Here is a 72,089-nt window from a genome sequence, read left to right as displayed (position 1 = left end):
CTTTTACTAGAAGGTCTACAATATTTGTTGCCACCATTAACAAATCCAGAGAAGTAATTCATAAAGTTGAAATTAGCACACCTGCATATTTAAAAGTACAAGGAACTTATTCCTATTTATTAAAAAAATTTGAAGTCTCTTATAAATAGCTTGCTTTTAATATTATATTTCATACTGTACTTGCTTATAGAACGATTTTGGTCTTAATTGTTTTTCAAGTAAAAACAAAACTGAATGGGTAAAATAAATCCAGATAGTAACCTAGAGGGTTTCAGAAATATTTGTCTAAGACTCTCTAAAAGGTGAAATAAATTTTATAGTGTCAAGATCAAATTGTTGATTTAATGGTAAGTTCTAGGGTATTTAATTCCTCATTAAATTTGGATTTACATTTTTATGATCTTGAAGGTCATAATTTATTTATGCTGTAGCGTTCGTTTTCCTGAATTGCATGTTCTGTTCTTTCAAGCATAACAATTTGAAAATGTGTTTTTTAGCCCTACACTAAATGATGCCAACTGTATTATCAGTGCTCAGATTTATTTTTATTATTGCTATAGTTAGTTATCCCATCAAGTCTAGAAAGACTCTTTAAACCATATATGTCTGATTCTTATGCAGTGCATGCACATTAGGTATATTTGTACATGCATGGCTCATTTCAGGAGTATTAAACTGAAGAACTTGGAGCACAGAGGGCTCATCCAACGCAATGTCATCATTTCACAAATGCTGAATTAAAGAACCAGAAACTGAAGATCCTTTCTGAGGGGCATGTGGCTAACAAGAACTAGGGTATAACCTAAGTCTCAAACTCTGAGGCCAGTTAGAGTCTCTCTAACTACACAAGTTTGTATTTCCAGTGACTGTATCTATACTTTTGATATAAATAAGATTTCACTGGCCTACAGCAGGGATTGCAAGCTTTTTCTTTTAAATGCCAGATAGTAAATATTTTAAGCTTTGTGAACCATACAATCTTTGTCACAAGCATTCATCTCTGTAGTTGTAGCATGAAAGTAACCATAGACAAAGCACAAAGAAAAAAGATGAGTGGGACTGTGTTCCAATAGAACTTTAGAAACAATGAAATTTGAACTTCATGTCGTTTTTATACCCTAATATTCTTTTATGCCATAGTATTCTTCATTTGATTTCTTTCAATCATGTGACAATATAAAAGCCATTATGAGTTCATGGCTGTACAGAAATAAGCTAAAAAAAAAAAAACTAAAAAACTAGTTTGCCAACCCAATATAGAGGAATAGTAGGGATGTTTTAAAGCATGTTGCCCATAATCCACAGACACACAGGATATTCCACTGAAAAAATTTTAGAATTTTCATTTATATTTAGATCATCCTTTTAGATTTCTACTTTTACTAGTGTATAATATATACTAATACATCAGTACGTACAAATATAATCTATAAACAGAAATATATAGATTTATTGAAATTTTGCTCAATTTTTAACAAACAGTGAGTTGCAAAGATGTTTGAAGTCCGTTGGTCCAAGTTAACAGTGATCGAAAAAAAAAGAGGGAAATTTAATAAGAATATAAATATAATCTTGCATAAGCACATGTTGGGAATTCCCTAATATAGAAAATGGAGGTAATTGTACTTTCTCCACAAGGTCATGTCAGTTAAATAATACATTACAGGTCAAGCGCCATATGGTGCTTGGGACTTAGTATATGGTAAATCATAACTAGTATTATTATATCACATGTTATAACAGTTTATGAGTAAAAAGTAGATATTCAGCCACTTATGATAAGAAGACTGAATTAATCTTTAAGAGAATGCTAAAAAATAATAACAATATATTTACTCAACACTTTTTAGTTCTTTACAATTTTCAAAGCACTATCAATTGTATTTATTTTAAATTTGATACAGAACACAATTCTGTGTACTAGGCAGGGCTGACATATTTTGAAGAGTAAGAGACAATTATTTCTATTTTACAAAAAGAAACTAATTCCCAACTGCAAATGATGGTGTTATTCCAGAACCCAGGTCTTCTAACTTCCACTTGTTAAGGGAAATGATAAACCACAATTAAACATTCATATTGTTCTGATCCCACATATTTAGACGACTATTGACAACCTTGATGAGTACAAACAGGAAAGTTTTCTGTTACCTGGTAACTTGAGAAATGATTAAGGGAACTGGGAAAGTTTGACCTAGATAAAAACTTCACTGTAGAGAAGATAACACTCTAAAAATTTTTTCAAGACTTCTCATGTGGAAGAGAGCATAGACATTATCTTATTGCCCAGAAGAGAGAACTAGAACAAATAAGCAAACAGCCCTTGACAAAATGCAAGGAAGGATTTGTAATAATGGAATAGTATTACAGCTCATGGTCTATCCTTGAGAGAGTGAATTCTTCTAGAACCTGTAAACCACCTGTTAAAGAGAAGATTCTCATAAAAGAAGTAAAGTTGTATTGGATTTCTTTTATGGCACCTTCTATCCCCCAAAATCCATAATCCTGAATATTTTTAAGATTACAGACTATAAATTTTATTATTTATAGATTGATTTTACATGTATAATTTTATTAGGATTTTCAAATGTTTTATTTTAAAATTTTGTCTCAATTCAACTCCTCGCTATTACTTTGACTCAAATACCCTGCCAGTAGTTTTGAAAAATCACTGTAAACAGATTTAAAATGTCTTTCATTTTAAAGGTTTAAATTGTTCCTGTTTGTAAGATTGACAAGTAGGAAAATTAAGGTTGATTTCTTATGAATTTCTTACTAGAGCTGCCAACTGTCCTTTCCAAATATCATTTTCAAAAGATGATGATATAAATTAGAGCATACCACAGAAGGGGCCTATGTGTATTAATACAGGTGGTGCTACTTTTATGAGACATTGCCACTTAAAGTAAAACTATGCTATGTCTAACTCCTTTGATCTAAAAGAATTTATAATGTACCTTTCACTTTACAAAAGAGATATTGTGATAATTAATCCACCAGTTTTTGCTGCCAAATAAGGTAACCCATTTTAACTAACTCATTTTTTATCTGTGTTATGAAATTTTGATTAAGTCTGTTTGATTAAAGCCCCTGAATTGTGCAAATGAGCTAACAGAACAACAGAGCTTGATTTTTCTCATTATGTCTACATTTATTATATAGAAAATTTAAATTGTTCTAGCCCACCAAAGCAAACAAAAATGTGGTCAGATCCATGATACTCTGTTTCACCCAGAGTTGTGTTGTTTCCATTGCTGCATTGTCAGGAGGAATTGAAAAGAAACAGATTTTGTCTGTTGTTTTGGGGTTGTCATATGAATCATTCCCAAGGAATGAGCCCTTAGCGCAGGATCGGTGGGGACTAGAGAATGGTCTCTACTTTCTTCTGTACCTTTTGACTATGAAATTTACTGCTGGACACACGAAAAGAGCAGCAAATGGTGATTTATTTCCACAGGATAGAGGACATTACATATTTTCCTGTTCTCTAGACATATTTTTAAAATTTATTTTGAGAAATCCATCTTCATTTATAGAGTGCTGATTAATGGCAGTGGTGCATGTTTGTATGATCTGAGTATGATGACAAACCTGAGGAACTCGGGGGCTCTATTTCAGTTTAAAATAAAATCAAACAATCCAAATACATTAGCCACTTTGTAACAAATGCTTGATATGTTTTCTCCAATATGTATGCCATACTTAAAGCTTTTTCTTAACAGTAAGAAACATATTCAACTGTGTATTTTACTGGGTATTCAATTGCCAAAATACATTTTCATATTCAGTTAATACATTTTATATGTAATAATTGTCGGACACGTTAGTCTTATTTGAGCTTATTTGTAGTATTTCTCATAGACTGAAATACGTGATAATTTTTCAGGAAAGTCCTGAAATATAAGTATTTCTAAAGGAAGGACTGCAAAGTGGCCCTCAAATACTTCTCATGGTGACTAAATTATCTTTCTTAAAAATTCCAATTTGCTTCATTTTTCTTTGTCTCTCAATTAGGTATAATGTAACTGATAACAGTTTCTAGATTCTTAATGCTAATCAAGTATTACACATAAATGAACTCATCTGAGCATCACAGTGCCCTCCTTTACTGAGGAAGAAAGGGAGGCTCAGAGAGGTTGAGTGGCTTGCTGGTAATCACACAAGTGATAAGGGGCAGAGCTGGAATTTGATCCCAAGGTCTTTGGCCCCAGAGACAACACCCTTCACCCCTAAATCATATTACCTGCATATCGGAATCATTATGTTGTATTTGTTCTTGAGAGGTATGTTCATATATAGCTTCCTAGCATCACAAAATCATATAATAATCCAAAAAAGTACAAATAAATTTACTTTGTTTAAAAAAAAAAACTTCAAACACTCTTTGTTCTCCATGAAGAAGAAAAATTGCCCACTGTCCTATCAAGAGGACCCTGGATGTATCTGACAATTCAGATTGATTTTCCTCCTTAGGTTATCTCACACAGTTATTCCTTAATTTTCCATTGTGTTTAAATTTTCAAACATTAGAAGCTCCTTCAAATTCCCTTCCATTATGTCAATATTTATGTAATTTTAAGCCAGAAGATACTCTTTGACAGTGAGAGGATATTGTTTTACCTTTTGAGAAAAGATTTTATGTACTGCCATGATTCATCTTATCTTCTCCAAAGTGTATGGACACTTGGTTTTTTTTTTGTGTTTTTTTTTTTTTTGAGGGTTGAAAGATGAAATAAAATGAATTTTTTAAAATGAGATCATTTGGGTCATTCTATTGGATTTACCAAACCTGGATATTCAAGCATCATTTTAAAAATTTAAATGTAGGGACCTTTGGGTCTAGAGAAAGTTTAAAATATTGTGATGCCCAACTTTGTACATTCAAGTACAAACTACTTTTGTACAAATCAGGGTGTGTCTAGTTCTTTCTGTCTTCACTGCTGCCATGCAAAGCCACCATCAACTCTCACCCTGAAGATTGGTCTTTTCCTCTCTGATCTCCCTATTTCTACTCTTGTCTCCCTGAGCATCATTTTCTGCATGGAAGCCAAGTATAATCTTTTCAAAAGCATAAATGAAAATATCTAACTCTTTGCTTCCAACCCTCTGCAATTTCCCATTGAACAAGTGTTGAAATTCCAAAATTTTGCAAAATTTTTATTGGAGTATAGTTGATTTACAATGTTGTGTCAGTCTCAGGTATACAGCAATGCGAATCAGTTATACATATACATATATTCACTCTTTTTAAGCTTCTTTTCCCATATAGGCCATTACAGAGTATTGAGTGGAGTTCCCTGTGCTCTACAGTAGGTCCTTATTAGTTATCTATTTTGTATATAGTAGTGTGTATATGTTAATCCCAATCTTCCAATTTATCCCTCCCCCAGCCAAAATTCACACATTTTAACTTGGGTTGCACGTACATGATCCTACTTCCATTCCAGCCTTACCTGATACTCTTCTCTCATTGTTTACTGTACTCTGACCATATGGCAATCTCTCTGTGTTTCCAATACTCAGAACTACCTGAAGGCTTATGGATTTATGCCCCTGATGGGAAATTTTTCCCCAGAAATCTCATCATTCAGGTTAAAAATTTAGTGTAACTCTCAAAGAGGTTCTTTGCCCTCCCAACATTTTCAGGAGCTGCTTCTCGTGGCCCCCATTGCCTGCTCACATGTTCTGTGATTTTTAGATTTTACAGTGTTAAGCTTTTTCTGCAGTCATTTTCTTTATATACTGAGGATTTTGTTGTTGTTAATCCATTCTGTAAGAGTTGTCTCTTCATCTCCATGAGACCAAGGGCCATCTCTTTGATTTGATGCGGACTTTTCAGTGCCCAGTAAATAGTAGGTGCTGAGTAAATATTCATTGAACTGAACTATCGAATCATTTCCATTGCACAAGTCACCACAGTAATCTGTGTGAGGTTGTAGGATGGGCATTATCAGAGATGGGAAATGTCAGAATTGTTCTTCACCAAAATCTTGATGGCCAGTGTGAGACCAGGCTGAGAGAAGGGCATAGGTGTCCTGGTTTTAAGTCAAGTTTTCTCACTCAAATACCCTTTGTGTTCTTTTTTTTTTTTTTTTTTTTTTTTTTGCAGTACATGGGCCTCTTACTGTTGTGGCCTCTCCCGTTGCAGGAGCACAGCCTCCGGACGCGCAGGCTCAGCGGCCATGGCTCACGGGCCCAGCCGCTCCGCAGCATGTGGGATCCTCCCAAACGGGGAAGCCCCCCTTTGTGTTCTTTATTGGTTCAATTATTTGGGCAGCATCTGTTAGAATTTCACAGTTAAAAAAAATAATTTCTTTTAGAGCACTGCACTTGTTACACTTGTGCAGTTTTTGTAGGAACTTGTCTTCCCAGAAGAATTATGGTAGTTGGACAAATGCTTGAGGATTTACTAAAGCAATAAACAGATTAACACTGCTGTGGGGTACACATCTGTATTACTCAGTTAAGAAAAATGCATAATTTGGAAACTGAACTATTTCTACCATGCAATACTGGCTGGCTGATGCAGTTTCACCTGGGCTTTCTTAATAGATGAAAGCTTGAATTTTCTACAAGTTGATTCTAAACGCAGTTATAAAGAAGGGATTTCGATTTCTTATCATATCAAAAGATATAGCAGTGTATATAACCCCCAAAACATAGATCGGTGCTATACCGATTGCCATTAGCATAATCTACTGTTCAGATGATATGATACTGTGCCACTCTTTGCAAATGGTATTTAACAGTCTCATTTGTGCTTTGACTTTAGAATTGATGATACAATTAGTAAATGTACTCATGAACAGATGCATGCATAGGTAGTTTTCTATGGAAATGAATGCTTAATAAGCTAATGGTATGTTTAATTTATCATTTTAATTGGAAATTAGAACAGATATACCACCTCAAAAAAATGACAAGCTATACTACCTTAAAATCACTAAAATTTAAAGCATTCTGGTGCTTTAGATATTCCAGATAGTCTTTTAATAATAGGACTTGAAATCTACACCTTAGACTTCTGTAATTATAACTGAAGAATATCCTAAAGCAGAGTCACCAAAATTTTTCCTACATATCTCATTTACCACAATTTTAATTTATTTAAAAGAAAAAGAAATTAATGCAAATTTGAAATACATGCATAATTATTTTTGCTTGTTTTGTTTTTGCTTTAGAAATTGTTTTAAATCAATAATTATCTTAAATGGTATAATTCTTCCTATCCTTTCTTCCATTTCTTCTTTCATGAAAGATTTCTTGAATATCTATACGTCACCCCTCATCTGAAATGATGTGAATAAAAAAGATACACAGTGCTCAGAGAGATCTGACAGCAAATGGACCAGTATAAGACTAAATAGTCATTATTAACAGCCCACTGTCAATAAATAAGGAATATGCTTTGAGCTGTATTTTCTAGTGATGGGAATGGCTTTTATAATGATCCCATTTACACTTTGTGACCTAGTTTTCTTTGCTAGCAAGTGCAGACATTTGTCAGGAATAGTATTAAGGTATATGGCCTTTTTCTCTAGTCTACCTAATGCCTACTTATCCTCCAATCTCCCAGACTCATTTCAAGCACCCTGTCATTCTTGACGCCTTCCTCGACCTCCCAGAATGGACTGGTTGTCTCTCATTTATGCTTCCGTAGTCCTCAGTATATTCATTGAATTTAACACAACAATTAATAGTTTTTGGTTTTCATTTTTGGTTTATGTATGTTCCCCATTTAATTCTTCAGAAAGGGATTTGTGGCCTCCTTAAATCTGAGGGCTTTTTCGGGAAGAAGACTGTCATATCATTTGCTTTACCACAGTTTCTGATGCAATACTTTGTATTCATGTGGCCTACACAGAGACTGCCTGAGTACCTGGGTTAAATCAGATTGATAACATATTTTGTTCAAGTAAGCCCCAGCCCCAGCAGCTATTAATCCAAATATTATGCACATTATCTAAATCAGTTGTTCTCAGTCTGCGGTCCCTGAACCAGCAGCACTAGTAGCATCTTGAACTTTTAAAAAATGCAGATACTTGGATCCCAAATCCATCATACTGAATCAGAAATTGGAGGTTGGATGCAAATGTCAACTGATTCTGATGACTACTAAAGTTTGAAACCACTGATGTAAGCTGATACGAATGAGTAATAACGTATATAGTCAATATACTATATTATACCCAAACTATGGATTTGGTTTGTATTTATTTATTTATGAATATGGACTCATGCCTATTAAGAAGAACATTACAAATATCCAGCCCCTCTCCTTTCTCTGCTTTGATCCATGTATAAAACAGGAAGCAGTACTGAGGAAACAAAAGTGCAGTTTAAGCTGAAATGGAACTTTCTTTGTCTCCAAACTTGCTTACAATGGGGTCCATATCATTCTAGGCTGAAATAATGATGTTTTGCTTTCAAAGGAGGAAACCTCAGACCTCATCCTCTTGCAGTCCTTGCTGAATTGCAGTCTGCAACTTTGAATAAATGAGTGAGGAGAAAAGACACCAATGTATGTTGGCTGCCCTCTGAATGAGAGAAGTATATACATTTTATGATACCATATTGCACATAAGCAAAATAATTCTCTAAATTAAAGATTGATACCATCACAAATAAAAGAAAGCCAATGTGAGCACAAAGGATAGTATGTATAAAGTACTTGGAACAGTGCCTGGTACAGAATAAGTGTTCAATATTTATTAGCTACTATTATTACAGATCATCTAGATATTTAAAAGATAATCTAAACTCATGAGAAAGGGCAAAATATATCAGCCATACTTTACAATTTTAGTCAATTTTGAATGCAAAAAGGGACGGGGTGGGGAGGGCTGCATTTATTCAGTACGCATTTCAATTAACCTTACAAGTTGACCTTGAACAGAAGGATAGAAATGAGTAGTATTTATTACATATCTGCAATTGGCAGAGGGAAAGATTCTAAACGTTCTTGCTTCAGAGGCTAGAATTTAGCAAGTAGTCACGTATTTTATTGAAGAATACTTTAGCTTAATTAACACCTTTATCTACCCTTATACTTAGCAATAGTTTTTACATAGAGAATTTCAGTTTTCAACTTCAAAGTTCCAAATATCTATGAAATAACAAATTTAAGCAATGTCAGCAATGTTGCTTACATTTTATAAGAATAATCATATGACCAATTTTGCATAAAGTTGACCGTCATCAAAATCTTTCTACATATTGTTTATCTATAGAATGCAAGTTTTCTCAAGGGCAATAATTTATTGTGTGATAAGTATCATATTTCCAGTACCTAGAAAAGTGTCTGACACATAAGAGACATTGAAAATATTTAATCATGATAATTAATTGAATACAAGAAAGAATTTGTGTGAATCCCCATTATGACAGAAAGCAAATATTTAAATTTCTTTTTAATTTTGGAGGATGATGAATATTTATACTTTGTATTTTCAGCTATTATAGTATTTTAAAAAACAAAATAAAAATTGGTACCACGTATCTAAATTTATATTCTTTATTTAGAAGCATGCTATTATGATCTTGAACAAGATTAAAAATAACTCTTCTTTTAGAAAACAACAAAAACAAAAAACAGTACATTGTCTTTCCTTGCACCCTATTACACACATTTCCATAAACCTCTTACATTTAAAACTTTCCTCAACTTAGGGTGATGGTGTCATGAAAAAACATAGAAATGTAGCCAGGCAGACATGGTAAAATCTCAATTTGCCACTATGAGCAGGAACTCTTCTAAGCCTCAGTTTCCGCATCTATAAAACAATGTTAAAATCAATCTTGCTCTGTTATTTTAAAGATTAAATAGAAACAAGTGTGAAAGCATCTAACATTAAATGTAATTTTCTTATCTCAAATTCATTTGAAATTTCTTTACAGCCACCCTGAAGTAACAAACAAACAATGGCTTAATCTTCTAAGATTAAGTAGCCCAAAGTAGAACCTTCCATTTAATATATTAATGTATTAGATATATATTATTCTAAATTATATGAAAGGTATATTAACATAATAATACATTACTTAAAGCATTACATATGTCTCTCCATGAAATTGATTAACTATTCTAAAGTTAGAAAACATATGAAGGGTTTACCCTGGTTATATATCTTACCAGCTCTTGACCTTGAACAAGTTACTTAATGTCTTTAAGACTCAGTTTGTCATAGATAAATAGTAGAATAACAGTAGCTACTTAATAGAGTTGTTGGGAGGATTAAAAATACTGTAAGGAAAACTTTAATAAACTTCAGTAAGTGACAACTCTTCTCAACTCTTTATTCAAGTACTTACAGAACAAATTTTATGGTAGGCATTTGTTTTTCTTTTCACTGTACTCCAAGTTCCATGTCGGTCATAATTGCAATAACAGAAACAGGAAATCTCAGAGTTTAATATTAGAATGTTAACATTTAATGCACATAAGTTGTTTTTCATATTTTCACATGAAGAAGCAGCTCCATTTCTACAACTATTTTCATACCCACTCTTAGGCACAGTTTTCACTTTGTTTTTAAATAAAAATAAACATTAGGGAAATATTTATTTTGCCCTTAAGCCATTTAATTATTAATTATGTCCAGTTATTTCTCAGCAGTACCCAAGAAGCTTATTAGCAGACTGACTTAATAAATGTGGAACCTACTGTTAAGCCCAGATATTCTGCTAAGCCTGTATTTCTAATTGCACATATAAGATTTTCAAATGTATTACAAAGCTATTTTTATATAACTTTTCCTTTATTTCTATTAAGAAAATATATCAATCAATATTAATAGGCAGAGCAGAATTGAGCCACAAATTAGTTCAGACTTGTTCTGTCCAATGTGATAGCCACCAGCTAATGAGTCTATTGAGCCCATTCAGAAGCACACACTGGTTTTCAAAGACATAAAATTATATTAATAATTTTATATTGATTTTATGTTGAAATTATATTTTGTACATTTGTGTATTATGAAAATTAATTTTGCCTGTTTATTACTCTCTTAAATGTGGCTGCTAGAAAATTTTAAAAGATGATGTAATTCATGTTTGTGGCTCCCTGGTTTAGAATTTTACAAAAGAAGTCGGTCAAAAAGATTCCCTTAAACTAGGAAGAGACTTTATAACTACATACATTTGTGTATGTTTATGTGTCTGTATACATGTATAATGACTATAGGTAAAACAATGAAATACATTACTAGCACAGTAGAAATATATATATGAATATACATATTTATGAATGAGAGTTCTATTTCAAAACTCATTGTTTTGTCACAAGTTGACTACTTATTTTGGGATTCGTAACTTGATTAGGTGTGTCACCTCCTCAAACAATTGACTGAATAAGATATTAGATTTAGTTGGAAATGGTAGAGACCCCACTCTACCATTCTTCATTAATCGAGGACAGGAAATGCATATCTGGTCCTCACTTAACTAAGATGCAGGTAACTGAAAAGATTAAAGGCAGATTTTATTTTATTTTATTTATTTTATTTAATTTTACTTTATTATTTTATTTTTATTTTATTATTATTTTTTTAACGTCTTTATTGGAGTTTAACTGCTTTACAATAGTGTGTTAGTTTCTGCTGTATAACAAAGTGAATCAGCTATACATATACATATATCACCATATCTCCTCCCTCTTGCGTCTCCCTCCTACCCTCCCTATCCCACCCCTCTAACTGGACACAAAGCACAGAGCTGATCTCCCTGTGCTGTGCAGCTGCTTCCCACTAGCTATCTATTTTACATTTGGTAGTGTATACATGAACATGTTACTCTCTCACTTCATCCCAGCTTTCCCTTCCCCCTCCCCGTGTCCTCAAGTCCATTCTCTGCGCCTGTTTCTTTATTCTCCTGTCCTGCCCCTAGGTTCTTTAGAACACATATATATTTTTTAGATTCCATATATATATGTTAGCATATGGCATTTCTTTTTCTCTTTCTTACATATTTCACTCTGTATGACAGACTCTAGGTCTAGGCACCTCACTACAAATAACTCAATTTTGTTTCTTTTTATGGCTGAGTAATATTACATTGTATATATATGTGCCACACCTTCTTTATCCATTCATCTGTTGATTGACACTTAGGTTGCATCCATAACTTCACTATTGTAATTACAGCTGCAATGAACATTGTGGTACATGACTCTTTCTGAATTATGATTTCTCAGGGTATATGCCCAGTAGTGGGATTGCTGGATTGGTACTTCTATTTTTGTTTTTTTAAGGAACACCCATGCTGTTCTCCATAGTGGCTGTATCAATTTACATTCCCACCAACAGTGCAAGAGGGTTCCCTTTTTTCCACACCTTCTCCAGCATTTATTATTTATAGACTTTTTGATGAGGGCCATTCTGACGGGTATGAGATGATACCTCACTGTAGTTTTGATTTGCATTTCTCTAATGATTAGTGATGTTGAGCATCCTTTCATATGTTTCTTGGCAATCTGTATATCTTCTTTGGAGAAATGACTATTTAGGTCTTCTGCCCAATTTTGGATTGGGTTGTTTGTTTTTTGATATTGAACTGCCTGAGGTGCTTGTAAATTTTGGAGATTAATCTTTTGTCAGCTGCTTTGTTTACAAATAGTTTCTACCATTCTGAGAGTTCTCTTTTTGTTTTGTTTATGGCATCCTTTGCTATGCAAAAGCTTTTAGGTTTCATTAGGTCCCATTTGTTTATTTTTGTTTTTATTTCCATTTCTCCAGGAAGTGGGTCAAATAGGATCTTACTGTGATTTATGTCATAGAGTGTTCTATGTTTTCCTCTAAGAGTTTTATAGTGTCTGGCCTTATATTTAGGTCTTTAATCCATTTTGAGTTTATTTTTGTGTATGGTGTTAGGGAGTGTTCTAATTTCATTCTTTTAAATGCAGCTGTCCAGTTTTCCCAGCACCACTTATTGACGAGGCTATCATTTCTCCATGCATAAATTATTGCCTCCTTTATCAAAGATAAAGTGACCATATGTGTGTGGGTTTATCTCTGGGCTTTCTATCCTGTTCCATTGATCTATATTTCTATTTCTGTGCCAATACCATACTGTCTTAATGACTATAGCTTTGTAGTATGGTCTGAATTCAGGGAGCCTGATTCCTCCAGCTCCATTTTTCTTTCTCAAGATTGCTTTGGCTATTCAGGATCTTTTGCGTTCCCATACAAAGTGTGAAATTTTTTGTTCTAGTTCTGTGAAAAATGTCTTTGGCAGTTAGATAGGGATTGCATTGAATCAGTAGATTGCTTTGGGTAATATAGTCATTTTCACAATGTTGCTTTTTCCAGTCCAAGGACAAGGTATATCTCTCCATCTGTTTGTATCGTCTTTAATTCCTTTCATCAGTGTCTTACAGTTTTCTGCATACAGGTCTTTTGTCTCTTTAGGTAGTTTTCTTCCTAGGTACTTTATTCTTTTTGTTGCAATGGTAAATGGGAGTGTTTCCTTAATTTCTCTTTCAGATTTTTCATCATTCATGTATAGGAATGCAAGAGATTTCTGTGCATTAATTTTGTATCCTGCTACTCTACCACATTCATTGATTAGCTCTAGTAGTTTTCTGATAGCCTCTTTAGGATTCTCTATGTATAGTATCATGTCTGCAAACAGTCACAGTTTTACTTCTTCTTTTCTGATTTAGATTACTTTTATTTCTTTTTCTTCTCTGATTGCTGTGGCTAAGACTTCCAAAACTATGTTGAATAATAGTGGTGAGAGTGGGCAACCTTGTCTTGTTCCTGATCTTAGTGAAAATCGTTTCAGTTTTACAGCATTGAGAACAATGTTAGCTGTGAGTTTGTCATATATGGCCTTTATTATGTTGAGATAAGTTCCCTTTATGCCTACTTTCTGGAGAGTTTTTATTATAAACAGATGTTGAATTTTATTGAAAGCTTTTTCTGCATCTACTGAGATGATCATATGGTTTTTCTCCTTCAATTTGTTAATATGGTGTATCACATTGATTGATTTGTGTGTTTTGAAGAATCCTTGCATTCCTGGGATAAATCCCACTTGATCATGGTGTATGATCCTTTTAATGTGCTGTTGGATTCTGTTTGCTAGTATTTTATTGAGGATTTTTGCATTTGTGTTCATCAGTGATATTGTCCTCTAGTTTTCTTGTTTAGTGACATCTTTGTCTGGTTTTGGTATCAGGGTGATGGTGGCCTCATAGAATGAGTTTTGGAGTTATCCTCCCTCTACTATATTTTGCAAGAGTTTGAGAAGGATAGGTGTTAGCTCTTCTCTAAATGTTTGATAGAGTTCACCTGTGAATCCATCTGGTCCTGAGCTTTTGTTTATTGGAAGATTTTTAATCACAGTTTCAATTTCAGTGCTTGTGATTGGTCTGGTTATGTTTCCTAATTCATCCAGATTCAGTCTCAGAAGTTTGTGCTTTTCTAGGAATTTGTCCTGTTCTTCCAGGTTGTCCATTTTATTGGCATGTAGTTCTTTGTACTAATCTCTCATGTTTCTTTGTATTTCTGCAGTGTCAGTTGTTACTTCTCCTTTTTCATTTCTAATTCTCTTGATTTGAGTCTTCTCCCTTTTTTTTTTCTGATGAGTCTGGCTAATGGTTAATTGATTTTATTTATCTTCTCAAAGACCCATCTTTTAGTTTTATTGATCTTTGCTCTCATTTCCTTCATTTCTTTTTCATTTATTTTTGATCTGATTGTTACGATTTCTTTCCTTCTGCTAACTTTGGGGTTTTTTTTTTCTTTCTCTTATTGCTTTAGGTGAAAGGTTAGGTTGTTTATTTGAGATGTTTCTTGAGGTAAGATTGTATTGTTATTTAGCAGTGTATTGTTTAGCCTCCATGTGTTTGTATTTTCTACAGATTTTTTTCCTGTAATTGATATCAGTTTCCTACCATTGTGGTTGGAAAAGATACCTGATACAACTTCAATTTTCTTAAATTTTTGAAGGCTTGATTTGTGAGCCAAGATACGATCTATCCTGGAGAATGTTCCATGAGCACTTGAGAAGGAAGTGTATTCTGTTGTTTTTGGATGGAATGTCCTATAAATATCAGTTAAGTCCATCTTGTTTAATGTGTTATTTAAAGCTTGTGTTTCCTTATTTATTTTCATTTTGGATGATCTGCCCATTTTTGAAAGTGGAGTGTTAAAGTCCCCTAATATGATTGTGTTACTGTCAATTTCCCCTTTTATGGCTGTTAGCATTTACCTTATGTATTGAGGTGCTCCTATGTTGGGTGCATAAATATTTACAGTTGTTATATCTTCTTCTTGGTTTGATCCCTTGATTATTATGTAGTGTCATTTGTTGTCCCTTGTAATAGTCTTTATTTTAAAGTCTATTTTTTCTGATGTGAGAATTGCTACTCCAGCTTTCTTTTGATTTCCATTTGCATGGAATATCTCTTTCCATCCCCTTACTTTCAGTCTCTATGTGTCCCTAGGTCTCAAGTGGGTCTCTTGTAGACAGCATATATACACGTCTTGTTTTTGTATCCATTCAGCCAATCTATGTCTTTTGGTCGGAGAATTTAATCAATTTATATTTAACTAATTATCAATATGTATGTTCCTATTACCATTTTCTTAACTGCCTTCGGTTTGTTATTGTAGGTCTTTTCCTTCTCTTGTATTTCCTGCCTAGAGAAGTTCGTTTAGCATTTGTTGTAAAGCTGGATGGTGGTGCTGAATTCTCTTAGTTTTTGCTTGTCTATAAGGTTTTAACTTCTCTGTCAAATCTGAATGAGATCCTTGCTTGGTAGAGTAATCTTGCTTGTATGTTTTTCCCTTTCATCACTTTAAATATGTCCTGCCACTCCCTTCTGGCTTGCAGAGTTTCTGCTGAAAGATCAGCTGTTAACCTTATCGAGATTCCCTCTTACGTTATTTGTGGCTTTTCCCTTGCTGCTTTTAATATTTTTTTCTTTGTATTTAATTTTTGATAGTTTGATTAATATGTGTCTTGGCATGTTTCTCCTTGGATTTATCCTGTATGGGACTCTGTGATTCCTGGACTTGGTTGACTTTTTCTTTTTCCATATTAGGGAAGTTTACAACTATAATCTCTTTAACTATTTTCTCAGTCCCTTTCTTTTTCTCTTCTTCTTCTGGGACCCCTATAATTTGAATGTTGGTGCATTTAATGTTGTCCCAGAGGTCTCTGAGACTGTCCTTAATTCTTTTCATTCTTTTTTCTTTCTTCTGCTCTGAGGTAGTTATTTCCAGTATTTTACCTTCCAGGTCACTTAACCGTTCTTCTGCCTCATTTATTATGCTATGGATTCCTTCTAGAGAATTTTTAATTTCATTTATTGTGTTGTTCATCATTGTTTGTTTGCTCTTTAATTCTTCTAGGCCCTTGTTAAACATTTCTTGTATTTTCTCCATGCTATTTCCAAGATTTTGGATCATCTTTACTCTCATTACCCTGAATTCTTTTTTAGGACACTGCCTATTTCCTCTTCATTTGTTTGGTCTGGAGGGTTTTTACCTTGCTCCTTCATCTGCTGTGTATTTCTCTGTCTTCTCATTTTGCTTAACTTACTGTGTTTGGGGTTTCCTTTTCACAGGCTGCAGGTTCATAGTTCCCGTTGTTTTTTGTGTCTGCCCCCAGTGAGTAAGGTTGGTTCAGTGCATTGTGTAGGCTTCCTGGTTTAGGGGAATGTTGTTTATGTTCTGACAGTGAGGCTTGATCCTGTCTTTCTGGTGGGCAGGACTGTGTCTGGTGGTATGTTTTGGGGTTCTGAGAATTTATTATGACTTCAAGCAGCCTCTCTGCTAATGGGTGGGCTTGTGTTCCTGTCTTGCTAGTTGTTTGGCATAGGGTGTCCAGCACTGTAGCTTGCTGATCATTGAGTGGAGCTGGGTCTTAGTGTTGAGATGGAGATCTCTGGGAGAGCTTTCACTGTTTCATATTACGTGGAGCCAGGAGGTCTCTGGTCGACCAATGTCCTGAACTTGGCTCTCCCGCCTCAGAGGCTCAGGCCTGACACCTGGCCAGATAAGAAGAGACTGTCAGCCACATGGTTCAGAAGAAAAGGGAGAAAAAAAAAAAAGAAAGGAAAGAAGGAAGGAAGGCAGAAAGAAAAGAAAATAGTAGAAAGTTATTGAAATTAAAATAAAATAAATATATTTTAAAAAAAGAAAGAAGGGAGCAACCAAACCAAAAAACACATCCACCAATGACAGTATGCACTGAAAACTATACTAAAAACAAAAACAAAAAAAATGGACAGACAGAACCGTAGGACAACTGGTAAAAGCAATGCTATACAGAGAAAATCACACAAAGAAGCATACACATACACACTCACAAAAAAGAGAAGATAGAAAAAATAAATATATAAATATATATATATATATATATATATATATATATATATATATATATATATATATATATATATATAAAGGAAGAGAGCAACCAAATCAATAAACAAATCTACCTATGAGAATAAGCTCTAAATGCTAAAGTAAGATAAACATAAAACCATAAACAAATTAGATGCAAAAAGCCAACCCCAAGTCTACAGTTGATCCCAAAGTCCACCACCTCAGTTTTGGGATGATTCGTTGCCTGTTCAGGTATTCCATAGATGCAGGGTACATCAAGTTGATTGTGAAGATTTAATCTGCTGCTCCTGAGGCTGCTGGGAGAAATTTCCCTTTCTCTTCTTTGTTCACACAGCTCCTTGGGTTCAGCTTTGGATTTGGCTCCCATCTGTGTGTAGGTCACCTGAGGGCGTCTGTTCCCTCCCCAGACTGGACGGGGTTAAAGTAGCAGCTGATTAAGGGGCTCTGGCTCACTCAGGCACAGGGGAGGGAGGGGTATGGAATGTGGGGTGAGCTTACGGCAACAGAGGCCAACGTGACATTGCAACAGACTGAGGCACGCCATGTGTTTCCCAGAGAATTTGTCCCTGGATGATGGGACACTGGCAGTGGCGGGCTGCACAGTCTCCTGGGAGGGGAGTTTTGGAGAGTGACCTGTGCTTGCACACAGACTTCTTGGTGGCTGCAGCAGCAGCCTTAACATCTCATGCCCATCTCTTGTATCCACGCTGATAGCCGCAGCTCACGTCTGTCTCTGGAGGTTGTTTAGGTGGTGCTCTGAATCCTCTCTCCTTGTGCACCCTGAAACAATGGTCTCTTGCCTCTTAGGCAGCTTCAGACTTTTTCCCAGACTCCCTCCCTGCTAGCTGTGGCGCACTAGTCCCCTTCAGGCTGTGTTCACGCAGCCAACCCCAGTCCTCTCCCTGAGATCTGACCTCTGAAGCCTGAGTCTCAGCTCCCAGCCCCTGCCCACCCCAGCGGGTGAGCAGACAAGCCTCTCGAGCTGGTTAGTGCTGGTCAGCACCAATCCTCAGTGCGGGATTCTCTCCGCTTTGTCCTCTGTACTTCTATTGCTGTGCTCTCCTCCGTGGCTCCGAAGCTTCCCCCCCCCACCACCAATCCCTGTCTCTGCCAGTGAAGGGACTTCCTAGTGTGTGGAAACTTTTCCTCCTTCACAGCTCCCTCCCAGAGGTTCAGGTCCTGTCCCTATTCTTTTGTCTCTGTTTATTCTTTTTTCTTTTGCCCTACCCATGTACATGTTGAGCTTCTTGCCTTTGGGGAAGTCTGAGGTCTTCTGCCAGCGTTCAGTAGGTGTTCTGTAGGAGTTTTTCCACATGTAGATGTATTTATGATGTATTTGTGGGGAGGAAGGTGATTTCCACATCTAACTCCTCCGCCATCTTGAAGGTCCCCCCAAGGGCAGATTTTATATACAGTTTGATCAATCAGGTAAAAGCTTGTTTAGGGCCTGCACACTCTTCTTCCACCATTACCTCTAGCATCCTCTTTCTCCTCTTTTCTACTTCTGTGTCTATACCTCCAGTGCCTATCTCTTGATCACCCTTGAGCTAATAAAATGAAATTTTCCTCTTCAATTTTTTGGAACAGTTTGACAAGAATAGATAATAATTCTTCTTTAAATGTTTGATAGATTTCACTTATGAAGCCATCTGATCCTGAGCCTTTGTTTCTTGGGAGTTGCTTGATTACTGATTCAATTTTATTCCTAGTGATCAGTCCATTCAGATTTTCTATTTCTTCCAATTCAATCTCAAAAGAGTCTATATTTCTAGGAATTTATCCTTTTCTTGCAGGTTGTCCAATTCGTTGGCATATAATAGTTCATGGTAATCTCTTATGATGCCTTGTATTTCTGTGGCATTTGCTGTAATTCTCTCCTTTTATTTCTGATATTATTCTTCCTAATGAATATGGCTAAAGTTTTATCAATTTCATTTGTTTTCAGAGAACCACCTATTAATGTCATTCACATTTTCTCTTACTTTTTTAAGTCTCTATTTCATTTATTTCCTCTCTGATATTTGTTATTTCCTTCTTTTCACTAACCTGGGGCTTTGTTTGCTCTCCTTCTTTAGTTCCTTTAGGTGTAAGGTTTTGCTTTTTATTTGAGAATTTTCTTGTTTTGTGGAGGAGGGCTGTATCTCTATACTTCCCTCTTAGAATTGCTTTTGCTGCGTCCCATAGATTTTGGAATTCTGTTTTTCATATTCATTTGTCTGGAGGTAGTTTTTAATTTCCTCTTTGATGTTTTGTTGTTGTTTTTGTTGACTCATTGGTTGTTTAGTAGCATGTTGTTTAGCCTCCACATGTTTGTGTTTTTTTCCAGTTTTCCTCCTATAATTGGTTTCTAGTTTTGTATTGTTTTGGTTGGAAAATATGCTTGATATGATTTCAGTCTTCTTAAATTAATGAGACTTGTGGCCTAACATGGGATCTATCCTGAAGAACGTTCCATGCACACTTGAAAAGAATGTATTCTGCTGTTTGGGGATGGAATTATATATATATATATATATATATATATATATATATATATATATATATATATATATATATATATATATATGATCTAGTGTCTAGTTTAAGGCCAATGTTTCCTAATTGTTTTTCTCTCTGGACTATATTCATTGATATAAATAGGATGTTAAACTCCCCTACTATGATTGTATTACTATCAATATTTCCGTTTATGTCTATTAACATTTGCTTTATGTGTTAGCTTCTTCTATTTGGGGTGCATAGATACTTAGAACTGTTACATCCCTTGTAGAATTCATCCTTTTGTGATTATGTAATGTTCTTGTCTCTTGTTACAGTCTTTGTTTTAAAGTCTATTTTGTCTGATATATGTATTGCTACTCAAGCTTTCTTTTTATTTCCCTTTGCATGAAGTATCTTTTTTCATCCCTTCACTTTCAGTCTGCTTGTGTTTTTTAGGTCTGAAGTGAATTGCCTCTTGTAGGCAGCATACACATGTGACTTTTTTTTTTTTTTCAATTCAATTAGCTACCCTATATCTTTTCACTGGAGCATTTAGTCAATTTACATTTAAAGTAATCATTGATAGGTATGTACTTATTGCCATTTTGTTGATTGTTCTCTGGTTGTTTTGTAGTTCTTCTCTGTTTCTTTTTCTCTTGTTCTCTTCCCTTGTAATTTGTTGTCTTTGTTTAGTGTTGTTTTTATTCTTTTCTCTATTTTTTGTGTGTCTCTTATAGGTTTTTCATTTGTGGTTAACATGATGTTCATGTATAACAACATATATTTATAGCAGTCTATTCTATGTTGATGATTGCTTAAGTTTGAGCATATTCTGAAAGCACTACATTTTATTCCCTCCCTCACCCCACATTTTATGCATTTGACATCATATTTTACATCTTTTTATTTTGTGTATTGATTAATTATTTTAAATATAGATGATTTTACTAGATATTTTAACCTTCAAACTAGCTTTCTAGTTGTCCGATACTCTACTTCCACTATATGTTTGATTTACCAGTGAGGTCTTTTTTTTTTTTATAACAAATTTAATCAGTTATACATATACATATGTTCCCATATCCCCTCCCTTTTGCGTCTCCCTCCCACCTTCCCTCTCCCACCCCTCCAGGCGGTCACAAAGCACCGAGCTGATCTCCCTGTGCTATGCGGCTGCTTCCCACTAGCTATCTACCTTACGTTTGGTAGTGTATATATGTCCATGCCGCTCTTTCACTTTGTCACAGCTTACCCTTCCCCCTCCCCATGTACTCAAGTCCATTCTCTAGTAGGTCTGTGTCTTTATTCCTGTCTTACCCCTAGGTTCTTCATGACATTTTTTTTTCTTAAATTCCATATATATGTGTCAGCACACAGTATTTGCCTTTCTCTTTCTGACTTACTTCACTCTGTATGACAGACTCTAGGTCCATCCACCTCATTACAAATAGCTCAATTTCATTTCTTTTTATGGCTGACTATTATTCCATTGTATATATGTGCCACATCTTCTTTACGCATTCATCTGATGATGGACACTTAGGTTGTTTCCATCTGCGGGTTATTGAAAATAGGGCTGCTATGAACATTTTGGTACATGTCTCTTTTTGAATTATGGTTTTCTCAGGGTATATGCCCAGTAGTGGGATTGCTGGGTCATATGGTAGTTCTATTTGTAGTTTTTTAAGGAACCTCCATACAGTTCTCCATAGTGGCTGTACCAATTCACATTCCCACCAGCAGTGCAAGAGTGTTCCCTTTTTTCCACACCCTCTCCAGCATTTATTGTTTGTAGATTTTTTGATGATGGCCATTCTGACTGGTGTGAGATGATATCTCATTGTAGTTTTGATTTGCATTTCTCTAATGAGCAAAGATGTTGAGCATCCTTTCATGTGTTTGTTGGCAGTCTGTATATCTTCTGTGGAGAAATGTCTATTTAGGTCGTCTGCCCATTTTTGGATTGGGTTGTTTGTTTTTTTGCTATTGAGCTGCATGAGCTGCTTATAAATTTTGGAGATTAATCCTTTGTCAGTTGCTTCACTTACAAATATTTTCTCTCATTCTGAGGGTTGTCTTTTGGTCTTGTTTATGGTTTCCTTTGCTGTGCAAAAGCTTTTAAGTTTCATTAGGTCCCATGTGTTTATTTTTGTCTTTATTTTCATTTCTCTAGGAGGTGGGTCAAAAAGGATCTTGCTGTGATTTATGTCATAGAGTGTTCTGCCTATGTTTTCCTCTAAGTGTTTGATAGTGTCTGGCCTTACATTTAGGTCTTTAATCCATTTTGAGCTTATTTTTGTGTATGGTGTTAGGGAGTGATCTAATCTCATACTTTTACATGTCTCTATCCAGTTTTCCCAGCACCACTTATTGAAGAGACTGTCCTTTCTCCACTGTACATTCCTGCCTCCTTTATCAAAGATAAGGTGACCATATGTCCGTGGGTTTATCTCTGGGCTTTCTATCCTGTTCCATTGATCTATTTTTCTGTTTTTGTGCCAGTACCATACTGTCTTGATGACTGTAGCTTTGTAGTATAGTCTGAAGTCAGGGAGCCTGATTCCTCCAGCTCCATTATTCGTTCTCAAGATTGCTTTGGCTATTCAGGGTCTTTTGTGTTTCCATACAAATTGTGAAATTTTTTGCTCTAGTTCTGTGAAAAATGCCAGTGGTAGTTTGATAGGGATTGCATTGAATCTGTAGATTGCTTTGGGTAGTAGAGTCATTTTCACAATGTTGATTCTTCCAATCCAAGAACATGGTACATCTCTCCATCTATTTGTATCATCTTTAATTTCTTTCATCAGTGTCTTATAATTTTCTGCATACAGGTCTTTTGTCTCCTTAGGTAGGTTTATTCCTAGATATTTTATTCTTTTTGTTGCAATGGTAAATGGGAGTGTTTCCTTGATTTCACTTTCAGATTTTTCATCATTAGTATATAGGAATGCCAGAGATTTCTGTGCATTAATTTTGTATCCTGCTACTTTACCAAATTCATTGATTAGCTCTAGTAGTTTTCTGGTAGCATCTTTAGGATTCTCTATGTATAGTATCATGTCATCTGCAAACAGTGACAGCTTTACTTCTTCTTTTCCGATTTGGATTCCTTTTATTTCCTTTTCTCCTCTGATTGCTGTGGCTAAAACTTCCAAAGCTATGTTGAATAAGAGTGGTGAGAGTAGGCAACCTTGTCTTGTTCCTGATCTTAGCGGAAATGGTTTTAGTTTTTCACCATTGAGGACGATGCTGGCTGTGGGTTTGTCATATATGGCCTTTATTATGTTGAGGAAAGTTCCCTCTATGCCTACTTTCTGCAGGGTTTTTATCATAAATGGGTGTTGAATTTTGTCGAAAGCTTTCTCTGCATCTATTGAGATGATCATATTGTTTTTCTCCTTCAGTTTGTTAATATGGTGTATCACATTGATTGATTTGCGTATATTAAAGAATCCTTGCATTCCTGGAATAAACCCCACTTGATCATGGTGTATGATCCTTTTAATGTGCTGTTGGATTCTGTTTGCTAGTATTTTGTTGAGGATTTTTGCATCTATGTTCATCAGTGATATTGGCCTGTAGTTTTCTTTCTTTGTGACATCCTTGTCTGGTTTTGGTATCAAGGTGATGGTGGCCTCGTAGAATGAGTTTGGGAGTGTTCCTCCCTCTGCTATATTTTGGAAGAGTTTGAGAAGGATAGGTGTTAGCTCTTCTCTAAATGCTTGATAGAATTCGCCTGTGAAGCCATCTGGTCCTGAGCTTTTGTTTGTTGGAAGATTTTTTATCACAGTTTCAATTTCAGTGCTTGTGACTGGTCTGTTCATATTTTCTATTTCTTCCTGATTCAGTCTTGGCAGGTTGTGCATTTCTAAGAATTTGTCCATTTCTTCCAGGTTGTCCATTTTATTGGCATAGAGTTTCTTGTAGTAATCTCTCATGATCTTTTGTATTTCTGCAGTGTCACTTGTTACTTCTCCTTTTTCATTTCTAATTCTATTGATTTGAGTCTTCTCTCTTTTTTTCTTGATGAGTCTGGCTAATGGTTTATCAATTTTGTTTATCTTCTCAAAGAACCAGCTTTTAGTTTTATTGATCTTTGCTATTGTTTCCTTCATTTCTTTTTCATTTGTTTCTGATCTGATCTTTATGATTTCTTTCCTTCTGCTAACTTTGGGATGTTTTTGTTCTTCTTTCTCTAATTGCTTTAGGTGCAAGGTTAGGTTGTTTATTCGAGATGTTTCCTGTTTCTTAAGGTGGGATTGTATTGCTATAAACTTCCCTCTTAGCACTGCTTTTGCTGCATCCCATAGGTTTTGGGTCGTCGTGTCTCCATTGTCATTTGTTTCTAGGTATTTTTTAATTTCCCCTTTGATTTCTTCAGTGATAACTTTGTTATTAAGTAATGTATTGTTTAGCCTCCATGTGTTTGTATTTTTTACAGCTCTTTTCCTGTAATTGATATCTAGTCTCATAGCATTGTGGTCGGAAAAGATACTTGATACAATTTCAATTTTCTTAAATTTACCAAGGCTTGATTTTTGACCCAAGATATGATCTGTCGTGGAGAATGTTCCATGAGCACTTGAGAAAAATGTGTATTCTGTTGTTTTTGGATGGAATGTCCTATAAATATTAAGTCCATCTTGTTTAATGTATCATTGAAAGCTTGTGTTTCCTTATTTATTTTCATTTTGCATGATCTGTCCATTGGTGAAAGTGGGGTGTTAAAGTCCCCTACTATGAATGTGTTACTGTCCATTTTCCCTTTTATGGCTGTTAGTATTTGCCTTATGTATTGAGGTGCTCCTATGTTGGGTGCATAAATATTTACAGTTGTTATATCTTCTTCTTGGATCGATCCCTTGATCATTATGTAGTCTCCTTCTTTGTCTCTTCTAGTAGTCTTTATTTTAAAGTCTATTTTGTCTGATATGAGAATTGCTACTCCAGCTTTCTTTTGATTTCCATTTGCATGGAATATCTTTTTCCATCACCTCACTTTCAGTCTGTATGTGTCTCTAGGTCTGAAGTGGGTCTCTTATAGACAGCATATATATGGGTCTTGTTTTTGTATCCATTCAGCCAATCTGTGTCTTTTGGTGGGAGCATTTAGTCCATTTACATTTAAGGTAATTATCGATATGTATGTTCCTATTCCCATTTTCTTAATTGTTTTGGGTTTGTTATTGTAGGTGTTTTCCTTCTGTTGTGTTTCTTGCCTAGAGAAGTTCCTTTAGCATTTGTTGTAAAGCTGGTTTGGTGGTGCTGAACTCTCTCAGCTTTTGCTTGTCTGTAAACCTTTTAATTTCTCCATCAAATCTGAATGAGATCCTTGCTGGGTAGAGTAATCTTGGTTGCAGGTTTTGCTCCTTCATCACTTTAATTATGTCCTGCCACTCCCTTCTGGCTTGTAGAGTTTCTGCTGAGAGATCAGCTATTATCCTGATGGGGATTCCCTTGTGTGTTATTTGTTGTTTTTGCCTTGCTGCTTTTAATATGATTTCTTTGTGTTTAATTTTTGACAGTTTGATTAATATGTGTCTTGGCGTATTTCTCCTTTGATTTATTCTGTATGGGACTCTCTGTGCCTCCTGGACTTGATTAACTATTTCCTTTCCCATATTAGGGAAGTTTTCAACTATAATCTCTTCAAATATTTTCTCAGTCCCTTTCTTTTTCTCTTCTTCTTCTGGAACCCCTATAATTCGAATGTTGATGCGTTTAATGTTGTCCCAGATGTCTCTTAGACTGTCCTCTGTTCTTTTCATTCTTTTTTCTTTATTTTGCTCTGCAGCAGTTATTTCCACTATTTTATCTTCCACCTCACTTATCCGTTCTTCTGCCTCAGTTATTCTGCTATTGATCCCATCTAGAGTATTTTTTATTTCATTTATTGTGTTTTTAATCGATGCTTTATTCATCTTTAGTTCTTCTAGGTCCGTGTTAACTGTTTCTTGCATTTTGTCTATTCTATTTCCAAGATTTTGGATCTTGGAAATAGAATCTTGGATCATCTTTACTATCATTATTCTGAATTCTTTTTCAGGTAGACTGCCTATTACCTCTTCATTTGTTAGGGCTGGTGGGTTTTTATCTTGCTCCTTCTCCTGCTGTGTGTTTTTCTGTCTTCTCATTTTGCTTATCTTACTGTGTTTGGGGTCTCCTTTTTGCAGGCTGCAGGTTCATAGTTCCCGTTGTTTTTGGTGTCTGTCCCCAGTGGCTAAGGTTGGTTTAGTGGGTTGTGTAGGCTTCGTGGTGGAGGGGACTAGTGCCTGTGTTCTGGTGGGTGAGGCTGGATCTTGTCTTTCTGGTGGGCAGGTCCACGTCTGGTGGTGTGTTTTGGGGTGTCTGCGGACTTTTTATGATTTTAGGCCACCTCTCTGCTAATGGGTGTCGTTGTGTTCCTGTCTTGCTAGTTGTTTGGCCTAGGGTGTCCAGCACTGTAGCTTGCTGGTCGTTGAGTGAAGCTGGGTGCTGGTGTTGAGATGGAGATCTCTGGAAGATTTTCGCTGTTTGATATTATGTGGAGCTGGGAGGTCTCTTGTGGACCAGTGTCCTGAAATTGGCTCTCCCACCTCAGAGGCACAGCACTGACTCCTGGCTCCTCAATTTGGGATGATTTGTTGTCCATTCATGTATTCCACAGATGCAGGGTACATCAAGTTGATTGTGGAGCTATAATTCACTGCTTCTGAGGCTGCTGGGAGAGGTTTCCCTTTCTCTTCTTTGTTCTCACAGCTCCTGGGTCTCAGCTTTGGATTTGGCCCCGCCTCTGTGTGTAGGTCACCGGAGGGCATCTGTTCTTTGCTCTGACAGGACAGGGTTAAAGGAGCAGCCTCTTGGGGACTCTGGCTCACTCAGGCCAGGCGGGAGGGAGGGGCACGGAGTGCGGGGTCAGCCTGTAGCGGCAGAAGTCGGCGTGACATTGCACCAGCCTGAGGCGCGCCGTGCGTTCTCCCAGGGAAGCCGCCCCTGGATCCCGGGACCCCGGCAGTGGCGGGCTGCACAGGCTCCCGGAAGGGCGGTGTGGACAGTGACCTGCGCTCGCACACAGGCTTCTTGGCGGTGGCAGCAGCAGCCCCAGCATCCCACGCCCGTCACTGGGCTCCGCACTTTCAGTCGTGACTTGCGCCCATCTGTGGAGCTCCTTTAAGCAGCGCTCTTAATCCCCTCTCCTCGCGCACCAGGAAACCAAGAGGGAAGAAAAAGTCTCTTGCCTCTTCGGCAGCTCCAGAGTTTTCCCGGACTACCTGCCTGCTAGCTGTGGCTCATTAGCCCCCTTCCGGCTGAGTTCTTGCCGCCAGCCCCAGTCCTCTCCCTGCGCTCTGACCGGAGCCTGAGCCTCAGCCTCCAGCGCCGCCGGGGCGAGCAGACATGCCTCTCGGTCTGGTGAGTGCCACTCGTCCCCGATCCTCTGTGCGGGAATCTCTCCGCTTTGCCCTACCCAGGTATGTGGGGAGTTTCTTGCCTTTTGGGAGGTCTGGGGTCTTCTGCCAGCGTTCAGTAGGTGTTCTGTAGGGGTTGTTCTACGTGTAGCTGTATTTCTGGTGTATCCGTGGGGAGGACGGTGATCTCTGCATCTTACTCTTCCGCCATCTTACCCGGAAGTCGAGGTCTTTTTCTTTCATAATTTCCTTGTTGCTAGTATGGTCTTTCCCTTTCTATTTAAAAAAGTCTCTTTAACGTTTCTTATAAGGCCAGTTTAATGGTGATGAACTTTTTTAGCTTTTGCCTGTCTAGGAAACTTTTTATTTCTCCTTTAATTCTGAGTGATAATTTTGCTGGGTAGAGAATTTTTGGTTGTAAGGTTTTCGTTTTTTGGTTTTTTTCTTTTAGCACGTTGGATATATCATGTCAACCTCTTCTGGCCTATAATGTTTCTACTGTAAAATCAACTGATTGTCTTATGGGGAGTTCCTTCTTCATAACTAGGTGTTTTTTTTTCTTGCTGCTTTTAATATTCTCTCTTTAAGCTTCATATTTTAATTTTACTGTGTCTTGGTGTGAATCTCTTTGGGTTCATCTTGTTTGGGGATTTCAGTGCTTCCTAGACTTGGATGTCTGTTTCTTTTGCCAGGTTGGGGAAGTTTTCAGCCATTATTTCTTCAAATAAGGTTTCTGTTCCCTTCTCTCTCTCTTGTCTTTCTGGGACTCCTATAATATGAATATTAGTATGCTTAATGTTGTCCCAGATTTCTCTTAAACTATCTTTTTTTTCTTTTATTTATTTATTTATTTATTTGACTGTGCTGGGTCTTAGTTGTGGTATGCGGGATTTTTAGTTGCAGGATATGGGTTCTACTTCCCTGACCAGGGATCGAACTCAGGCCCCCTGCACTGGGAGCATGGAGTCTTAACTGCTGGACCCCTGGGGACGCCCCCTCTCTTAAACTATTTTCAACTTTTAATTATTTTTCCTTTTTGCTGTTCTGATTGAGTGATTTTCACCATCCTGTTTTCCAGATTGATGATCCATTCTTCTGAATCTTTTAATCTTCTGTTGATTCCCTCTAGTGTATTTTTTATTTCAGTTATTGTATTCTTAGTTCTGATTTGCTCTTTTTTATATTTTCCATCTCTTTTTACAACTTCTCACTGAGTTCATCCATTCTTCTCCCAAGTTCAATGAGCATTTTTATACCTATTACTGTGAACTGTATTTGGTAAATTACTTTTCTCCATTTCTTTTCATTCTTCTTCTAGGGATTTCTCTTGTTCTTTCATTTGGAAAGTATTCCTTTGTCTCCCTATTTTGCATAACTCTCTGTGTTTTCTTCTATGTATTAGGGACTATATTCCCAGTCTTCAAATAATATCCTTATGTATAAAGTGTCCTGTGCGCCAAGTGGCACAATCCCTTCTGGTCACCAGATCCAGATGCTTCAGGTATATCCTCTGTGTAGGCTCAATGCATCCTATTGTTGAGATTGGGTCATCATTGCTGCAGGTGCACTAGTGAGCAGGATGGCCTCTGGTTCAGCTGGCTGAATGGCTCATCCACATCTGCTGTGGATGCCCTGGTGGGTGGGGGTTGGTCCCCAGTCTGGCTTCCTATGAGCTCTGACCATGTGTGCCATAGGAATGGTGTTGGATAGGGTTGGCCCCCAGCCTGCCTGGCTGCAAGGCCTGGTCATGACTGTTGTGAGCACACTGAGGTACAGGTATGGTCCCATGGAGCAAGAGCCACCTTGGAGGGGTACTAGTTCTAGCTGGGTCTGCCCACCAGGTGGAGTGGGGCAGGGGCAGCTTTGGAAGGGCTGGTCAGGGTGGGCAGTTTGGTCGGGGCAAGTCCTCAAGGGAACACGGGGGTGAGGTGCATAACTTTAGCTAAGTTGATTAAGAAAGACAGAAATGTCACTCTCTAGCACCAGGCCAGCTAGATGGTAGGAGCATTTTTTAAAAATCGTGCCCACCAGTACTTCCATCACTAGAAAGTTCCTGCACCTCCAGCACCTGCCCCAGTATTAGTCAATGACTCTCCTTTTTGTATGACCCAGTGCTTTCCAAACTGTTGCCTCTTCTCTGGAACTTGGAACGAGTGAGTTTGGACACAAGTCCTTCAAGAGCAAAATCTTGATTTCCCATAGCCCTCCAGCTCTTGCAGATGTAAGCCCCATGGATTTTCAACGTCCAATGTTATTGGGGCTCATTTTCCCAGTCCAGGTCCCCTAGGCTGGGAAGCCCATTCTGGGGCTCAGTCCCCACTGTCCTCAATGTGGAACTTTGCTGTTGTGACATTCCTCCTGCTTATAGGTCACCAAATTGGTGGTGTGGGTTCTGTCTAGACTGAGTCTCTGCCCTTCCTACCTATCTTGATGTTGCTGTTTCTTTATAAGCTTTAAATAATTTGTAGAACATGTAGAAATGATCTGCTAGTCTTCAGGTTGTTATCAGAGATAGTTACTGTATCTATAGTTGTAGTTTTGGTGTGTCTCTGGCAGGAGGTAAGCTCAGGATTTTTCTACTTCACCATTTTAATCCACAAGTCTTCAAGACAGTATTTTAAGCCCTTTAATTTTACTATCTATTTTAGTACTCATAAGTCTGTAAGTTAAGAAGTACTATTATGAGCATTTTGCAAAAGAATAAGTTCATAGAAATAAATCATTTTCCCAAGATTACTCAAGTGGGAAGTGGCAGTATTTGGTTGGTCAGTTTCTGCGTGCATAGGTGGGTAGATGTGTCTGCGCGCAAATGTGTATTAATCCTGAAGTAAAGTAAGCATGTGCTATAACCTGCAAGGGAAAGGAAAGTGCCAGATTAGGGTTTCAAATCCAGATAGTCTGGCTCCAGAAATGATGATCTTAATCTCAGTGCTGTACTTCTCTGAGAGACCTGAAAATCTAGTTGGGTAGCTAAAATGTACTTATCAGAAGCCTACCCAACAAAACTAGGGGGTGGGAATATTTAACAAGTACATAGAGAGCTATGGGAATTCAAGGAAGAAAGTTATCACCTCTGCCATGGTTAGCTGGAAAGATAATATGTGATCGGGGGTGGGATAGTACTTGCGATGCTTTTTTTTCTACTTGGTGTCATCCTTAACATACATGCATACATACATGCATAGGAAATGACTTTTACTTATTTGAAAATACAGATGTTCATTCGTTTAGTTCTCTGTAAAGAAACAGGAGCTAATCCATAGAATACAAATATGTCCAAGTTCATTGTAGAGATAAAACACATTTTTAGAAAATTAAGTTCTTAATTGTGTATGTGTGTGAAGATAAAATTGTAAACTGGCATGCATTTAGCATTGCAGTGTGTAATAAGAGTGTGTCACTATCTTTATTCATTTGTTTGTTCTTTAGTATTCTAGAGTAATGAACAATGTGCTATAATCTAGAGGACAGCTGCATACTTTCTTTATAATCATTATAGTATATGATATAATTTCAGAATGACATAACTTTGCCAAAAATAAGCAAAATAAGGAAAGTAGAAAATAAGTGAAGGAGTAAAATGCTTAAATAACTTTAGGTGGGCCCTTGATGCTCTTGAGCATTTATATTTAATTCCTTAATCTATTTATTAACAACTCGTTAATAATTTCTCACCCCTTCAGATTACATTACTTCATGCCATCCTTAGCCTCTAAGAACATAAAAGCAACCAGAAAGAATTCCAACAAACCACTACCACCACATTCACGTATCTACCTACCTGTCTGCCAACGTAGATGAAAGTCTCTCCCAGTACCAAAGATAAACTTTCCATGTTTCTCATTAAAGCTGCCCTTTATGCCCGATCTCACTTCCTCTCTGAAAATACTCTGAAAATTCTCCCCAAAATCACCAGATTTTCTTCTCTAAAAATCCTTCCCATTAACATTCACCACTGTCTAACATACTTTACATTTTCTTGTTTATCTCTGGTATGGCTGTTGCCTCCACTACATTGTAAGCTCTGTAAGGTCAGAGGTGTTTGATGTGTTTTCTACTGCTCTACCACCCTATGATAACTCATATTGCACAATAAGCATTTATTGAAAGTATAAGTGAGTAGGATTTTCAGAAGCTTGTGTCAGGTTTTACATTGGAAGCTCATCATCCAAATTCAAAATAAAATAAAAAATGTAAGCCTGAAGGGGGAAAATCCAAGCACAGATAATATGACTACAATTTTAAGCTTGTATGTGAGAGTATGAGACATGGATAGAATCAGGAGGTTATAGAAAGGCAATTCACATTCTTCAAAGTTATATGAATCACCAAAACTTCTTAGCTTTCTATGGCATCAGCCTAAAACCTGAAGTTTAGGTTGTATTTTATTCTAATTTTAGGTAAATACAAACAAAAGGAATAGGACCTTTACAAATAATGCCTGTGAATTTAAGCTGCTAACTTTAACACAATTCTATAGCCTCATGTCTTCTTTCATTTATCTTCATTTCTCATCCTCAATTGTCTAGTTTTCTGAAGTAACTTTAAATAGCTCCTATATGACTCATAAATGCATATTGCAGATGTTATACTCTAAAAGCATTTTAATCGTTCTTATTCATCTAGCTTTTCTTTTAACTGGTTAGTAACTTAACAACAAGTGAAATAAGTTTTCTCAGGGGCCTATTTCCCACCTGTGTATGGATTGGGTTGTCAGAATTTAGCTAAATAGGGCTAAAAGAGGATTGTTTCATCTACATAATGACCATAGGATTCTTTCTATCTCTCTGCACAAAACTCGTAATCTCTGAAAGATTAGCCATATATAATCATTCTGTTTATGGGGAGCTCAGACACTAAGAAGTAATAGAACCTGGCAGTCTTTTCTATTTGAACTACATAGAAAGGGATTTATAAAGTTTTAGAAGAAAGCTCCCAAAAGCATTGAAAAAAGAATACAATTTTCTTGGCTTTTCTGCAGACAATCCATTGGTTTTAATGGCACAAGAGGTTGCACGTTAAAAGTAGGGATAAAAGTTTGTGAAATAGGATGGTGCTTTTAAATCTGTACCCTTGTCAAATTGTATGGAAACGCATAAATAGTATTGCAGTCTATTTTTGGCCGGTATTTTAAAATTTCCTTGGAATGTTATTAACTCTTTAATTATATGAGTTTTTTCAACAACTACATTTGGAATACATCAAATTTTTTTACAATCTATCATACTTTTGAAAAATTAAACAGTATTTTGGGGGATATAAATGACAACCTTGGTCTTATTGAATGACAATTCTTTCATCTCTGTTATGTGTGTATGTGTATATGTATGTATGTCTATATTTTAATACCTAATCTGCTGAAATTAAATAGAAATTACAACACTCAAAAGATTGTACCACTTAAGGGTAGATATTCTATGTTATTCTTTTTTTGTAACCAGTTATCATAGTTACAAAAACACGTTAAATGAATGAGGTAATAAATGAGTGGATGAACTTTTACAAATACGTGTATGGTGAAACTAGGGACAGATAGAGCTGTCTGTATCTCAACATGAATCTAAACTACTCCTACTCCAAGTTCAGAGAGGCCTGAAGATGCCTAAAAGCTTGATTGATGGTTTGGTCCAAATTTCGTTGGATTAGGTCCATTTACATGAAAGAGCTTTGTTTGAGTATACTATCTTAGCTTTAAAGAAGAGTTGCAATTTTGAGTATAACATATCTCATTCATATATTTTTTTATAAATTTATTTATTTATTTGTTTATTTTTGGCTGTGTTGGGTCTTTGTTGGGTCTTTGTTGCTGCACGTGGGCTTTCTCTAGTTGTGGTGAGTGGGAGTGTGCGGGCTTCTCATTGTGGTGGTTTCTTTTGTTGTGGAACATGGGCTCTAGGCACGCAGGCTTCAGTTTTTGTGGCATGTGGGCTCAGTAGTTGCAGCTCTTGGGCTCTAGAGCTCAGGCTCAGTAGTTGTGGTGCATGGGCTTAGTTGCTCTGCGGCACGTGGGGTCTTCCCGGACCAGGGCTCAAACCCATGTCCCCTGCATTAGCAGGTGGATTCTTAACCACCGCGCTATCAGGGAACCCCCCCCATATATTTATTCAACAAATAATATGTGAACAATTACTATCTGTCAGTAGCTGCTCTGGGCATTGGAATTGACCTCAATGAACTCATATTCCATTGGGAATATAGACAATAAACAAGCATACTAATGAATAAAATATGTAATCTCTGGTAAGGATAGTTTCATTGAAATAAATAAAGCAGGAAAATGAAGCTGAAAATGGTTCATGATGTGAGGGTCTACATTTAAATATGGAGGTCAGGAAAGACCTCATTCTGGAGGTCACAAGTGATTTGAGAGCAGGATATTGGGAAGAATAGTGCATTAGTCCAAGTGGGCAATGATAATTGTACAAACCTTGATCTGTGAATGGAAATAGAAAGAAATGTTTGGATTTGAGAAACATTTTGGAAATAGAGTCTACAAGGTATGCTGATAACATTTTCTAAATCATGCTTGTGGGGGGTCTGAAGTTGTGGGGAAGAGTGTTGCTAAAGGACCAGGGATATAAAATAGCCCTTGAAATTTGATTTCTCTATGTGAAAATTATTGGGGGTCTTCATAAGTGGATCTGAAACTAAGCAGATAGGTCTGGGATGGATACAGGAATTTGGAGACATTCATAGTTGGTTTTTAAATCTGCCTCAGGAGATAGAATCTACAAGATAGTATATATAGAGAATAGTAAGTTAACTGTGGTGTCCTGGAGTGTAGCCATATTCGAGTATCAGAAGAAGAGCAAGGGATATGCAAAATTCAGGCAGTCTGCTTAGCAGTAATCATCCAAATGAATAACATAAAATGGCTCAGCCCTACTCTGGTATTGAGGCCCAGCAGTGATACTTCAGTACCTATTAAGGGGGTTGATAGAGGGGTGGGTGTAGAACTGGGAAGTTGGAGAATGGAAAGAAGTTATGTACTTGCCCAAAACAGCTTGGTATACTAAGCACATTTTCAAGACTAGCTCTCAGGCCCAGAGAAATGAGACTGGAAACCTTATACCCATTAGGGTTACAAACTGGAGACTAGATGTCAAAAACAAGGCAGGAGAGTCAGAGCTCTGGTGTCTACTTCTCCTCGTTGTGAGGGCACTGGAGCTCAATGAATTATGCCAACCTTACTAACTGTGGGCTCTGGCTGTATTCTTTGAGGTTAGATACATGACTACTTGACTATAATTCTTCAGTTTCCCCCTTCGATAGTATCGTTACCTTTTTTTTTTTTTTTTTTTTTTTTTTTTTTTTTTGCGGTACGTGGGCCTCTCACTGTTGTGGCCTCTCCCGTTGCGGAGCACAGGCTCCGGACCTGCAGGCTCAGCGGCCGTGGCTCACGGGCCCAGCCGCTCCGCGGCATGTGGGATCTTCCCGGACCGGGGCATGAACCCGTGTCCCCTGCACCGGCAGGCGGACTCTCAACCACTGCACTACCAAGGAAGCCCAGTATCATTAGCTTTTAATAGTTTATCTGACTGTACATACCCGAAGTATTTATTGAACCTACCTGTGCCAAATACTTTTCCAAGTTTGAGGGAAACAACCATGAACAAGATCAGTAACTCTGCTTTCATGGACCTTATCAGACTCCATAGAAGGAGTAAAGGATAATTAGGATAGTATTAGCTGTGGTAAAAATTTAAATGTAGAGAATAATGTGAAAAATTGATGACTAGGGAAATACTATTATCTTTTGGGCAAAAAGGTCAGAGAAAGCTTTTCTGAAGAAGTGAGATGTGAGCTGAGATTAGTGATAAGATATGACAGGAAAGAGGACCCTGTAAATATTCAGGGTTACAGCTCTCTACACAAAGGGAACAGCTAAGGGCAACAGCTCTTACGTTGATGTGAACTTGATATGTGTGAGAAATCAAAAGAAAGCTGGAGCTTAATGAGCAAGGAGGTGGTGGGTTTCAAATGAGACCAAAGGTATAGTTACATGTCTTATTTTACAAGTGAATCCTAATAGAAGTGAGGAAAACCCCATTTTTCTATCCCTAGGATACTAAGTTCCAGGCTAAATAAGTCTTATATAAGGTCCATTATGGTAGAAAGCAATTCAAATCCTACCTATGCAATTTTGTAACTGGGTGTTTGGGCAATTTATTTAATCCCAAATTCTATGTATTTGCTTACTTTAAAATTGGATTTAAGTACTCCATAGTGTTAAAATAGTGGTATATCCCTTTTAGAGTTGCTATTTGGATTAAATTAATATATGTAAAAACACATAAATTGAATCTAGCATAGAGGGTACAATGTGTGCTACTATTATTACTGCTGAAGACCAGTGAATCAGATAACCCTCAGCTATTACTCACAACTAAATGAGAATACCCTTTAACTATAGATAAAGATGTCAATCCCCAGTATTAATTCAACCATTATCAAAATGCCACCCAGATACAAAGCAGAGTAAATTAGGATGTTCTGATGGCTTGTGAACCATTAGTCATGAAACAAGCTCAGTGTTATCAAATAAAAAAAAAAAATCAATACAGACATTTTCATCTGGTGGCTTCTGGAAGCCAATCGAAAATACCAGAGAAAAAAACCCCCAGTGGATGTCACCACACATGTTGTTTAAGAGTTACCAACTCTTCTTTTTTATATCAATGAAATTGGTAACACTGATTATACCGGTAAATGGATTTCAGAAAATGCATGACAAGTATTAGTTTGTATAGTCTTCTTGTAATACAGACTTAAAGAATGCATGCGATGAGTAAGTCAAGCTCTGCAAAACTTAAAATTGACAATAGTCCTGTAGAATGTCATTGATTGGGGGAGTAGGACAAGCTCACAGTGCTCGCAGTAGTAGCCCCTGAGCAGCTGAGGTTTCCGTTCCCAGCTCCGCCATACTGCCAGTGATAAGCGAGGTGCATTATTTGGCTGATCCTATGGAGCTATGGAATATCAAAAGGCCCAACATCCCAGGAGAGAAAGATGAGGGAACACACTCTTTTGCAGCATGATGAATAAGGTTCGTCCACACCAGCAGCTGCCAAACAGATGAGCAGCTTTTTACAGAGTCAGGGTACACAATGTGAGCTGGGCCCAGAACTAATCAGATGTAATTAAGACGGACATGTTATGGTCCAGTAGTGTTGACAGGGTTGGGATTCCTGTAGCTTTAAATGAAGCATGTTATAATCAGGATCTAATTGAAAATCTGGAAGTGATACAAAACCTTTACCCTTCAGGGCCTAACAGGAGGTCTCTTTGGGTCCTGGTGTGCACCTTATTAGATTGTGAATGCTCAATTAGACAGTTAACATAGAAAAAAGTAAGCAAATAGAACAACAGTTATACATGGTTAAAAGGAGCTCAATTTAAATTCACATCTGTTTGGATAGGATTCCGAGTTGCCTCTAAATTTAAAATTTAGAGTTTGTCTTTATTTCATATGTACTATTATGTTGTAGCTACTATTGTATACAGCCCCCCAAAAATGTTTGGACAATTGGCTGGATATAATATGTTTCATTAAATGCTTCTGATTTGTAGGATTTGGAAGAGGTATGCTCATCCAAATTATTCTCTAATAAACATGTAAAAGATAGTCATATTTCACAATCTCATACAACATGTTAAAATTAGCTTTGACTAATACAGCTGGCCACAAATTTCACTAGTATGCCTTTTTCTTATTCAAGTTGTTTGATTTTTGAAAGTTATTTAATATTGTTATAGTGTGACTCGGATTTTAAGTGTATTATATTCATTTAGCTCTCCTCACCTTCCTTGCCACACGTACAAATAACATTAAATAGCCTAAGAGGATCTGGATTTTACTCTTCACAAACCTTCAGGTAATTCTTTAGATCACTCTGTTTAGTACTTAATAACATTAAGGTTGTATTTGTTTGTTTGTTTGTTTGTTTAGTGTAGCATTCAGTTAGATTGGGGGCAGTGTCTCTGTGGCCAGGTTTTAGCTGTATATTCATCAGGAAATATCTCCTAGAGATAGCTCTTCATTTTAGAATTTGTTCTCTAAATGCAGTACTAACAGCTAACCTTGAATATTTTCCAATTATTTCATGTTAAGTTTGGGAATAGATTGATTGTTATCCAGTAATCCTAGTGAAAAATTCAAGATAACATCAACTCTCCCTAAAATGTCATCTTTGTTGATTTGCTGTCTTATCAATTTACAATTTAATTTTACAGAAGATCAGTTCAAAATGCCAAGTAACAGATTCAGGGCCAAATGTCACGCTTGCTTCTCACTGCATTCAGGTCCCCTTCCAAGTTTCATTTTATCAGTGAGGACCTCTCAAACCAGAGTCCATAAGATACCATTTCAGTCCCTTGCTTGACCCTGCTTTCTTCCTTCTTATAGAACTTTTCATCCTATGGCCTATATGTTCATAGTTTATCATCCTAACGTCTGTTTTCCTCCATGAGCAAAGGGACTTTGTTTTGCTCACTGCCATCTCCACACTGACTGGCACAGCACTGGGCAGCATAGAAAGTCCACAGGTGAATTTGAATGAATGAATGAGTGAAAAGATTACAAAGTCAATGCTTGCCTTTGGAGATTTATCCTGAAAATTCAATTTGAGATTTACAGGCTGAAAATTGCACGTTGCAACACAACTAAATGTGCAAGTTTCCCATGCCTGAATGATTTCATTTTTGTCCCAGTTGTAGTCCCTAATTTGAGTTCTTGAAAGTGTGGAGCGTTTTAATCTGTTGGCTTTTGTTTACTTTCTGATTTTTTATTTTCCCTACACGTGTACTCTTTACATTGTCAACAAAACGTATGCAATTTCTACTTTACCAATTAATTAGTGCACACATGTTTCAGTGGGAAAAAAGAAACTTGTTACAAGTATTTAGAATAAAATAATGTAACATGTTTGAGGAGACAGAACATTTGTTGCTCTTGTAACCTGATATAGAGATGGTTTCTGCCATGCAGCAGTCAGCTTGTGGGAATTTATAGGTGTGAAATTGGCCACAGATTCTAGAAATATTTTACCTATAAACAGGACACTCATTGTCATGAAGAGGATAAAAAAATTTAATTTAAATCATGCTTATTGCTTTCAAATATAAGATTGTTTCTAGTATAGATAAGCACATATATCTTGATAGAATTTCTTTTTTTTTCCTGTTTTTTGTTACTATGATGTTATTCATATCAATATAGACATTTTTTCCAAAGTGGATCAATTCACTAAATGGACTTTTCCTGACGCAATTAACTCAAATCAACAAAGAAATCTATTTTATTTCTACTGTATTTTCAGCTATACTTGACATGTTACCAAGAGATTCCCATTGTGTGAATACAACGTTGAAATAATTGTTTAAAATTCTAATAAAAACATTTAATACATTATTTTACATTTATTTTATTCTGTAATTTTACCTAATAAAAATAATTTTAACAAGTTTGGATTTATCAGAGAAATGAATTAAAAGAAATGTTAAGTAATTAATCCACCCATTAAAATTCTGAAATGTACAGTTTATTTCAGTTTATAGTCCAGTGATATTTTGAAAGGTATTGCACTGTTTTCTGAGAAGTAGACTTAGAGTTGTTTTTACAGAATGGCAGCTTGAATTTCACCAGATGTGAAATCATTTGGTTGTGTAAACACATTTTTTTCTGAAATGGCAGGGTTTTCATTTCACTTTGAAAAAAAACCAAAAAGAGAACTTGTAAATGGATAATGTCTATAGGTTGAACAGGACATCTCAGAGGGGTCCAGGGCTAAGATCCACTGAGGTGATTTACAGTCTGAGGTAAACAGATTGGCTCAGATAACACTGGCTGATCGATGCTCCCCATCTCTCCAGCAGGAAATGTCTTGGGGAGGCAGGGGAATGCCTTTTGCAAACCCTTCTTCAAATTCTGAGCTTCCCTGACCCCACTCTCTCCTTTCCCTGAAGAATTGAGAACTAAGGAAATAAAGATTCTCTTTCTTCTGCTTTGAAATATTCTACCAAGTTTTATTTTCTATACATTCCTACACCTGAGAAAAGAGCAACTGAATGAACTGTTTGACAAATTTACCTTAAATAATTTTTCATAATAAATCTTGAGCTATCTGTCCCAACAGTTCAGGCAAATGTGGAAATGTGCTTTTTACATTGTTATGGGGTGTTATAAGTAATTGAAAATGATGTTTGCAATAACGTTTCCATTTTACCATTTAATTGGCCTAGTAAATGAATATTACTTTCTTATTTAACTAATTTTTCCATCCCTTCTGGGAACCTGTTTCAAGAATTTCAGACTACTTTAACACATAGATGAAACATGTTGTTGAATGCTGTGATTGTCCTGGGAGGGAAAGAATACTGTATAATGATATCTTGAGAAGGAAAGGCTCAAAAAATGATGCTTACCAAATTAAAATCTCAGCTTCTGAATTTTAAGGTCAGTTTTATTTATTTTGTTTATTTACCACCTCTATTCTACTCCTTCTGACACCATATTCTATCAAGAACATGTAATAGAGTTTTTACAACTGTCTCAAAAGACTCATTGAAAATCTTTGAAATTTAAAAGGCTGGATTTGTAAAATCAATTCAAAGAAAGCCTTACAAAAACACCCTGCATTATTTTTATGTATTTTGCTGTTGAGAAGGTTTGTGTAATAAGTATCAGCTTGCTTATTCCTCTGAGAAAAACTATCTCAGATTTATATCCGGTTACTAATTTTAAGCATCTGCATATCTGTTTCAGTAGGCTTTTGGAGATTGAATATTCTGCAAAATTGATTCTGATTTTAATACTCTCTTTCAGCTGTATCCTAAGGTTTTTCCACTTTCTCAAACTTCATCCAGGTACATTTTTAAAAGTTAACATGAAAGTAGAGAATAAATTGGAGAGAATACCATTCTCAGCTTTCGTCACTTTATTTTGCCTTAATGAACCATATCAGGTGGTGAGCAGTGTAAATGTGGAAATGCTCAGAAGGAAGCAGAGCTGTATATGCAAAAGAGAGCAGAGACTGATTAGATTACTCAGACATGTGTATGGTGTATATAGTTCCTGTACTAACACTCAGTTCCTGGAATTTTGTCTGCCCCCTCCATTTTACTTTGGCCAAAAATAAACCCTGTGTGGTGTATCTGTTCTCATTAAACATTTTACTTATCTCCTGGTTGGAGTACTGTGGAATGTAACATATACAAAGACAATATTGTAGATGGTGAGTGAGTGAGTAGAAGTCATAGAGTCGAAAGAGGTAGCATTGTATGCACCCATCCTAAAATGTCAGGCTTGTATACTAGGATTGTATTATATTCATTTTATGAAGTTAGACAATTCTTCCCCAAAAGTTTGTTTCCAGGGTCAGCTCCATAGTTCAGTATTGCCCATTTCTTATTTTCTTTAGGTATTCCTTTATTTAGTACAATATGATTAAAGGACAGCTCTCAGCTTTTGAAGGAAAAAGGGAAAAACCCTTCATTTTTATTCTTGTTTTGGAACATTTATTATATATTTCTACCCATTGGGATAGTCCTTTGTTTTATATTTTGTTTTGGAAAAGTTATTACATATTTCTGTCCACTGAAATGTACGTGATTGTTTCAAGTGAGTTAATGAAGCATGCCGAGGGCAAATATCAATTCACAGTGTAATCAATTCACCCTACAGTGGGTGAAAAACTGAAGATAGGAATTTACCTTTTGGCTTAGAATTCTAAATTATTACAAATAAAGGGTGTTTCTCAGCATAAAGGATTTACTTGAAGAAAAGTTTAAGCATAAGCCTTCTAACAGGATGTGTCTATACCACAGTTTATTCATTGAAAATCTACACAATCACATTTCACAAAACTATATATTCTTTGTAAGACATTTATCTCATGTTAAAATGAAATCCTCATTTATTTTTTATAAACATTATTTTGATTCTATTTCTTTTCTTATATAATTAATATTGTACAGGTTTAAACATCTTTTTGAGGATTTAATACATCTTTTAGCCCCAGTGATGTTTTTTCAGTGTTTGTTTTATTGTTTTCTATAGTGGTTGATATTTAAAACTGTCTTTCATTTTTGGTCCTTGCTCAAATGCATCTCACCACTTTAATTACAATTCTAAACTCTTCTTAAACTTTTGGATGAATTCTATTGAATTGGCAAGAATTCATGTACATATGTAAAAAAAAAAAAAAAACTTGTTTTCCCATTTTAATTTCTTCCAGTTAAAAAACTTATTTTACCTCAGATATAAGATTCCCTCCAAAAATGACTGTATTTATTGGCAAACACTAATACTTTTAATTACTTTATTTTCAAATCGTATCAGGTTAGCAATGGTAACAGTATCAATTCTGAGATTTTATTTGTGCCTTTGGAAGAGCATATATAATAGCATGCATGACTTATTTCTATAAGAAATGAAAATGACAGCACCTTCACCATGTGTTAGGAACTCAGCCAAGCACTTTACATATCTTCATAATTCCCACTAAGGCATATATTAATCCCCTTTCCTGATGAGGAATTCAGGACCCAGAGAATTAAATAATTTACTGAACATCAGACTCTCATCTATGTTGCAGTCAGAATTCAGACTGGGTCTCTATAATTCTAAAGCTCGTGCTCTTTTCTCTGAATTCCATTATGTCTAAAAAAATTAATTGAAAGCATGAAGGCTGATTTCTGGCAATGTGACCTAAACTTCATTTTACCTGATAATGTATATTTGGTGATGAAAAGAATACAGCTCCTTTACTTCACATGGCATACTATGTTGTCATAATGCACAGATTTGGAAGTTTCAATTGTGCCAGAAGAAAGTATCCAGCTTCTTTGTGTGTATTTATTAAATCTGTTTGCTTTACATGTAGAAGTTTTTTCAATACAGTGAACTCAAAGGAACTATTCATAACCTATGTAACCATTAGATTGTCATGATATTGAATATGTTTCGAAATTTTTGTAGCACTCAGATATGTTGGTAGTAACAAGTTTTAACCTGTAACTTCCTTCTCAAAATAGGTGAAAATGGAAATTTTCAAATGAAATCCTTTATAGATAACTCAATTAGTGGAATTCCTTCAGCAGTATAATTAAAATACAAATTATCTTCTTCCTTGATAATTTTTTTAAATATATGCTTTAATGAACAACTTACACTTGGAATATTCATTAATTTTAAATTATTTAAAACTTGGTTTACATATTTTAGCCAATTAAAAGAAATAAAAAACAACTTTTTGTCTGGCAATTTTAAAATCATTTTAGAGGAAGTGTAAGAGGAAGCTGCCATTCTGTTTCCGAACATCCTAAAATAAAAGAAAGGAACTCTACTCCCATGCTAAAGTAATATTTCATTATTATTTGCTGAAAAGAACAATTCAGTCTTTTCAAAGGGACCATAAAATAGAGAAATAGACAACATGGACCACTGAAAAATTCTGACACTTAAACCCTGCTTCCTGAGGGGAAGCATATTATCATTTATAATGTGCTTGGTCCTTCATAATCTCACCAGGGTCAGGGACCACTTTTTTAAAAGAAGAAAAAATATTAAATAAGCAGTACAGAATGAGCTAGGTGGGGGGAGGAGGGGAATGTACCTTTAAACCCAGAGGCTTTTTGTTCGTGTGTTGCCAATCGATCACACCAGCTGGTGTGCTTATAGGTTCTCTTGATGATTTGTTTTCACAAGATCCTTAGAGAATTCTAATCATAAAAGGACCTTCTCCTCCCCACCAAGAGGTATATAAAGTAAACTGACACTTTAAAAAATATATCCACAACACGGAAGTCTACATTAGTGAATTTAATTTAAACAATTATGAGAACAATATATCTCTATTTCACTCATCCCCGTACAAATGATTTCACATACAGTGAAACACTAAACTCTAAGACAAGACATTGGACTTTTTTGGGGAGAACTCCTATAGACAAGAGAAACTGGTTTTCTTAGGCTTTCCTGAGAGTGTATCATTTTAATGATCTTCATTGCTGGTTGCATTTCATAACAACATCATGCAATATTCGGACTTGGGTTTTAGCGGTGGGATGATAAAGTTGCACCTTCAGAACACTGTTGATTAAAAGAGAATTCTAGCACTTTGCTTATTAGAATGTTGTTAGTCATCCTCCCTTCTAACAATATGGTAACAGGGTCTCACCATATTTCAATAAAAGAAATATATCAGTATATTTAGACAATTTCTTTATACAGCTTGGAGAAATGGTATTTTATTTACACAAAGCATCCATTTTTCATTTCTCTCTTCCCATGGGAGCTAACATAAATCAAAACAACTCAAATGTTTCTAATTTCAGTGTGAGATCAGCAGCTGTTCCTCAGAACTCCAGTTGCCACAAAAGAGGGATTTTTGTGAGCCACAAGTCAGACAGACAATGTAGTAAGATCTAGTTACATACTATGATACTTACTGTGCATATGCCCATTAGAGATCATAATAACAAAGAATTGTGTTTACTTAAACTCACAGTTTTGCAAAAGTCAAACAGTTATGTAATTGTCCCTATAGCGCTGTGAATCATGGTGGTAGAGAAATGTAATCAATTAGTGACAAGCTCCTTTGATGTACTCTATAGTGGGTTGACATAATAAATGACCCATTGAAGAGTACTGGGCTAAACTAGACTGCTTAAAAGGAAATTGAGTTCAAGTGAATATTTCCAACAGTTTATTCTGAATGTTTATACTTTATTCAGTTCCTACAAAATGTTTAATTAGGCTATCTGCTTAGTTTACCAGAGGAAAGAGAAGTAAATGTGAAAATTTCAACTGAATGCCAGCCACATCTGTTATTTAAAAATAAAGAAACCAAAAGCCAGAGCAGTTAAAGCCAAAGCAGAATTGAGAATTAGACTTTGAGATTTTGTGAGTCTTAAAAATTAAACTTATATTAAAGGACTATGACAACATAACATTTTCCATTCTCCTGTTGTAAACACATGGCGTTAAAAGCTAGTTTTCATAAGATTAGATGTACCAGAAAAAAATGTGTGTTTTACAGTTTGAACACATTTTGGAGTAGCTACAAAAATTAGGGAATGATGACCAGCATAAAGACTATGGCAGATATGGTTCCAACTCAAAGTTAGTGATTCTGTAAGCACTTAGCATTAGTTTCTGAACCCGCTTTAGAAGTTAAAGCTTCTCTCAGAAGAGACCGATCTGACCCTCATGACCCAGGGTCTCTTTTGATATAACTTAAACTCTAAGTGGAAATTTGACCTGGAACTAAACTAATCTCTTTAAATTCTTTTTAAATAAGACAAATCCATTTCAATTGGAAATCTATATAACTTCTGCTTCCTGAACATCTCACAGAACCTGTCCAGGATTGAGCAAGCGAGATCCAAACAGAAAGCCTTGGTTTCAGCAATTGATGGACATCAGGTGATCCCAATGAGTCCAGGTTCTTCTCCTAGAAACTAAATGGCATCTTCAAATTGTAATTGTATTGTTAAGTCTACACATAGGATGTTACCTTTAGTCATTTAAATCTTGTATATCTGGTAATTGACCCAACAGTGCTGCTATAAATATGAAGATATGTAAAAGATGGTTCATTTCCATACACATTCTGCTCTCTGGTCTAAGGAAACTTGACTATTGATGTGTCACAGAGTTACATTTTAACTTTTAAATGAAAAAATAAATAAATGTATCTGTGCCAACATTTAGATGCCTTATGAAAGGTGTCTCATAAGAAATTTTTGACACAGTTTGATTGGAGGAATCTTTATCCCACCTCACCACCAGAGAATGAGTTTGAAAATATTATGATTCCATTCTTCACCTTGATTTCCAACAGTTTTGGTGTTCAGTCATAGCTACTGGATTTGCAAGTATAGATTTCATAATTGCTTGTATCTTGTTTGTTGATCTCCTTTTCTATTTTTCACCTCTGTATACACAAATGTTACCAAAACTATTGTGATTTTAAAACATGAGACTTGTTATTCAGATATATGAAATTTTAGGCTCACCTTTATCTAAATCCACTAAATCCATACACCTTAGATTTTGAGTATTTTGTCCTTTTTATTATTGTTTTGGGAGAGTGGGAGACAAAGGATTCCATCTCATTAAATGAGTCAAGATGGCTGTTTTTCTTTACTCTTCTGAATTAGGTTCACATACTTGCTATCTTATTGGTTGTAAATAATAAATATAAGACCATGACAATTAAAATAGCTATACAAACTTCAAGGAGATGATGGTTTTTAAAGCATGGTTCTGGTTATTCAATTCATTCACTCAGCCGTCTTTTTCAAGAACTATTTGTGTGATAATCACTTTCCTAGGTACCAGGATATATAGGGATGTTCGGCCCCAAATTATCTGAACTCTTTTCTTACATTATAGTTTTGAATTTAAGTTGAAAACATCACAATTTGTTGTTTATACAGTTCTGAATCCAAGAAAATTAAAACTCAGAATCAACTATTCTTAATTGCCTAAAATCAGCTTTGTAGGATGGATATGTATCTTGCCGTCTCTCCAAATGTTTGACATACTGATTAGTGACAGATGGAACTTGCTGTCATTTGCAGCCAGCTATCATAAGAATATGTATAATTGGGGAGAGTGTAGTTAATTTTAACCTATAAACAATCTTTCTGAAAGTTTATGATAGTCTATCCAAAAGTGATCAGAATTCACAAGCATTTAGGTAACAATAATATATTGACAACCTACAACAAGCCTGGTACTGCGCTAGACACTAAAGATATAAATGTGATTAAAGTAGCCCTTGTTATTGAGGGCCTACACTCTACTGGGGGATCCTGAGCAGTGCAGGTGTGGTAAAGTATATAATGAGAGAAATTACCATATCTGTTGTGTTATAACACTATGTGAAAGAAGTACCAAGCCTTTGAGAGAGCCATAGAAAACATAACTAAAAGGATAGGCTTAAGGTAGATCTTGGAAGGTGACTTTGGGGGTTACCATGCAAAGATGGGAAAGAGTATCTGGCATGTTTAAGAAATAATATGGGAGCTGGAAAACATCACTGAGGGATGTAGAGAGTCAGGTAAAATTTGATATGGGTTATATTGTGAAAGTCCCAGTACACTGTGATTAGGTACCAATAAGGTGCAAACATGGTGCAAGTTTCTATCACGGAGAACTCAAAAGGAAGCAACCAGTGAAAAATTCAGAGGCTTGCTAAGCAGGGTTTTGATTTAGTTAAATTTTGAAACTAAGCAACTGGGAGAACTTTGAGTAGTTAAGAGCTAGATTTTCATTGTGGACAAAATTAGTAATCAATATGGAATACCAAATCAATATATTGAGGTCACAGAATTTAGGTAAGATGAAATTATGTCTGATGACAGTTCAAATTTAGTTTAGGCTTATATTTTTATGGAACTCAGAGGCCAGGGTCATAGATCTCTTTTCCACATGTATATAGAAATACCCCAGGATAATGGCAGGAAATAAATAGATTAGATCAATATCTTTTGTTAATCTGGGGAGTGACCAGGAAAGAATCAGACAACAGCACTGGGGGGAAAGTGGTTTAATCAGATGGGATGTACCTCTCAAAATAGAAAGATCTTTGCATAAATGTGGAAAGCTACCACCCTATAAGTAGAAGCCTGAAACAAAAAGAACGTGGCCCCTACCTCCCAGTACCAAGAACCAAGGAATGTAGAAAATTAAGCATTTTTTCTTTAAGCAGGTTATAAGATTGGATGTTCTTTGATTAAGAAGTAGGGTTTAGCTAATGATAAGATTAAGATAACATTCTAGGGAAAGCCTGAAGATATGTGTAAGCTAGTGGGTTCATAGCGGAGAGAGATGTCTAGAGGACAAAATGGAAGGGCTTCAAGACTGAATAAGTATGTATGGCCCTGAAATAAATGGGTTAAGGATAAAAGACTGGGCTGTATAATAAGAGAACACTATTGAGATGAGCAGATCTGATGTTAAGGGTATAGGAGAGAAGAACTTGAACATATTAGGGATCATGTTTGAAGCAACATCTCTGTCCCAGAAGACCATGAGTATAATAGAGGCAAATAGAAGTGGAACAGAGGAACACAGGAAAAGAATTGCATGGTTGAATATTCCATTCGAATTTTTTTTTTTTTTTTTTCGGCACACGGGCCTCTCACTGTTGTGGCCTCTCCCGTTGCGGAGCACAGGCTCCGGACGTGCAGGCTCAGCAGCCATTGCTCACAGGCCCAGCTGCTCCGCGGCATGTGGGATCCTCCCGGACCAGGGCACGAACCCCTGTCCCCTGCATCAGCAGGCGGACTCTCAACTACTGCGCCACCAGGGAAGCCCTCCATTCAAATATTGATGACAAATTCTTTTGGTCCAGCTGTTTATGTATGCCCTCAGAGAAGCCATATAACTATTCAAATTTCATCTCTCCCCATTGATGGACATAGAAGGAAAATGAAATCTCAGCCAATGAGAAAAGGACAGACTCCTTAGTACAATATTTTGGCAATAGTAAGCCTTTTCACCCTAACAAAATACGTTATTTGGTTAACGTCATAAAACAAAAGTTCAAGCTGATATTAGTAATTGTAAATTAACTATAAGCTATGGTTCTGGAAATTTCTTCCCTATAGTCACAATTATTATTCCTTGCATGTTGTTACTGCAACATAAAATTTATATTATTTTTACCAGGAGATTTGAGAGAAAGATAACATTTAAATCAGGCAGCTCAGCAGTGGCATTACTGACATTACCAACATAGTAACCAGATCAAATCCAAGCTCATATCTTCCTGGGTGGGAGGAACTACAACTGTGTCTGAATGACAACAGTGAGACAGTGAAACTGGTAAAACATTTTTACCTACAGGAAAACTAAGAGGCAGCCATTGGTTTGAGTTACACTCTACTGAAGATACCCTCAAAATAAATCTAATTTCAAACCTCTCTCTCTCTCTCTCTCTCTCTCTCTCTCTCTCTCTCTCACACACACACACACACACACATACACACGCACGCACATATTCTGGCTATTGGTATGCTGTTTTACTGGTTTAATGCCAATCATTATGGCCTTCAATAAATTTCAGACCAGAATATGCAAAATGGAGTTTATCTTAAGGATGTAGTCTGGAAATTGAGACAAATGATGCTATTACCAAAAAGTGTTCCATTTTAATTTTTTATTATTGTTTTAACAGAGAAGGGCATTTTTAATGTATCTTTGAACTTCTACCATAGGAAGCACTTACATTCTAGGGGAGTTTTTGATTTTCTAGGAAAATAATTTAACATGGACTTACATAAATTAGACATTTTAGAGGTTTCTAACTACTCTTTTGTTCTGAAATCTTCATAGTCTCTTAGATATTGGAGCAAAACCCACTTAGAGTCAGTGGATTCCAAGTTGCATTTTGTAGAAAGTCACATGTTGTTTGCTATTCGAGTACAACATCATCAAATATCCTTGTCAAAATTTAATATCATTTCCTAAAGGATAAAAAGACTAATAAAGCATTTCCTTTTGGTGTAGTAAAATGGTTCTACTATACAAATGAGAATAACACAAATTCTTTTTATCTGGGTTCTACACACTTTAAGTACTCTCTGAAATGAGTGGAAATGGGAAAAAATGCAAGGATGTGAAACGACAATAACAGGTGAGGAGAAATAAAATACTCAATGTTAATAATAGTAATGTATATTGGAACAGAAGGGTGAAGGTCATTTTAGTGGGCAGCTGTAGAATACTAAAGGAAGCTGGTCCAATAACAGAGGTTTTGAAAGTAAGGAAAGATTGATCAACAGTGTTTCTGCATCTGGCCTCCTTGATTTCAAACATTTCCAGATTGTTATCCAATATTGCAACTGGGCAAACTCTGTACTCAAGTTTGCAATTAGGAAAACACAAACACATAGAAAAATGCACACACATCAAAAGAAGTCATAAGTTTGAAGTATTCTGAAGTAAGAACACTAAATGTTGAGTTGTGATGTTGTTTGTTTGTTTTTTTAATTTAGTCACTATAATCATGCCTTGTGCTTTAAAGTTGGAAGTAATGTTGTTAAACTTACCATTAGGAATTATGACACCCCATCAAAGTGGGTCATTCAGAAAAGAGTAAAAACTGAGGTCATTCAAAAGGATTTCCTTACTTTCAGAAGTGGTTTAATAATAGTACATTACAAGTATCAGGGGAATGTACTTTTAGAACTTTTAAACCTTTCACTAAGAAAAAGGAAATGGTGGGTTTTCCCCTATTATTAACAGGTGCAAAGTTTGAAAATTGAGGAATATAGGATTTTTTATTTTCAGTGGAAAATACTTAGATAGCTTAAAAACAAATCAAATTAATATATCATGTAGAGTTAGCTGAGTTTTTAAGAAAATTACTATTTAAGCTATAACATCTTACACATGTGCACCCAAAAAATAGATAGCTGGGTGTTCCTTTGTTTCATGTTGAATGACCAAGATGTTCTCATTTATGTCCATCTGAATTCACTTTATATCAACAATATGTATAAAACATGACTACATACAAAAAAAGACCAAAAAATGACTGCAAAGAAATGTAGAAGTTACTACCCTGGGAGTTACACAGCAAGTTAACAAAATGGAAACGTGTAGATCAAAATCAAACATTAGTATGTTTAATTTACTTTCCCTTTCCTTTGAAATTCAGTACATACAATGAAGTGATAAGGGCAGGAATAAAAATTAGAATAGAGCGGTTGGAGAAGACTGAACCAGGCAAAGAAGAAAAATAATAAGATTATGGGTCTTAAAAACTGGAATAAGATATGTTAACATGAAATTTTGGTGGTACCACTCTCATAATATTTAAAGAAGAAGAACCATCTGGAAGATGGGGTAACTATTTAGTCATTGTGTTTCTCATTTCTCTAGAGTCTGTAAAACACACTTGTGAATGGAAATGCAAATGACTAGTGTGTTCTTTAAATATGTTTGTGCTAGCATTTTTCAGTATCTTCATCGATATGGGAATATACAGTGATAAAAGTAAAGAAGAATGACATAGTTTGCATATATCTGGGGATGACTAGGGACTTCGCCTCATGTGCCATCTGTGATTCAAACTATTCTTGTTACCAAGGCAATAGCCAAAGCAGAGAGATTGATTGGTTATGCTATCAGATTGAATGTCAGCGTCCTAGACACATGACAGAGGCTACATCTGCAATGAAGAGCAAAGCTACATAAATTCAAAATATTTCCACATCTAGAAAATTTTATGTATATAATTTAATTCAGATGTTGAACTAGTCTATTAGGCATCCTCTTCAACAAACTGAAGAATTTAGTGTTACTGTTACATGATGTCATAATGCTAAATTTTTACAGGACAGAGTGATTCATTGTGCTCTGAAAATCTTCCCAAAACTGTCAGGCAAAAGGACATATATGGACAATGATGTCACTACTTGCATGCAAAAGATGATGGAGAAAGATTTACAAAAATAACTTATTGTTTTGTGTTCATTGTGATTAAAGTTTATATGGCAGAGCATAGAATAGTTTATACCCACCTTTATAAGTCTTGTGGATTTGAAAAATTATATGCCATATAATGAAATCCTTCTGTTTATCTGGAATTTATAAAAGGAAGATCAACTCTAATTACTCTCTGTTCAGGTATTGGTTGTGATTATTATTATTATTATTATTACACTGTAAATATTATATATACATGTATTTATAGATATTCATTTTGTGATCATACACTTCGTCCTCAGGCAGGCTTTTGGAAATGTCCCTCAGGCGTTTAAAACCCATTCATTTCTCATACCTCTATCCTGCTTCTCCACAGATCCAGAACAAACACATAGGAGTTAAATCTAGATGAGTAATTGAGGTTGGTGTGCATAAAAGTCCAACAGGTTTTTTACTACGCGTATAAATGTTTTCAGTTCTTTGCTGTTGAACCTGAGTTTCCTCTGCTTCTGTGTGGAAATTAATACAAGAGAAAAACTTGGCATCTTTTAGTTGAATTGAGTATAACTATGTCTCCATGAACTATTTCTTTAAAATGTGAATAAAGTAAAGAAAATTACTGGACAATTGAAAGAAGAAGTCTCTGGGAAGTAAATGACATTGACTTTGGGGCATGTTTGTGGATTCAACTCTTTCATATTTGATTCTCTTGTTTATATTTTGGAGGCTGTGGCTTTTATGCTAAAGTATCAGTGACTTGCAAATTTAAACATAGCTGGTGTTCAAATCACTTGCCAGGATCATCCCCATATAATGCAAATGAAGTTGGCATATTTTTCCCTCCCTTTGTCATATTTTTTCATTTTGTCTCATCTTTTCCTTCACCTTGTCTATCTTTCATTTTTTTATATTTTTTATATTTCAAAATGTTCAAGATGTTAATATCTTATGGTAAACCATTATGAATAACAAAGTTTAAACATATTTTCATATTTCTTTCAAAGATCCACTAGATTGTTTATATTATCTGACTGCTTGGAATTTTAGGCCATATATGTGTTAGGTTATTGAGAGACACAGTCTGTAATGGTCTTTGCAAAATATTACCCAATTTCCTGTATCCTTTCCCTTAGGAGGAATTTCACATAACATCTGCAGAGCTAAGGAAAAATCCAAGGCTTTGATATGTTTCCTTGGCCCTGCTTCCTGTTTTATTGCACAACTTCCCTGAATGGTCCCATGATCAAGCCTTCTTTCATGCCTCTGGTTACCAGACAAGACATGACCATGAAGAACCAGATAACATTGCTTGCATTTCTAATTTTAGGCACAGATTACGTGTATGGTTAAAATGAGACACTAGTTTTCTGGGTTTAAAGGGCTATTCTATGTGAAATAACTCTACAACCTTTGACCTGTTTAGTAATGCTTTGGGAAATTACAATTATATACAGGTGCAGGCAATATGGTAAGAAAACCACTGCAAAGGTTTTTTGCTTTCCACAATTTCACATTCTGCCAAGGGACCTATAGATTTTAAGTCAAGTGAATGTAAGATTTAGTAACATTTATCCCCCTTATTGGTTTTCTTATAGCTAAAATATTACCTTTGAATAGCTTTAATCAATTACCCATACATGGACTTTTGAATAAATATATTTGAATAGCATGTTGATTTATAAATCACTGGGAATGTTAAATTATAATTTTCAATAAGTTCAGTTATTCAACAGTACCTAATATAATAATCTAAAAATCAACTAATGAAGCTATAGGTATAAGTAGACATGGGAAATATTTTAAAAAATGGGAATTACATGAAACAAACTTATGTGGTAAAATACGTGAAGAAAAAGTTCTTTTTTAAGCCTTATTTTCTCACTTGTTCTAAATGTTTTGAATAATTAAATTAATTTAGAAATTTTATTTTATTCCTTTTATCCTTGGTTTCACATTTTATCACCTTATTTCTATTACAAGTGAAGATTCATGAATTTAGAAGATTGACCAATAGCCATATTACTACGTTTGCTTTAGACACAATCTCCCTTCAATCAAATATAGACTTTCTTGTAAGGATAGCTAAACTGTTTGTCAGCCTTTGTTAATTTTATACTTAGCTTGATAGTATTTTTATGTCAATTCTAACTCAAAATTATACTTTTAAAACTTAATCACTATTTTTTTCTCAGTTCCCCTATATAGAGTAACTATTTTACAACAATTACCAAAATTGCGACATAGGTTTGTATGGTATACTACAAAGTATTTTTACTATAAAAATATATTTATTTTAAATAATGAAGAATAGTTTCTCTATAAGTAACCTATGTCTTTTAAAAGATACATTTAAGAAATACTTTATGGTATTATATTACCTTTGGGCAGTGATTATTTATACCAAGAAGAAATGTACACACATGTTGAGTTTATTTAGACTCTTCTTTTTATCCCACTATTCTCAGGCCCTCAGTTCATCACAAACTAGAATATATAGAACCTTCACAGATTTAGAGCAGAAAATTGGCTAAATTCGAGAGAAACATTTATTCCAAATTTGACCCCAAATGTGAGTGTGTGTGTGTGTGTGTGTGTGTGTGTTGGTGGGTCTATCACATGAAAGAACCCCACTGGTGTTCTGGAACTTCAGAGCAGAATGTTCCTTTAATATTTAATTATTTTTCACAGTCACCGCATTTACCACATTTTAAAATTTATTTTAATTTTAAAAAGATAAAAAATTATTCCATCATCTGATACAAAATATGTGAAGTTGAGATAAATATGTCAACAAAATAAACAGATACATTTTGATTTTCAAATGCATATATTGTTTTTAATGAATTTCTTATAACTTTCATATTAACCCCAAAACAGATGTCTTATATTTTACTTTAATCAAATCTTTTCTACTCCAAAACAACGTATCCACCAATTTAAGCTTTTAAACTCAGAAACTCAGTATCCGTCTATTGCCTTAACATCTATTTTAGAAAAGAACCCTTATGTTGGAGATTTGGTGATAAAAATCTAATGTTTGTGTTATCATTTTTACTAATTGGGATATTGTCTGAGATAGCAATTCAAAAGTCAACTTAAAATTAAAGGATAGTGAATATAATATTAAGGTATAAGGAAATCTTAACTCTCTCCACTTCCACAATCATCCTAGTTTAAACCAGGATCCCTTCTCCAAACAGCTGTAGTTAGCTGTATTTCATCTGCTTTCTCTCAGATGTGTCCTGGTGGTCTTGAAAGTAGATAGTGAGGGCTTATCTACCTACCTGTGTGTGTGCTGCTTAAGTATGTTAGATTTTAACATGTGGATGTAGATTCTGCATAAGCTCTAAGTAACATACTCATAGAATTACATTCCCAACTCTCCATGTCTTTCTCATTAGCTAGTAACGATTGGATGCAAAGATTCTATATATCCCAAGGGTTCTGTCTTTACACTTTTTTATTAGAAGTCTTCCTTTTTTAACGAGTTCATAATTTTTTCTTCTTTTTCTCAGTACACATTAAAGTGCATGGCATAATAGAGGTGCTCAGTAAATATTTTTTGAATTTTAAGATACTTACTCTTTAAAAAATATAGTTTTATATTTTGCTTTTATATTCCTTAACATCTTGACTGCAGTTATAGGGTTATACAGCTACACACACTTAGGTAGATTTCCATATCATCATTTTTACTTGATAATTTATTCCAGAATCCACATGTCAAAATACATCGGAAAATAAATGATTAATTTTAAAAATTTGATAATTAAGGGCTTAAGTTGTAGTTGTTATTTATTCAATCAGTCATTCATTTAACAATGACTAATTCAGTAACTCCAATGTGTCAGATGTTATAAATGCTGGGAATTGTATAATGTTTAAACATATCCAGGCCCCAGATAAACTAATGGGAGAATATTGAAAGATACTTGCATACATATATGCATCCATCCATACATACAAACATACATAACATTGTAGTCTCACTGAGGAGGAAGGTACTAGTTCTCTGTGGGAGTTAAGAAAGGCTTTGCATGGGAGGCAATCAGTAACTTGAAGGATTGATAGGAGCTTGCCTGGCAGGAAAGAGGGGGAAGCCATTGTAGGCAGAGGGAAATTGAGTGATACACCTTTAAGAAGTAATAGTTGCCACCAGCAGTTCTCTTTTGAATGTCCCAACATCTTCTATTTGAAAAATTTATTTAAGCCACATTATCATGGCAAAGAGCTTCAACAACTTCTTGGATCAGCTTATTTGCTCAATTCTGTATGAGTCAGCTGCAGTGTTAGCAACAAGAAAAAGAGGCTATTCTCAGTGGTGAATTATTTGAAGGAGGACCAGTGCTTATGATCAAAAAGACACTGGGGAGACCTGAAAAATAAGAATAACCTTGACAGATTTGGTCATATATATTTGCTTCCTAATAGTAAATTCTGGTAATGGTTTGTTTACACATGTGCAGTTTTCTTCGGAGAGGAGTTAAAGAATGCATGACATACAACAGCTGAGTAATTTGTTTTGAAAACACATATGTTTACAGCTTACTTTTCTACCTTCTGCTAAATAATAAAATAGGTCAGTTAATTGGCTATGGCACGATAATGTTATTTCTTCTTGATCTAAAACTCTATTATTTCCATAGCCATTTAAATATTAATATAACAAGTCATATTACAATAGTAGTGTAAATACTTTGAGTGAAAGCTGGAAGCTATTTGCTATGAAATATTACTATTTCTTTTGTGATAAAAATAGATGCTTATATAAGATAAATATGATTATATTATATTAGAGTTCAGAAAGCATCCTTTAACTACGTGTCCACCCAGAAAGCATTCTCTTGCTGCATTGTGGCCCAGGGAGATTTATATACAGACATCCAAGTACACTATATTGCAAATGGATCAAACTGACTGGCCTAAAACAGAGATCATAAATTGGTATCCCTGTAGCTTAATATGGCTGGCAGATGTGGTTTTTTGTTCTGTTTTTTGGGGTTTTTTTTTTTGCCTGAACCATTTATGAACAGGGAAAAAGAGGCAGGGATTTAACCATTAGAAGATTTCAAGCTAAAATTCTGACTTCTGGATTCTCTTGCAATAAGGAAAGATCCAATAGCCCTGGCATTCCTTCCTTTATGACAACAATTCGGGTGAAGCTGAGTCGAAAAACCGCCCATCTGCCTTTCAGCAGTGGATACCACTTAAGGTTCACTTAGTTCTTACTGGGCCACCGGCCTAACTTATCTCCTTTACTTACTTAATTATTTATTCATTTAGAAATTCTGACACTTTAATACTAAAGTCATAAAAGTTGCCGAATATATTCTTTCCCCTGTCATACCTTTTGAAGGTCTCATTGTTAGTGGTATTAAAACTATACGATTGTGCCACGATTTAATAGGCTAAGATCCTCTTCTAAACTAAAACAAAAAGGAAAAACCTTCCATAACTTTTAAATTCCATGAAATTGTGTGTACATATGTGCAGGTGTGTTTGTCTATAAACACATTGTACTTTTAACCTATCTAGATTCCCCCCAAAATGTCAGTTTGTCACTTTTCGGGCGGCAAAATAGAAGCTACACTGCAGGGATGTTATCCTCGCAGCATCAGACACTCTTTGTACTGATGAATTTGTTTCCTCCTAGGCTATCTTTACTGCAAAAGCTTTTCAGATAACTACTCTTTTAGGAAAAGGTTTGGATACATTTTTATCTGTATCACTTAAAACAATTCTGTAAACACTGCAGAAGTGCACTGAAATAGTCACTCTAAAAGTAACATGAGAATGGAACCTAGGGCTTTAGGATGGAAATGGCTTTTTCGCCCTCTGTTTATGGGAGTTGTTTTGATCTTGAGTCTTTTGCCAGAGTAAACACATCTGCAGCTCATATTCCACAGTATCTCAGGGAAGGACAATCTCAAATTTTGTTAAAAAACAGTGCTAATTACATTTTTAACTCCCATGTGTTCCTTTGAGATTTCACAGACACATTTTTAATTTTCAGCAAAATGTTGAAGCTCACCTTTAATAAACTGAAGAGGTGCAAAGAATGGACCCTAATAAACATAGGAGGAACCGGTATTCTCAAAGCCATTATACAATTGACATTAACCCTCATAGGTGAAATCATTCTAACTAAACTGGGTTGCTCGCACTACACATATCCCTTCCCTTTGTCTCCAAACAGTACAAACCTACACTAATTCTTTTGTGTGACCATATTACACAAAGGCGGGTGGCAATCAGTGATATTGTATAGGTAAAATAAGTCTCATTCATTTATGCATTAAGATAGTAGGCTTATTCTGAGACAGGCTCTATGCTACACACTTGAAATACTAAGATGAATGTGACCCTGATCTTCTTCTCTAGCAAAAAAATGTAATCTAGTGTCACTTCTTATTTTCCTTCACATTTTAATATCATATTCCTCTTTGAATAAATATGAAGCCTAGAAAATTTAAATATGTCACATACACATATATAGAGGTTAATTGTACATGTCAGGCTCTTTTTACACGCAGCTGCCTTCTCTAGTTGGAAGAAAAATTCATTCCCACTAGCCTTTTAGGGTATTATTGAATAAATGCAACTCTCTTGAAGGATGTCAGTGTTCCAGAAAAAGGACTAGAAAGGACATTGCAGTTCATATCTATAAAGATGAGTTAATATTGTACCACATTTTTTATTATGAAATATTCAAAATACTTAAAATGTCCAAAAGATAATATAGCAGACATTTGTGTGAGCAAACATAGTTAATTTTGGTATTTTAGAATCAGAATAGTATTGGTTTGGCTAGTACTCAGAACCCTTGCTAATCAATTGATTTCCCCCAGCAGTGGTGGTTGGGATAAGACTGATGCAGGTGGTATCAGCCAAGCAGAGTGATACAAGGTTAGGGAGCAAGGGTCTGGGGGAATAATTAGGCTATGTGTTTATCTAAAGGAGGTGAAATCAAGTGGCCAATGCAAACCAACTTACCCTGCAGCATATCAGTCCAAGTAAATGCCTTGATTTGGGGTCAAGCATGAGCTTGATACCAAAAGGTAAATTTGAAACCAAGATGGTGTGTAAAAGGAGAAGTGAAGCTACATTAAGTCCGAACGATCAACTAGGTGGGTGTGACTAGACCATATTGTTAATATTCTCATCAAGTGGCACAGACAGGTGTAGAACTTTCCCAGATATTTTTAAATGTTTTTTGTTTTGAGATTTAAAAGTTTGGGCTGGCTTCCCTGGTGGCGCAGTTGTTGAGAGTCCGCCTGCCGATGCAGGGGACACGGGTTCGTGCCCCGGTCCGGGAGGATCCCACATGCCGTGGAGCGGCTGGGCCCGTGAGTCATGGCCGCTGAGCCTGCGCATCCGGAGCCTGTGTTCCACAACGGGAGAGGCCACAAAAGTGAGAGGCCCGCATACCGCAAGAAAAAAAAAAAAAGTTTGGGGACCTTTAAATATCATTTTCAATGCAACTTTGATCTTGTGGAATAAAAGTTTGGTGTTGTAGTAGGGTTTTGTTTAAATCTGGATTTTTGGTGCCTATGAATCCTGAAGTATCAAAAGAATGATGACATAATAAGATTTGTTTTACAGCTTATTTCCAATTAAGTGAAGTATGATATTTCTTCCAGAACTCAAAACCACTAGAAAGGAGCCTTGCCATAGTGTACCTGTGATTATTGTTCTTTGCACACAATCTTTTGCAAGTGAACTTGACAATGAATTTTTCTGATTGTTCCTTTTCAGTTCATGAATAACGAATTATTAGAAATACATCATTCTCCTAATTTAACCTGAAATATGATTTCCCCAACCATAACGAAAGACTCTTATGATATACTTAAATCCCTAAATGACAGATTGATATTCATCAGATTTCTGTTTCACTAATTTTAGTTGTGCTTATATTGTACCAAATAAGAAACAATCAAAATCAGATCAAATTGAAAATTATATTCAAAATAATAAGCAGTTGTGGAAAGGTGATGAAATTACAGGAGGGGTTGCATTGACTTTAGAAAACAAAAGAGCCATTTATTTTATCAGCAAAATGAACTTATTTGGGAATAGTAAAGGAATTGGAATTTGGGACATGCAAACTGTGGCAAACCATAGGCAAGTCCAAGGAAACAAAGGGAAGGCCAGTTTTTATTAGATTTTAGGAGGAAATTGAAGAGTGCTCTGGTGGTTCTTCAATGGCTGCAAGTGGGGGGCAGCTTGCTATAGATGCATTAGAAGGAACTCTCTTCCTAATGAGGTTTGTAAGCTTTGGTGAATGATACGTGACTGACAGCCCCTCCCTCTAGGCTTCCTGACTCCATTTTAAATGAAGCTTCTTTTATTTTCACTTTTCCCCGTTTTGATCAAGATCTTCCCTTGAAAGCATCTTTGATGAAGAATCAGTTTATCAATTTTAGTGGAATTATATTTGGTCCCTTGATACCAGGAAGGACCTTTCCTGCATGTCATGTCCCACCTTGGAGGGGAAGTACACAGATTGGAAACCATTGAGGAACTAGAAAAGGTAGGAGGAAGAACTCTCAGGCATTTCCCATCTGAGGTCTATATCTTATCAAGGTCATAAACCTTGGAGATTATCTCAAAGCACTGAGCTAGCGTCACCCTGTTGGGCATTTTGTTTCTACAAAATCTGATAGGCAACAGGTATAAAGCTTAAAATGATTATATAAGAATTAGATGCAGAGCAGACATTCTGCAAGCAAACATCCCAGCCTAAAAGGGTCTTTTCTAAAAGTCTGGCAAACAAGAGTCAGCCCGTTTGTATAATATTTCCCTTGGGTTCAGGGAAGAGGACCTATTTAAATAGAGAGAGGAACAAATGTCATAAGATGGGAACTCACGTGGTCATGGTCAGAGAAAGGTTGAAATAAGTTATGGGAGCACCTGGCCATAACAGCCTAAACAAATTGGTAACACCCATAGGCTTGTGGGTATAATCAACAATGGAACTTGAGATCAAAGAGGTGGATAAGATCAAGGGGTCTCCAACATCATGAACAGATTGGAGTTTCTGGTGACAGATCCAACAGTCAGAAAGGTTTTCCCTTTTTGCAATAGACTTGGCCAAGAAAGAGAGGGAGGAAATAAGGGCGAGAAAAGGTATACAAGTATACAAGCCTGGGAAAGGCATCTCCTTCAACTGTTGTCTGCTTCGATTCCTGGAAATCCTTATTTTCAGGTAATCAGTTTGTGTGCAGCTCCAGTCAGGGTTTGGTGCTTACTTTAAATGTGGCACATGGGGCTTCCCTGGTGGCGCAGTGGTTGAGAGTCCGCCTGCTGATGCAGGGGACATGGGTTCATGCCCTGGTCCGGGAAGATGCCACATGCCGCGGAGCGGCTGGGCCCGTGAGCAATGGCCGCTGAGCCTGCGCGTCCGGAGCCTGTGCTCCACAACGGGAGAGGCCACAACAGTGAGAGGCCTGCATACCGCAAAAAAAAAAAAAAAAAAAAAAAAAAAAAAAAAAATCTCTGCACTGCAAGGTGTGATGCTTAAGGTCTTCATCTCCCCGGAACACACTGCAGAAAGAATGTTCTATAAAGTATGGTCATTCTCAAGAGAAGCAATAAGGTTTTTGAAATATTGAAGAATATCCCCTTTACCGTCTGTGGATTGAAAGCAGCAGGGGCCAAGTGCATTTTGAATCCTGTGATTATCTCAAAGAGTGAGAGTTTATGGGTTCCAAAAGGGGTAGACCTAAGATTTAGAAGGACTAATGTTTTGGGCCAGAGTATTTGAAGGATCTCTACAAATTGCGAGTTGAGGCTTCATGATGCTGTTGGTGCATTTGAATAGCCCTGATGATTGAGGGTGGTCAGCACAGTGAGAGTGTTGTAAAACTGACCATACAGGACAGACTTGTCAAAGCACTTGTCCAGGGAAGTGAGTTCCCCAGTGAATATGAATCCCCAGGCCATCCCCAGGGGGATGATTTTTCTAGTAGAATTTTAGTCACAGAAGTAACAGTAGCCAGTCTGCAAGGGAAAGCTTCCATCTGGTGAGAAAACATACAGACCATTAATGGGAATTTTAGACTCTCTGGCAGGACTGGATTATTACTTGGCCCAAGCCAGAATTCTTTTTCTGTCTTGGGCCAAGGAATAGAATAGAATAAATAGTATAAATTTCTGTTTATTCTTTAATAACTGAACTAACAGTCATTAGATTTAATACCCCTTTGGCACATGACAAAGGTTCTTTGAGAGCAGTGGTTTTTTGTGGAAATATCAGTGACTTGGTTTTCTTTAGCCTCCTTGGAGTCAAGTTTGAATGCACAGGGCCCTTGATTATAGCCAAAGAAGCTGGCAAGAGTATGGTATTGAATAATTACTGGACACAAGGGCCATTTTAAATTTGGTTTCTGCTGGAAGTGAGGAAGTCTCCCTGTTTCCATAACATTCCAAAGTCATGAACTACTCCAAAGGTGTACCTACTGTCAGTATAGATATTTGCAGTTTTCCCATTGGCTGAAATGCAGGCCCAAGTAAGAGCGTACAATTCAGCCTTTTGGGCCCATGCAGCTGAGGGCAAAGGTGCTGCCTCAATGCCTTTAAAAGGAATTACAGGGCTTCCCTGGTGGCGCAATGATAGGGAGTCCGCCTGCCGATGCAGGGGACACGGGTTCGTGCCCCAGTCCGGGAAGATCCCACATGCCGCGGAACGGCTGGGCCCGTGAGCCATGGCCGCTGAGCCTGCGAGTCCAGAGCCTGTGCTCCGCAATGAGAGACGCCACAACAGTGAGAGGCCCGCGTACCGCAAAAAAAAAAAGGAGTTACAATAGCATAACAAGCATAATATTTACCATTTTCACCTTTAAAATTGAGGTAATATTATTTTGTATCATTATACAATTTTCACGTGTACATTATAACCTGACTCCTGCATACGCTACAGCTTTCTCACCGTCAGAATTCTAGTTTCCATTCATCACCGTACAGTTGACCTCCTTTACCCATTTTGCCTTCCTACCAAAGCACCCCCTTTCTCTCTGGTAACCACCAATCCATTCTTTGTATCTGTGTTTTTTATTTTGTTTTGCTTGTTTACTTTGTTTTTTTTATATCCCACATAAGAGTGAAATCACACAGTTTTGGTCTTTCTCCATCAGAGTTATTACACTTAGCATAATACCCTCAAGATCCATGCATATTGTCAAAAAATGGCAAGATTCCATCTTTTGTTTTATGGCTAAGTACTATTCCATTGCATATATATACACCACATCTTCTTTATCCATTCATCTGTGGATGGGTACATGGATCTCTTTTTATCTTTTTTTTAAATTTTTCAAATAAAAAAAAAGAGGGCTTTATTCACTCTAAGAAAACAATGTAAAAGAAAGAAAACGAAATTATACTACACTTCATAGTTCTGCTGTATGTAATGTTTACAGGATCATGAGGTCATAAACACTGTGTGTGAGGAAGAGTGGTAAGTTGAATCTTCCCTAGCAGGAATTTTCTTTTTTAACATCTTTATTGGAGTATAATTGCTTTACAATGTTGTGTTAGTTGCTGCTGTATAACAAAGTGAATCAGCTGTATGCATACATATATCCCCATATCTCTTCCCTCTTGCATATCCCTCCCACCCTCCCTCTCCCACCACTCTAGGTGGTCACAAAGCACCGAGCTGATCTCCCTGTGCTATGCGGCTGCTTCCAACTAGCTATCGATTTTACGTTTGGTAGTGTATATATGTCCACGCCACTCTCTCACTTTGCCCCAGCTTACCCTTCCCCCTCCCCATGTCCTCAAGTCCATTCTCTGTGTCGGTGTCTTTATTCCTGTCCTGCCCCTAGGTTTTTTTTTTTTTATTATTCCATATATATGTGTTAGCATACAGTATTTCTTTTTCTCTTTCTGACTTACTTCACTCTGTATGACAGTCTCTAGGTCCATCCACCTCACCCCAAATAACTCAATTTCATTTATTTTTATGACTGAGTAATATTCCATTGTATATATGTGCCACATCTTCTTTATCCATTCATCTGTCGATGGACACTTAGGTTGCTTCCATGTCCTGGCTATTATAAATAGTGCTGCAATGAGCAGGGTGGTACATGACCCTTTTTGAATTATGGTTTTCTCCAGGTATATGCCGAATAGTGAGATTGTTGGGTCATATGGTAGCTGTATTCTGAGTTTTTTAAGGAACCTCCATACTGTTCTCCATAGTGGCCGTATCAATTTACATTCCCACCAACAGTATAAGAGGGTTCCCTTTTCTCCACACTCTCCCCAGCATTTATTGTTTTTAGACATTTTGATGATGGCCATTCTGACTGATTGTGAGGTGATAACAAATTGTAGTTTTGATTTGCATTTCTCTAATGATTAGTGATGTTCAGCATCCTTTTATGTGTTGCTTGGCAATCTGTATATCTTCTTTGGAGAAATGCCTATTTAGGTCTTCTGCCCATTTTTGGATTGGGTTGTTTGGTTTTTGATATTGGGCTGCATGAGCTGCTTGTATATTTTAGACATTAATCCTTTGTCAGTTGCTTCATTTGCAAATATTTTCTCCCATTCTGAGGGTTGTCTTTTCATCTTGTTTATGGCTTCCTTTGCTGTGCATAACCTTTTAAGTTTCATTAGGTCCCATTTGTTTATTTTTGTTTTTATTTCTATTTCTCTAGGAGGTGGGTCAAAAAGGATCTTGCTGTGATTTATGTCATAGAGTGTTCTGGCTTAGTTCTCCTCTAAGAGTTTTACAGTGTCTGGCCTTATATTTAGATATTTAATCAATTTTGAATTTATTTTTGTGTATGGTGTGAGGGAGTGTTCTAATTTCATTCTTTTTCATGTAGCTGTCCAGTTTTCCCAGCATCACTTATTGAAGTGGCTGTCTTTTCTCCATTGTGTATTCTTTCCTCCTTTATCAAAGATAAGACGACCATATGTGCGTGGGTTTATATCTGGGCTTTCTATCCTGTTCCATTGATCTATCTTTCTATTTTTGTGCCAGTACCATACTGCCTTGATTACTGTAGCTTTGTAGTATAGTCTGAAGTCAGGGAGCCTAATTCCTCCAGCTCCATTTTTCTTTCTCAGTATTGCTTTGGTGATTCAGTGTCTTTTGTGTTTCCATACAAATTGTGAAATTTTTTGTTCTAGTTCTATGAAAAATGCCATTGGTAGTCTGATAGGGATTGCATTGAATCCATAGATTGCTTTGGGTAGTATAGTCATTTTCACAGTGTTGATTCTCCCAATCCAAGAACATGGTATATCTCTCCATCTGTTTGTATCATCTTTAATTTCTTTCATCAGTGCCTTATAGTTTTCTACATACAGGTCTTTTGTCCCCTTAGGTAGGTTTACTTCTAGGTATTTTATTCTTTTTGTTGCAGTGGTAAATGGGAGTGTTTCCTTAATTTCTCTTTCAGATATTTCATCATTTGTGTCTAGGAATGCAAGAGATTTCTGTGCATTAATTTTGTATCCTGCTACTTTACCACATTCATTGATTAGCTCTAGTAGTTTTCTGGTAGCCTCATTAGGATTCTGTAGGTATACTCTAATGTCATCTGCAAATAGTGAGTTTTACTTCTTCCTTTCCAAATTGGATTCCTTTTATTTCTTTTTCTTCCCTAATTGCTGTGGTTAAAACTTCCCAAACTATGTTGAAAAATAGTGGTGAGAGTGGGCAACCTTGGATTGTTCCTGATCTTAGTGGAAATATTTTCAATTTTTCAACAGTGAGACCAAAGTTGGCTGTGAGTTTGTCATATATGGCCTTATTATGTTCATGTAAGTTCCCTCTATGCCTACTTTCTGGAGAGTTTTTATCATACATTGGTGTTGAATTGTGTCGAAAGCTTTTTCTGCATCTATTGAGATGATCATAAGGTTTTTCTCCTTCAATTTGTTAATCTGTTGTATCACATTGATTGATTTGTGTATATTGAAGAATCCTTGCATTCCTGGGATAAACCCCACTTGATCATGGTGTATGATCCTTTTAATGTGCTGTTGGATTCTGTTTGCTAGTATTTTATTGAGGATTTTTGCATCTATGTTCATCAGTGATATTGTCCTCTAGTTTTCTTTTTTTGTGCCCCCTTGTTTTGGCATTGGTATCAGGGTGATGGTGCCCTCATAAAATGAGTTTCGGAGTGTTCTTCCCTCTACTATATTTTGGAAGATTTTGAGAAGCTCTTCTCTGAATGTTTGATAGAATTCGCCTGTGAATCCATCTGGTCCTGGGCTTTGTCTGTTGGAAGATTTTTAATCACAGTTTCGATTTCAGTGCTTGTGATTGGTCTGTTTATATTTTCTATTTCTTCCTGGTTCAGTTTCAGAAGGTGGTGCTTTTCTAAGAATCAGTTCTTCCAGGTTGTCCAATTTATTGGCATATAGTTGCTTGTAGTAATCTCTCACGATCCTTTGTATTTCTGCATCATCCGTTGTTCCTTCTCCTTTTTCATTTCTAATTCTATTGAGTTGAGTCTTCTCCCTTTTTTTCTTGATGAGTCTTGCTAATGGTTTATCAATTTTATTTGTCTTCTCAAAGAACCAGCTTTTAGTTTTATTGATCTTTGCTATCATTTCCTTCATTTCTTTTTCATTTATTTCTGATCTGATCTTTATGATTTCTTTCCTTCAGCTAACTTTAGGGTATTTTTTGTTCCTCTTTCTCTAACTGCTTTACATGTAAGGTTACGTTGTTTATTTGAGATGTTTCTTGTTTCTTGAGTTAAGATTGTATTGCTATAAACTTCCCTCTTAGAACTGCTTTTACTGCATCCCATATGTTTTGGGTTGTCATGTTTTCATTGTCCTTTGTTTCTAGGTATTTTTTGATTTCCTCTTTGATTTCTTCACTATCTCTTGCTTATTAAGTAGTGTATTGTTTAGCCTGCATGTGTTTTTATTTTTTACAGATTTTTTTCCTGTAATTGATATCTAGTTTCATACTGTTGTGGTCGGAAAAGATGCTTGATACAATTTCAATTTTCTTAAATTTACCAAGGCTTGATTTGTGACCCAAGATATCATCTATCCTGGAGAATGTTCCATGAGCACTTGAGAAGAAAGTGTATTCTGTTGTTTTTGGATGGAATGTCCTATAAATATCAATTAAGTCCATCTTGTTTAATGTATCATTTAAAGCTTGTGTTTCCTTATTTATTTTCATTTTGGAAGATCTGCCCATTAGTGAAAGTGGGGTGTTAAAGTCCCCTAATATGATTGTGTTACTGTCAATTTCCCCTTTTATGGCTGTTAGCACCTTATGTATTGAGGTGCTCCTATGTTGGGTGCATAAATATTTACAATTGTGATATCTTCTTCTTGGATTGTTCCCTTGATTATTATGTAGTGTCCTTCTTTGTGTCTTATAATAGTCTTTATTTTAAAGTCTATTTTGTCTGATATGAGAATTGCTACTCCAGGTTTCTTTTGATTTCCATTTGCATGGAATATCTTTTTCCATCCCCTTACTTTCAGTCTGTATGTGTCCCTAGGTCTGAAGTGGGTCTCTTGTAAATGACATATATATGGGTCCTGTTTTTGTACCCATTCAGCCAGTCTATGTCTTTTGGTTGGAGCATTTAATACATTTACATTTAAGGTAGTTATCAATATGTATGTTCCTATTATCATTTTCTTAATTCTTTTGGGTTTGTTATTGCAGGTCTTTTCCTTCTCTTTTGTTTCCTGCCTAGAGGAGTTCCTTTAGCATTTGTTGTGAAGCTGGTTTGGTGGTGCTTAATTCTCTTAGCTTGTGCTTCTCTGTAAAGGTTTTAATTTCTCCGTCAAATCTGAATGAGATCCTTGCTGGGTAGAGTAGTCTTGGTTGTAGGTTTTTCCCTTTCATCACTTTAAATATGTCTTGCCACTCCTTTCTGGCTTGCAAAGTTTCTGCTGAAAGAACAGCTCTTAACCTTATGGGGATTCTCTTGTATGGTATTAGCTGTTTTTCCCTTGCTGCTTTTAATATTTTTTCTTTGTATTTAATTTTTGATAGTTTGATTAATATGTATCTTGGTGTGTTTCTCCTTGGATTTATCCTGTATGGGACTCTCTGCCCTTCCTGGACTTGATTGACTATTTCCTTTCCCATATTAGGGAAGTTTTCAACTATAATCTCTTCAAATATTTTCTTAGTCCCTCTCTTTTTCTCTTCTTCTTCTGGGACCCCTATTATTCAAATGTTGGTGGGTTTAATGTTGTCCCAGAGGTCTCTGAGACTGTCCTCAATTCTTTTCATTCTTTCTTCTGCTCTGTGCTAGTTATTTCCACTGTTTTATCTTCCAGGTCACTTGCCCATTCTTCTGTCTCAGTTATTCTACTATTGATTCCTTCTAGAGAGTTTTTAATTTCATGTATTGTGTTGTTCATCATTGTTTGTTTGCTCTTTAGTTCTTCTAAGTCTTTGTTAAACATTTCTTGTATTTTCTCCATTCTATTTCCACGATTTTGGATCTTCTTTACTATCATTACTCTGAATTCTTTTTCAGGTAGACTGCCTATTTCCTCTTCATTTGTTTGGTCTGGTGCATTTTTATCTTGCTCTTTCATCTGCTTGTATTTTTCTCTGTCTTCTCATTTTGCTTAACTTACTGTGTTTGAGCTCTCCTTTTTGCAGGCTGCAGGTTCATAGTTCCTGTTGTTTTTGGTGTCTGCATCCAGTGGGTAAGGTTGGTTCAGTTGGTTGTGTAGGCTTCCTGGTGGAGGGGACTAGTGCCTCTGTTTTGGTGGATGAGGCTGGATCTTGTCTTTCTGGTCATCAGGTCTCTGTCTGGTGGTGTGTTTTGAGGTGTCGGTGCACTTGGTATGATTGTAGGCAGCCTCTCTGCTAATGGGTAAGGTTGTTTTCCTGTCTTGCTAGTTGTTTGGCATGGCATGTCCAGAACTGGAGCTTGCTGGTCATTGAGCGGAGCTGGTTCTTAGTGTTGAGACAGAGATCTCTGGGAGAGCTCTCACTGACTGATATTATGAGGGGCCAGAAGATCTCTGGTGGACCAATGTAGTGAACTTGGCTCTCCCACCTCAGAAGTCAGGCCTGACACCCTACTGGAGTGCCAAGACCCTGTCAGCTACATGGCTTAGAAGAAAAGGGAGAAAGGAAAAAAAAAAGAAAGAAAGAATAAAATATATAATTAAATTAAAAGTTATTGATATATAAATATATATATTATTAAAATAACAAAAATAAAGTAATTTAAAAAAAAGAAGAGAGCAACCAAACCAATAAACATATCCACCAATGATAACAAGTGCTAACAACTATACTAAAAAAAACTGGACAGAGAACTCTAGGACAAATTGTAAAAGGAAACCTACACAAAGTCACAGAAAGAAGCATACACATACACACTCAAAAAAAGAGAAAAAGGTATATATATTAAAAAAAGGAAGAGAGCAACCAAATCAATAAACAAATCTACCAATGATAATAAGCTCTAAATAGTAAACTAAGATAAAGATAAAACTAGAAATAAATAAGACACATAAAGCAAACCCCAGGTCTACAGTTGCTCCCAAAGTCCACCGCCTCAGTTTTGGGATGAGTTGTGGTCTATTCAGGTAATCCACAGATGCAGGGTACATCAGGTTGATTGTGGGGATTTAATCCACTGCTCCTGAGGCTGCATGGAGAGATTTCCCTTTCTCTTGTTAGCACAGCTCCTGAGGTTCAGCTTGGATTTGGCCCTGCCTTTGCGTGTAGGTCACCTGAGGGCATCTGTTCTTTGCACAGGCAGGACAGGTTTAAAGGAGCAGCTGAGGAGGGGGGTCTGGCTCCCTCAGGCCGGGTGTAGGGAGGGGTATGGAATGTGAAGACAGCCTTTGGCAGAAGAGGTCGAATGATGTTGCAACAGCCTGAGGTATGCCATGTGTTCTCCTGGAGAAGTTGTCCCTGGATCATGGGACCCTGGCAGTGGTGGGCTGCACAGTCTCCTGGGAGGGGAGGTGTGGATAGTGACCTGTGCTTGCACAGAGAGTTCTTGGTGGCTGCAGCAGCAGCGTTAGGGTTTCATGCCCGTCTCTGGTGTCTGCGCTGATAGCCGTGGCTCGTGCCCGTCTCTGGAGCTCGTTTAGGCGGTGCTCTGAGTCCCCTCTCCTCACGCACCAGGAAACAATTGTCTCTTGCCTCTTAGGCAGTTTCAGACTTTTTCCCAGACTCTCTGCTGGCTAATTGTGGTGCACTAGCCCCCTTCAGGCTGTGTTCATGTAGTCAACCCCAGTCCTCTCCCTGGGATCTGAACTCCGAACCCTGAGCCTCAGCTCCCAGCCCCCACCCACCACGGTGGGTGAGCAGACAAGCCTCTCAGGCTTGTGGGTGCTGGTCAGCACTGATCCACTGTGCAGGAATCTCTCTGCTTTGCCATCTGTACCTCTATTGCTGCGCTCTCCTCTGTAGCTCCGAAGCTTCCCCCCCACCACCAATCCCCGTCTCCGCCAGTGAAGGGGCTTCCTAGTGTGTGGAAACTTTTCCTCCTTCACAGCTCCCTCCCACTGGTGCAGGTCCTGTCCCTATTCTTTTGTTTCTGTTTTTTCTTTTTTCTTTTGCCCTCTCCAGGTACGTGGGGAGTTTCTTGCCTTTTGGGAAGTCTGAGGTGTTATGCCAGTGTTCAGTAGGTGTTCTGTAGGAGCTGTTCCACAGGTAGATGTATTTCTGATGTATTTGTGGGGAGGAAGGTGATCTCCAAGTCTTACTCCTCCACCTTCTTGAAGGTCCTCCCTTTGTTTTTATATCTTGGCTATTATAAATAATGCTGTGATGAACATAGTGTTGCATATACATTTTCAAATTAGTGTTTTTGTGTTCTTCAGTTAAATACTCAGGAGTAAACTTGCTGGACTGTATGGTAGTTTTTAATGCATTCTTCATCTCAGTGAGTACTTCAACTCCAGAATTTCTGATTGTTAAAATATCCCATCTATCCATTAATTGTATTCCTGAGCTTATTGAACTGCCTTTAAGGTTTCAGAAGTTCATTGAGTTTCTTCATGACAGCTATTTTAATTCTCTCAGATCACAGTCTTCCATGATTTTATTTCTTTATTTTTTTCTTGCTTTATAACAAATTTAATCAGTTATACATACACATATGTTCCCATATCCCCTCCCTTTTGCGTCTCCCTCCCACCCTCCCTATCCCACCCCTCCAGGCGGTCACAAAGCACCGAGCTGATCTCCCTGTGCTATGCAGCTGCTTCCTGCTAGCTATCTACCTTATGTTTGGTAGTGTAAATATGTCCATGCCGCTCTTTCACTTTGTCACAGCTTACCCTTCCCCCTCCCCATATCCTCAAGTCCATTCTCTAGTAGGTCTGTGTCTTTATTCCTGTCTTACCCCTATGTTCTTCATGACATTTTTTTTCTTAAATTCCATATATATGTGTCAGCACACAGTATTTGTCTTTCTCTTTCTGACTTACTTCACTCTGTATGACAGACTCTAGGTCCATCCACCTCATTACAAATAGCTCAATTTCATTTCTTTTTATGGCTGAGTAATATTCCATTGTATATATGTGCCACATCTTCTTTACCCATTCATCCAATGATGGACACTTAGGCTGTTTCCATCTCCGGGCTCTTTTAAATAGGACTGCTATGAACATTATGGTACATGTCTCTTTTTGAATTATAGTTTTCTCAGGGTATATGCCCAGTAGTGGGATTGCTGGGTCATATGGTAGTTCTATTTGTAGTTTTTTAAGAAACCTCCATACCATTCTCCATAGTGGCTGTACCAATTCACATTCCCACCAGCAGTGCAAGAGTGTTCCCTTTTTTCCACACCCTCTCCAGCATTTATTGTTTCTAGATGTTTTGATGATGACCATTCTGACTGGTGTGAGATAATATCTCATTGTAGTTTTGATTTGCATTTCTCTAATGAGTAAAGATGTTGAGCATCCTTTCATGTGTTTGTTGGCAGTCTGTATATCTTCTGTGGAGAAATGTCTATTTAGGTCTTCTGCCCATTTTTGGATTGGGTTGTTTGTTTTTTTGTTATTGAGCTGCATGAGCTGCTTATAAATTTTGGAGATTAATCCTTTGTCAGTTGCTTCATTTGCAAATATTTTCTCCCATTCTGAGGGTTGTCTTTTGGTCTTGTTTATGGTTTCCTTTGCTGTGCAAAAGCTTTGAAGTTTCATTAGGTCCCATGTGTTTATTTTTGTCTTTATTTCCATTTCTCTAGGAGGTGGGTCCAAAAGGATCTTGCTGTGATTTATGTCATAGAGTGTTCTGCCTATGTTTTCCTCTAAGAGTTTGATAGTTTCTGGCCTTACATTTAGGTCTTTAATCCATTTTGAGCTTATTTTTGTGTATGGTGTTAGGGAGTGATCTAATCTCATACTTTTACATGTCCCTATCCAGTTTTCCCAACACCACTTATTGAAGAGACTGTCCTTTCTCCACTGTACATTCCTGCCTCCTTTATCAAAGATAAGGTGACCATATGTCCGTGTGTTTATCTCTGGGCTTTCTATCCTGTTCCATTGATCTATCTTTCTGTTTTTGTGCCAGTACCATACTGTCTTGATTACTGTAGCTTTGTAGTATAGTCTGAAGTCAGGGAGCCTGATTCCTCCAGCTCCATTTTTCGTTCTCAAGATTGCTTTGGCTATTTGGGGTCTTTTGTGTTTCCATACAAATTGTGAAATTTTTTGTTCTAGTTCTGTGAAAAATGCCAGTGGTAGTTTGATAGGGATTGCATTGAATCTGTAGATTGCTTTGGGTAGTAGAGTCATTTTCACAATGTTGATTCTTCCAATCCAAGAACATGGTACATCTCTCCATCTATTTGTATCATCTTTAATTTCTTTCATCAGTGTCTTATAATTTTCTGCATACAGGTCTTTTGTCTCCTTAGGTAGGTTTATTCCTAGATATTTTATTCTTTTTGTTGCAATGGTAAATGGGAGTGTTTCCTTGATTTCACTTTCAGATTTTTCATCATTAGTATATAGGAATGCCAGAGATTTCTGTGCATTAATTTTGTATCCTGCTACTTTACCAAATTCATTGATTAGCTCTAGTAGTTTTCTGGTAGCATCTTTAGGATTCTCTATGTATAGTATCATGTCATCTGCAAACAGTGACAGCTTTACTTCTTCTTTTCCCATTTGGATTCCTTTTATTTCCTTTTCTTCTCTGATTGCTGTGGCTAAAACTTCCAAAACTATGTTGAATAAGAGTGGTGAGAGTGGGCAACCTTGTCTTGTTCCTGATCTTAGTGGAAATGGTTTCAGTTTTTCACCATTGAGGACGATGCTGGCTGTGGGTTTGTCATATATGGCCTTTATTATGTTGAGGAAAGTTCCCTCTATGCCTACTTTCTGCAGGGTTTTTATCATAAATGGGTGTTGAATTTTGTCGAAAGCTTTCTCTGCATCTATTGAGATGATCATATGGTTTTTCTCCTTCAGTGTGTT

This window comes from Mesoplodon densirostris, chromosome 5 (genome assembly GCF_025265405.1).
Source record: "Mesoplodon densirostris isolate mMesDen1 chromosome 5, mMesDen1 primary haplotype, whole genome shotgun sequence".
NCBI classification, from domain to species: domain Eukaryota; kingdom Metazoa; phylum Chordata; class Mammalia; order Artiodactyla; family Ziphiidae; genus Mesoplodon; species Mesoplodon densirostris.
Note: the sequence above shows the minus strand (reverse complement) of the source record.